The sequence below is a fragment of the Aptenodytes patagonicus genome, chromosome 2 (assembly GCF_965638725.1).
Source record: "Aptenodytes patagonicus chromosome 2, bAptPat1.pri.cur, whole genome shotgun sequence".
Taxonomy (NCBI): domain Eukaryota; kingdom Metazoa; phylum Chordata; class Aves; order Sphenisciformes; family Spheniscidae; genus Aptenodytes; species Aptenodytes patagonicus.
Genome location: NC_134950.1, coordinates 20,286,574 through 20,347,521, shown reverse-complemented (window position 1 = coordinate 20,347,521; position 60,948 = coordinate 20,286,574). Strand labels below are relative to the sequence as shown.

The 60,948-nt window shown below is 38.1% G+C and overlaps 1 protein-coding gene across 2 annotated transcripts; it reads right to left on the bottom strand.

The window, feature by feature from the left end:
* Positions 1 to 5,020: 5,020 nt before the first annotated feature.
* Positions 5,021 to 30,836, bottom strand: EIF3E (eukaryotic translation initiation factor 3 subunit E). 2 transcript variants are annotated; one of them, XM_076329233.1, is made up of 14 exons: positions 30,701 to 30,836; positions 28,896 to 29,010; positions 26,291 to 26,329; positions 25,171 to 25,288; positions 21,206 to 21,248; positions 20,638 to 20,742; positions 18,467 to 18,592; positions 16,835 to 16,959; positions 15,614 to 15,740; positions 13,446 to 13,547; positions 12,345 to 12,454; positions 6,673 to 6,775; positions 6,284 to 6,418; positions 5,021 to 5,186 (listed from the first exon to the last, which is right to left on the bottom strand). In XM_076329233.1, the coding sequence occupies exons 1-14, from the start codon at positions 30,788 to 30,790 to the stop codon at positions 5,148 to 5,150; spliced, it is 1,377 nt and encodes a 458-aa protein (XP_076185348.1). In that variant the 5' UTR covers positions 30,791 to 30,836; the 3' UTR covers positions 5,021 to 5,147. The 2 variants fall into 2 exon arrangements, with proteins under 2 accessions (XP_076185348.1, XP_076185349.1); XM_076329234.1 differs by lacking the exon at positions 26,291 to 26,329.
* Between the last annotated feature and the right edge of the window lie 30,112 nt (positions 30,837 to 60,948).

Below are 60,948 nucleotides of genomic sequence, written 5' to 3'. Positions count from 1 at the left end.
ACTTGGAGCAGAGAATAGTATGTCTGCCTTTCCAAGCTGCTGGTGGGATTTTGTTTAAACCCAGCATCAGATTTTGCTTTCCTCTTGGATATTACAGGTTACATAATTATCAGCTAATCGCAGGGAAGATTAGGAGTTCCTTGCACCATTCTTGCACTTGTACGTGCTATAAAAGGAGCCCATTACCAGAAGCAGCACTGTTCCCCTTACCACTACCCTCCTCTTTTAATTAAAATCCTTGAATGGCTTTTGCAGGCTTAATTTCTGATGGCATTTCTACAGTAGGAATTAAGATGACATTTATTGAAGCTATTAAAAATTTTATTGAAAAAGTGACAAACATGACAACACATCTTATTTAAAGAAGATAGAAATGAAACACACTAACTCCCAGAGAATCATAGCTTTACATGTTACACTTGTTTAAAGAGAAAACTACAATCTTTATTTTCTACGAAAGAAGGAAAACTTGACAATATAACATTGTAACTGCTCAACAAGTGTACTGAAAAAATAAACCAACTTCATTCCAGAGTCCTTGCAGCAGGGGAAGCACAAGATTTCCCCATCTGCCACCTTTCTTCCCTTCCTCCCTTCCAAAAAAAAAAAAAGGAAAGAGAGGGAAGTCTTAAAATGGTCTTCCTCTCCCCTTTCCAAGGGCTTCTTTTCACAGTTACTACAAATATTTTTGTAAAAGCAAAGCTAAAACAACAGGCACAAAGTGGATCTTATCTTCATTTAATTTAAAGAGAACAACTGTTCTTGGATGTTTATAAAATATTGCTACTAATGAGATTGCTAAAGCTTAGTCAATGGAAAGTTATGACTGAATTTGCAACTGTCATGCTTGAAGTCAGTTTCATCTACTGCCAACCTATTGCAAACGCATGCTCTGGCCAGCTTCATCCTTCGGCTGAGAACATGTTTTGCCTTCCCTCTTTTGCTCTCCCCTGCCTGTGTAATTCAATCGTAACTCAGTTATTTTGTGAAGACCTCCTAGATTCACCATGTGAGGAAGACTGTGTTATCAACACCTATGGCGACAAGCTCTGCTGAGCATGCATTTAGCCATATGGAAAAGCCATTTGGTGATGTTGTGGTTTAACCCGGCAGGCAGCTAAACACCACAGCCGTTTGCTCACTCTCCCCCCACACCCAGAGGGATGGGGGAGAGAATCGGGGGGGGGGGGGGGGGGTGGGGGGGGGAAGGTAAAATTCATGGGTTGAGATAAAGACAGTTTAATAGGACAGAAAAGGAAGGGAAAGTAAAACACTGAGAATAATGATAATATACAAGTGATGCACAATGCAATTGCTCACCACCCACTGACTGATGCCCAGCCAGTACCCGAGCAGCAGTCACCACCTCCTGGCCAACTCCCCCCAGTTTATGTATTGAGCATGACATCGTATGGTATGGAGTAGCACTTGGGCCAGTTTGGGTCAGCTGTCCTGCTGTGCCCCCTCCCAGCTTCTCACTGGCAGGGCATGAGATGCTGAGAAGTCCTCGACTAGTGTAAGCACTGCTTAGCAACAACTAAAACATCGGTGTGTTATCACATTATTCTCACCCTAAATCCAAAACACAGCACTGTACCAGCTACTAGGAAGACAATTAACTCTATCCCAGACAAAACCAAGACAGGTGAGCATCAGCAGGGGCAGGGCAGAGTGCTGTTACAGCATGAGGGGGCTCCTACTTTGAGATTTAGGTTCAACAAAGTTGAAAAAGCCTCAAAAGGCTTTGAGGCCTCAAGCCTCAAAACTGTTCATGTAACTGATGTTTCACTCAGTATCTCAGGGAAACTACCAAGAATTTAAGCAGTGCTATAACCTGCATATACTTTTTCCTACGCATGCACACCTGATAGACGAAAGGTCAGAAAAAACAGAATGGAAAGCTATAACAACACAGTATTGTGCTCCTGAGATGAGATGATTTTAAAACTAAGTAAATTCTTCCTGTCAAAAGGAAAGCTGGATGTGGGCCATTTCCCTGCTGTTTACAGAAAAAATTCTAATTTTATCTCATTTAAAAATTCTTTAATTATTACACAACAGCACTTTTGTGATTGTGTCAAACAGGGAACATGACTATTATGCAATCTGGATTGTTCTAAAGCAAGTGTTTTGGGGCTGTAATGGTATAGAATGAATCTACAGTTTGCAATTTAGTCAATCTCTTGAGAAAACTCGAGGAGAAATAAGAAACTTGGCATAAAGAACATGCTCAGCCTTAGGAAACTGTGCTTTCCAAAGGCAGCTTGCTAACCAGCTCTGATTCAGACTCTTCATCCCCATCGTAGGAATCAATCCTATAAAGTGAATCCTTGTGTTGTAGACCAGCTTTTTTGCATTGGTGTATATAGTCCAGCAACAACTTACCTTTAACTGCTTATTTCCACCACTTCTTAAATTCCATCTGCTAGGCCAGCACAGTTTTGACAGTCATAAGACAAAAGACAATTAAGCACAATAAAAAAATGTTTACTATAGCTAGATCAGTTATTTGAAGGCACAAACAGTTGTGCAGCACAAGGGGTTTGGACCAGAAGAGCACTGCATGACAGCAAGAACTGGCCAAGGAGCATACACAGGAGACTAAAAGAAGCTGCTTGCAGAATCAGAGTGCCTACTGAATGTGCTAGTAACGAAAAACTAATGCGTTCTAGGAAAAAGGTTTAAAGAAACAATCATTTGTTACATCCCCACCCCACATGTATCCCAGTTCTAACTATTCTTCTACAGTCCTTTATGCAACAATAGAACACTTCTTGCAAATGCCCTGTGCACCTATTACCTTCTAAGTCATGAAGGTATGATTTTCGCCCCTTCCTGCCCCCCCCCCCCCCCCCCATTTTTACAGCTGTGAGCATTACAGGATTAGACTATAGCACAATGAGAAGTTAGATTAAATCACCTGCTGGAAAACACTTCCATTACTCTGCTGTATTAAAGTATGTTTTAAAATGTTAATATGCCTATTAATAAATGTAACACATTAAATAATTTAGACTGGAAAGGACCTCTGTAGGTCATTGAGTCCAACTCCCTGCTCAAAGCAAGTCTAAGTATCAGGATGGTCAGGTACTTACTAAGTTGAGCATCTCCAAGGGTGGAGATTCCATAACCTCTCTGGGTGACTGGTTGCAGTGCTTGATCATTTTCATGGTAAAAAAATAAGTTATCTTTTTTACTACCACTTAAATCTAATTGGAATTTCCCTATGTTCCAATTTGTGTCCATTGCCCTTCATCCTGTCCCCATGCACCTTCAAGACCAGCCTTGCTGTGAATCCTCCCATTGAAGGCACTGAAGACAGCAACAAAATCTGGTCTTGCCTTCTTTTCTTAAGGCTGAACATTACTCAGCTCTCTGAGTTTCTCCTTCTATGCCACATGCTCTTGCCTCCTCACCATTTTGGTATCCCTCCACTGGACTTGCACCAGAGGATCAATATCTGCCTTGTATTAGGATGCCCGAAGTTGGTCACAGTATTTCAGCAGTGTTCTCACAAGGGGAATAATCATTTCCATAAACCTACTGGTTCCGCTCTTTGCCAATAAAGCCCAGACAGGACACTATGGTTCTGCTATGGGCATGTCTCTTTCCACAAGGGCACCTGCTGACTTGTGTTCACCTTACTGTCCACCATATCCCCAAGTCCTTTTCTGGAAAGCTGCTTTCCACTTAGTTCATGGCCCCTGCCTGCACTGCTACATGAGGTTATTCCATCCCAGATATAGGACTTGACACTTGGCTTTGCTGAACTTCAAGATGTTCCCATCAGCCAATTCCTCCAGCCTGCTGCAGTTCCCCTGAATTGTAACCCTGCCCTCCAGCATATGGACTGCTTCCCCCCACCCCCAAACTATAGTTTAGTATAGCATATACTACAGGATTAGACATGGGAGAGTAAAGATAAAATCCTGCCTTGAAAATCATTTCTAAAGAAAGACACCTGCCATCTTCATGGACAAATCAGTTCCTGTGACTGTTTCCCAAACAACATGTAATTGCAGACAGTAAGCAGGAGGGTTGGAGAGTTAAAACAACTTTCCACATGTAGATGAATTCCAGAACTTTAGGAGCCAAGAGAGAAAAAGGTACACAGTTGGAATAAGGTGAAAGCGAGGCATAAATTTTTCCTCTCAACCTTAAATGCAAAGCTGTACGCAGAGATAGTGTTTCTTCCTTTCCAATACTCACATTCACCTCACTGATCAGTCACTATACTTCACAGAACCCTAAAAAGGGATCTTGGATTTTCTGGCTTTGAGGTGCTATGATATATTCTGCAGTGCAAAAGTGCTAAGGAGACCCAGGGAAGTGTGAAACACTAGCTGAAAAACCCAGAAGCTTAAACCCCTTTAAAATTACAGTAGTTGAACAATACAGGGTTTTCCTGCTTCATGTTTGCATCATGAATCTGAAGAACTTCAGATTTCAAAATAGAAGCTTTAAACCATACGCAGCTCATTAGTCAGACCTTTTGAAAGACTTTTTCCCCCCACTGAAACAAAAAGCTCTACTCCAGAAAGTTTCCAACACTGGGCAAGATTAAAAATGAGATTTAGGGCAGGAAAGATTCTGAAGCATGAACACAGAGGTCGTCTACCCAAATTATTCTGCATGTAGACTATGTTAGGTTTCATAAGAGGTGTAGGCTACACATGCCTTCGCTCTACCAAGCTTCTTCTGTGACAAACAAAAACATGGAAGTGCAGAAAAAGATTTTGGTTTGGCCAGATGTTCAGTGGGGATCCATTTGTTTGTACCATCCGCTTTTAATTTTTTTTAAATGCGATGACATTTGCAATAGATAATAAATAATTCCCCGCTTCCAAACTCAGACAGCTCAGAGCAATAGCATCCTTCAGTACAAACAAATCTAACAGAATTTACATTTTAAATTTTGCAAACTGTGGTCCAAAATGCTTCAGAACACCATTACGCTAAAAAGCCCCCGTACAACATAATTAAGTATCTAACTATTTAAGTTAGAGAGATGCACAGACTGTTAAAATTAGCCAATTTTATTCAAATAATGTTAGATGGAACACATAATTACCTTTTCTCAAAAAAGTTACATATTTATGCACTTTTTAGTCAAATGAAAACTGATTTCCCCCCTCTGCAGAAGTATTTCAATAGAAGCCAGAGTCTTGAGTAGCCCAGTTAGGTGCCTAAAAAATAAATAAATAAGGATTAGTAGATAAGAAATTATATTATCTGTTGGTTACTGAAATTTATAAGAAATGATTAAAAAATTCATAATACTGATACATGGCTATGAAGTGGGAATATTGTTAATTAGTGAAGGATACCCTATAAGTTTAAAGCAAGTGTTGACATAGCAGAAATACATGCTGTAATTAAGTTGTACAACCTGAGTCCTCCAAACTAGTAGTTTCAAAAGGAAAAGTTCCAGAAGATTCCAAAGTAAATATAAAAATAATTTGGCAGCTATATTTTTTTTAAAGAAAATAATATCATGCAAGTTTCACGTGACTCCTCTTTAATGGAGTAAATAGCGTGCCATTGCTTGTCCAACTTCCATCAATATTTCAGCCAAGCAGTGAGAAAGCCAAATAAAACTTCTAATATTTTCTAAGTTCTTTTAATGTGTGGTTTGTTTGGGTTTTTTTTTTTTAAGTATGTATGGCTGGGTCCTTAGTGGACCTCAGTCATCCACCTTACACCATTGTTCTCCCTCACAAAGTTTCTCATATTGTAAGGTGGACAGAGGCAAAACCAGATGATCTTGCCAACTTTCTCATTTTCACTGGTTCTACCTAAGCCTCTGGCTGACCTAATTATATTCTCTAGTATTTCATGAAACAGGTTTAACAGTTAGGGTTTTGCACAACTCTTCTTCATGTTCCAGTCTCAAGCATCATTCATTCTTCTCTCAATACTATATACACACCTACCGATACTTTGAGTACAACCCACTTGAAAAAAGTAATATAACTACTTTCATAAACGTCACCCTCCAAAATCAGTCCTTTTCAGGTGGTGAAGGAGACCATTTAAACAAAGTAGAGAATCAAATTATGACAGTTATGCAACAAAAAAAGAATACGTCGTGATGAGGTAAGAAGAAAACAAGAATCACTGTCTAATGCTCACCATAAGAAAATTAACCTTTTCCAGTTTAATTCCTAGTGTCAGAACTAGAAGTAGGTACATCTGATGAATTAAGGAATAGGTTAAGAATTATACTTAAATATATGTCACAAAAAAGATAACTGGAATTCAGAAAAACGTAACTTTTACCAACCTCAGATCTACCACTCTGATTCAATTTCTTCTCAATGTTCATAGCCAACATTTGACTACGAAAAGACAGGCTTTTGGTCTTTTCAATCACTTGTTGATAAGGTGAGACTGCATTGTTGCCCATGACTACATGGCCCTGAAACACAGCAAAGATACAGCAAATTTTGCAATCACTCAGAATGCATAAGCCTTTAATTTAATGCTCTGCTTTCAGAGCTTTCACAGATCATCTTACACACAGGATCAAAACAGAATAAATGAAGTCCACTACACTTTATGGGCAAAGAAAAACAAAACAGCAGAAATTAGAACTTGCTGTTCCTGAATAAAGTAAAAGAAATTTAATGAAAAATTCAACAAATTCACTCGGATCCGTCTGTACAGTCTTACCAGCTTTGAATCCAATTTGGCATCTAATCGTGCATTTCGAATTAGATTGACAATCCATCTTTCCGCTTCTTCAGGAGTCATATTTAGTTTATCTGCCAACATACTAAGAGATAACAGACTTATTAAAAGGTGAAATGAAATCCCTCTGATGTTGGTAAACATGACTAGGGACTATGGAATACAAGTTAAACCAACACAAAATTTGGCACAGCCCAAGACTTGTATTCAATAAATACCACATCTCTGGGAAGCATACTTTCATTTGACTGAAGTGACTTTAAAGCTTACATACATGCACTCCTGCACATCTTGCACCCCCACTGTCCCCACTGGGACATTGTGAATAAGGAATTCACATCCTGAAGTATATACTTACTCATTCTGAACTACATCATCTTGCACTTAAATCCTGACCTGCACAATTTTTTGTCTATTCCTATTAAACCTTGCCTACATGAACATTCTTTGGAAAACTGTCAATTAAGTAATCTCACCACAACACAAAACAGCAACCATCATTATAAAGAGAACAATTGAATTGCTTTTATTCTTATTTAAATCCAGCCAGCAGTCAAGAAAGTTTAGACTAATTAGTCCAGGAAAGTGTTTAGCAATAAACTTCAGAGTGAAGTTTCAGGAACAAGAGCCATGAGACAGTTTGGTATAGAATACGTGACAAATACACTATGCTCAAACTTCTTGCAATTTCAAGGAGGGATGGTGGGGGAGGACAGAGAAAGGAAAATTCTTAATGAAACAAGCACTCTTGTCCTGGAATAATTCCTTCTGATAGCGTTTCCTGTGGCTTTCTAGCCAACTCCTTTAGCTTCCTGCTGGCAGTTGGCTCATACAGGACATTTGTAACACTCATTCTTCCATCAGCTTTCAGACTAAGGTAACAGTCATGAGGTAAGGGCTACAGACATGACCAAAGCACCAGCTGGCTGCGCTGAGTTGCACAAGAGGTCAATTTCTCACCATTTTACAGGATCTTGTAAACATTTTTCTCCACCTGAAAAAGTTATTTTCCTCTTGACAATTAGTGTCAAGCAAATACTTTAATCAATTATTAGCTCGTGTACCTAGCTAGACTATCTATACACTCTTTATACAGTTTTCTCTTCTATATGTTCTTGATCCCTCACACTTCTCCCAATTCCATTTTTTGTCACAGATGAACATCAAGTGAGGTGAATAGAAAAAAAACCAAAGTAACCTAGAATACTGGACTTATTTTGCTGAAGTGAGTTCACAACAAATGGGTAACAAAGTATCTGGAGTTTGGTAAAATCCAACTGCAGTAGTGACTGTTCCATTAGAACTGTTCATCTGTGGTTGAATTAGTAATTGTAAAGAGTTAAGGTGGACAAGAGAATAGAAGATATCAGGGATGTGATTTTTTGTGGAATTTTCAGTCATCTAGGCAGAATAAGACAGGTATTTCAAGAGGAAGAAGCTACAAATTTCTTTCCTACCTCCAAATCAGTGATGTTAAGCACGTGACTTGAAATTAAAGAAACTTCCAACTGAAAGAACACGGGGCGGGGAGTGTGTGCGCATTAGGGGAATTCTCATATTTCTCTTTTAGAAGCATCAATAGGATTCAGATAAAGTAACTCCTCCTCCAGATGACCACAAGAATGGCTACTACCACTACACTGGTGATTAAGCAACCTACCTTTGGGATTAAAGTATGAAACCTCCATCCTTGGAGATAGTCAAGAATCAACTAGACAAGGCCTTAAGGAACACAAGGGAACATTGCAGTGGGTCCTGCTCAAAGTTGTAATTATGTGCACAGGATTAAACCAGATGACTTCCAGATGTCCCTTCCAATCTACACCACCTATATTTTGCTTTTTCCTTAACCTAAAGTCCCTGTGTACTTAGAGGGGAAGAGGGCATAGACTTCTAGAGTCATTCCAAGCCAGAAAGCATGAAGTGCTTTTTATCACCTAGCAGATAATTCTACCTTTTCCTATTATGTCTAGGTTTTACTAGCTCAGCTTCTTCAGAGGTGGCCTTTTTTGAATTATAGATGTTATATGAACATATAGCATTATGCAGCTACATGACAGAAGTAACACACTGCTGTACAGGTATTTTTTTCTGCACATGCATTTGGAAAACTTACAAATCCGAATGAAAATGACAGGGTAAAAAAGGATATAAAACCCTATTTTATCTTAACTTCTAGCTTTGGTATTTACATGGATTTGAAGTTTTAATACAAAATAACCAAAGTTATCAAGTAACAACTTAGTGAAATAAAGATATCTGTATTTAAAAAAAAACCTAAAATGTTATCACACCTTTGACGCAAAAGATGACCTTAATCCAGCACTTGTGGTAACTGGACTCCATTTTAGGGTCTCCTTGCAGGCTACACTGGAGCAGCCAGCACCACCCAAAGTGCCTGGATGTGTAACATGGAGGAGGTATTTGCCTGGTAAAGCAACACATACAGCCAAAAAAGCATTCTCTATCCTTCCAGAGCAAGTGCACTGAAGATCTATCCTGATTACAGTTATGTAACAAACACTACTCTGCTACCACACTGTTAAAATAGGTATCTAATACTCTCAAGAGATACAAGCTACAGCTTCACCCCATACATGTTTACCAGTTCAAGTAATAGTGACACATTCAGATTTACAAATACATATTAAACACCATTAATACTAAGGAATGGAAGCAAGAAAAGTTGTATTCTAGATTACCATTGTTTATGAAAATCCCCACTATAATCCAATAAAAATTAGTGAATTATAATGAAATAATTTTGTTAATATTTAAAGAATACTGTCTACCATTTCAAGTTACAGGTGATTTCAAAGGGTAGTTTCCCAATGGTAGTTTCAAAAATAGTTCTTCAGATTATTTCTGTCCCTCTGTTTTATAAGGAGATTCACTTATTTGGGTCATGCTAGGGCAAGTGTTATTTAAGTTCTCCTTTGCTTAAAAGGCAGGTTTACTGAATTCCACACATCTTCATATATAAATAAGCCTATCTTGTACTGCGCACAGAAGAAAAATATATAGAAAAGAAGAATGAAGCATATTCAGCTCTTCAATTAAACACAGGCATATCAAACTAACCGAAACACATTCTGAATTAATTTCATCTATCACTCCCTATTAAACATGATATTTCAAACAGTAAACTAATTGCAGGATGATTCGGGATGTATAAATTTTAAGTTACAATTGATAAAGCAACTACGTCCTTTGGAAAAGTGTCAGCTGCCTAACAGATGTAAGTAGTTAAAAAAAACATTAAGTGAGCCATCTATTTTCCATTTAGCATAAGGAATAGCAGATTTCCCACTAATTGTTTTCAAATTTGTTCCAAATAGTTAAACAGTACTTATCAAGCACTGTGGTACAACCAACTAGTTTGAGTCCAGGAATAGCAGTGAAAATCACTTGTGGACAAAGAAATGCAAGAACTATGCCTCAGTCAAATGCTTAATTAAAAGCATTTCGACTGGCTAATTTCTTCAAAAACAAGTCTGAAATGCACTAAAAAACACTTATGCAGCCCACTGAATAAGCCCAAATCTAATGATTGTTACAGCCTGTGCACAAATTTAAGGCTTATGTCCGTCGTTTAAAACGTAATGACCTACTGAAAAGAATCTCATTACTGACGATTGATTCCACATGCAATTACCTGAAGTGATACATGGTAGGAATATCCATGTCAATCTGAAATATATGTCTCAACTCAAAGTTTATCACTTGCCTCAGAACACACTATAATGCTTATAAAGACACTGCTACCTATATTTATGAATCACTTACACGTAACAAGGAAAGCCAACTACAGTATTTTCTATCATACTTGAAGTTGAAATACCACATATGGCACAAAAAATATGAATTGTAAAATAAGTAATAAACACTAAGTAAATGACAACCGCCTACCATAAACCTTGATCTCTTAAGTAAGCTTGCTATTTTTGCCGTAATGAATCACTACTATGTTACCCACAGTTTATCAGTATCTTTTGACTGAGAGACTGGAAGCATACTTAAGATACATCCTCCGGATTCTTTGCTCATTGACTGGAGCCAGATCAGAGAAGCAGACTTCTTAAAGACATCCAGTCTTTAGTTTAAAAAAAGCTTAAACATCTAGTTCCATTGAAAACTTGTGCTTGAGTATGTGCAGTATTTTACAGTACTAGAAATCATTTATAGGAATTAGCAAGACACTATCAGGTTTTTTTATTCCCCAGAAACTCATCCCTGAGAGAACTATATTTACATTTTTTCTTCCAAATACTTAAAGACACCTTTATCCTTAAGTGTGCAGTATTCTGCTTAAAGTGATTTTTAGATAAAGTATTAGCCCCCTTATAAAAATCAACATTAATATGGAAGAGTTTTGTTCACAGCATCTTGTTCAGTTTACTATTATGACTATGTTTAAAACACAATACACCATAGCCGATTAAAATGCTCAAATTCACTGTTTGCCTTTTACATTGAAGTCATTGACCATTTTGAGCTGATACAAAGGATAAAAAAGTTTCCACATGCATTGAAGACAAATGTGTCACCCAGTGAACAGAGATTAAAAGTAATAAGAATCTTTGCCCTTTCTCCAACTATACCTATCCACGAAAAAAGCAATCCTTTTAATAAGCTTGCAAAACCAAGACAATTTTCTCTCAAGTCCTTTTCTTTTGAAATCAAGCAGCGTTAAATCGCTTCCTCAGAGGACCAGATGCACACATTTGCTCTGGATGCAAGCTGGTAACAAGACTCCATTGAACGTGATCGATTTAGCAGCTTTGGTTTCTGCTGTCTCAAGGATCTCTGCACTGTTCTCTACCATTGAGATTTTCATACATTCAGTTTTTCACTTCACTTTTTTCCTTTTTACATTTAAGGGACATGGAAATATGGGGAACAGGGGCAAAGGCCAAGTGGAAAGGGATCTCAAGCATGCATAACAACATCTTCCTGCTTAGTTTTTACAATAGAGGCATCAGAGCTGATCCATTTGAAAAGTCTGCTTTTACAAAATTAATTTGAGTAAACGACAAACATCCTTGCTAAGAACATCATTTTCTTACAGCCAGATCACTCACTTCATGCTACAGGGAATAAGATCAAGATCCATTGTTTTCTATTTAATTAATGAAAAAAGCAATACAATCCTAATAATTTTCAAAGAACATACCTGTAAGACAGACATGGGTATCTGTATATATCAAATACAAATAAACTTTAAGCAATTGCTGTATTCACAATTTGTATTTACTTAATATTACCATTCTGTACCAATGTGTGGAACTGAGCTCCAAATTAAGACACCTGGACTTTGGTGACACTGGGTATGAAATTTCCCATTAAATCCAGTACAGATCTAATTTGACACCATGAGAAAGTTTTAGCTTCAAAGCACTTTGTTTGGTGGGGGTAGCAGAGAGAGGTTGCTTTAAAGTTAACCACAAGAATTCAACTTCAAAATAAGATTGTTGTAATTTAAGTATATCACATTAGAGGTCTAAAACTAGAAAAACAACTACCCAGTTAGATTTTAGTTAATTATTTTTATTTTATCTGATGAATGAATATTTTACTACTAAAGTTTACACTGTTTGTCAAACTGCCATCCAGGACTGATTTTTTCAAACTGCCATATTAAGAAATTATCTTACCCAATGCTGATACATTGATGGATGCGACAAAAAGTCTCAAATATAAAGAGACGGGCATTCTCAATGAAGTCCTCAAGGCATGCCACTAAGAAGAAGTCATTCACTAGCACCTGCAAGTGTAAGGAGAAAGGGAACACTGAGAACAGACACAGGAGTAGTAATTTACTGGTAAACATCAATAAGTAAGATCAATGAACAGTTCATCTAAAAACAGTTCTTGGTATATTCCAAGGTGTGGAGAAAGAGCTACAGATTTAGCAGAAATTTTCATTGTTCTGCAGCTTAATAAACTAAAATCGCATGCTGACATGATCATTGAGGTCTGACTCAAGAAGAGAACAAGGTCTACTGCTGTCATAGTTCTACTGAAGATCCCTCCAACACATAAAATTTAACTCCCTCCTCATATTGTAGGATTCTTCTCTCATTCTACAATTTGATCAGCATTCTCCTTACCATGCAAACCTGCTTCCTTAGTAGTGCAAGTGTGCCTATAAAGTTCAGATTACAAGACCACCAGCCCTATGCAGTGAAGATAAGCCTTCTGATTTACCCAATTAAGTGACTAACACTAATAAAAGGCAAGCTAAACCAGAGGCTAAGAATTGGTACTAATGTTCAGCTATTAGAAGTACTAACTTTTACACTAGTCAACCCGAGTGTTAGGTATCTTTAACTGTTGACAGTAGATTAACTAAGAATTCTCCAAGAATATGGATTGAACTATCGTAATGTTATTTCACATTATTTTTCACCACTACAATTCCAGTATGCGGTATCCTTCAGAACAAAACACAAATCCAAGCTTTTCTTCAAGCACTTCTCAAACACTAATGGAAAAGCTGAAGCTCAGCCAACCGCATGATTCACTTCTTGTTCTAGAACTGCTTAAATACAATTTTAAAGCTATATCCTTACTGGTAAGTCTTGTTTAAGTGTTACAAAATGAGTTGTCAAAAAAGCCAACCCCCCACACACCCCCATGAATTAAAGCTCATCAGAAAACATTGGTAATGGAATCAAACAAATCAGCTGGCCATTGTCAATTTGAGAGATCTTTACTTAAAGGAAGAAAAGTCTTATAAATGTCATAAGCCTTACTGTTTCACACTCTCTCAGCTTCTTTTGTGCACCATCGAAATCGAAATTAACGTACAAGCATTCTACAAACTCTGTGATAGGGTCCCTGTATGTGTAGGACTCCTGTCAAAAAAATTAGGAACAATATTAGAAATCAAGGCCACAAGGTCACTCGAGTATTCCTTATATTCTTCAAAGAAAACTTAATGCTGGAAACAAGTCCATACATCACCTTAAAAAAAAATATTAAGTTATACTTCACAATTTGACTTATAAAAGCTGCATAAATGCGCATCCCCCCACAATAGTCTGGTTAAACAACCAGAAGTGTAGTTTCACCTTCAGCATTTAGTGCTACAATCTTTGTGTTAGAAAAGTGTCAGAGATTAGAGCTAGTTCTGTATCAAAACTCCAAATTTCTTAAAACATGGTAGAACAGATAGCCTTCCTAAATTCTGATTTCAAAGACTAGTCCAACACCAAATCCTTCATGGTTCAAATTGAATGATCATTTGATTTACACAGACAACATAGCTAACACAAATAATGCTACTTTCTACATACAAAATACTTGAACTTATTTCAGCATTACAGGAATTACTCAGCTTTCTCAACTACAAGGCAGGAACACCACTAGATCCATATACATCTGTGTAAATTAAGACATAATTAAACATCTTCTGACATGTCTCTAATGCACATTAAGACAGCTTAACTCAGTATCTGTCAATATCTGCTTTAGCACACAGTAAGATCAGCAGATTAAGGGAATTACTAAGAAATTTTTTTTTTCCTGGATCAAAGCTGTTTTTCCTTCCCCAAAGAACTGTATTTACAGCCTCATTATTTAGGTTTAAAATTCAGTTTTATAGGTAAAGGTTTTTCTACATCAAAATTGTACTTGTTAACCACGTAATTGACATCCACTATTTAAAACAGTCTGGGATTGATCACCTTTTAAATTTAATAGAGATGAACAACAAACTGCTTACCTATCAGTTCAATACTTGCAAAGGTACTGCAAGTATTAGCAATCTCTAATTGCTAGTAGAGCAATGAGCCTACCATATGACATTTGACAAGTCACTTCATTCAATGCTTTGTTTTTCCTATGTAGACAAGTCACTAATTATCCTGTCTGATCTGCTTTCAAATCTGTAAAACCTCCACCACTTCATAATTTAATATAATGAACCATACAAAGTAGAAGAGTACTGAGAAGTAAGTATCAGATATTCCAAAACCAAAGCCAGAGTTGGTATTTTCAAAAGGAACACCCTAGTCATCCTTTTTTTATTCATACCAATTGTACAAGATAAAATGAAAGCAAAAGAAGTTGTAAAATGTTACTTGACTTCTAATGTAATATGAATTTCTAATATTTGAAGTTCAATGCTAAACAGAGATTTTAGCTTAAAATAAGAGATGAGTCTTAACACTTCCGCTAGTTTATAGCTTCTTATGCTACTTCTTTTGTGAACACTAATGCTTAAAAACAGATTAAAATACACTTAAAATTTGATCTTTGCATTGATTGTGCTTTGCATCAGTAGTTACATCAATGCTTGAAATGGATATAATTGATTGCTAGCCTGCAATAACTGCACTGTCACATATATACCATAGTTTATTATTCACAATATATGTTATTATCATTTAAAGTGTTTGAAGCATGATGGCTTATATACAAGCTGCATGCTGATTTCGGATAAAAATCTTTGCCATAACATCCTTGATTGCTATCAAGCACAATTCTTTCATTGCTCTTGTCCATGTCTACATCCTCATATAACTGTGACAACAGAAGCATTTTCAAGAAAATGCACACAGTTCAGTGGTTTTAAAATGCAAACAAGATCCCTTGTAGGGAAGGTTGAAAAAGAAGAATCAGATCCAAAGCCATTTCACATATCTCGCTGAATTTCCTGCATTTAATCATAGAGAAAGAAAAGCAAAATTGAGTGCATATTCTATTTTACTCATTGCTTGTTGACATGAAAGGAGGAAAAAAATATTCTGTCCTCTCACTGATTGACATGCATTTTACTGTACAGTGAGAAAGTAGTTCAATGAGAGAAAGTGAGCACCAAAAATAAGTAGAAATCCTAAACCAGGCATATTATTGGAAGAAAGTTATTATGAAGTCTCAGTAAAAAAGGACACAAAATATTGGACATTTCAATCCTTACCTGCTGAATAACCTTGACTAGATCTTTCAGCACTTGTCTACGTTTTCGAACATCCTTATTTGTTATGACTGCAGTAGTCAGATACCTGAGGATATGTGGGCACATTGTCTGAATTGCATTGAGATACCTAGAAAGAAAAAATACAGGTAAAACACAGATAATGCAAATTTTGCATCAAAACAGTATTCATGATAAACCTTACGCACCTTCTATGCAATACAGTACCAGGGCTTATGACTGACCATTTATTCAAATATAGAAGGATGATTTATTTGTTAACCTTGTGATCATCTTTTTGGGATAGGGGGAGGGAAGCAAGGGGAAGAGAAGGTAGCAGTGCACTAGGGAGAGAAAAGGGGCTAGCACTGCAAGGGAACAGTCCATGTGCTAAGTTCAGGTCAACACTGGCCTAAGCTGTCAGCTACACTGATTTCACAAGAGGGGTTTGCACGGGCACACAGAACCACAGGAAGTCCTTTTTCATGTTGTCATCCAAGCCTGCAACTTTCCTGTTCAACTGTCCAATAAATTAGCCCATATTTACAAGTGAGAAGTATAAGTTAAAAACACAAACCAAACACATACACTATGAAACAAAAAAGAGGCAAAAAAGCCCACTACAAATTACCAGTCTACTGGGATCATCATGCAAAAAAATTAAACTGCTTTTCTCTAGTACTATTCTCCTATTCTAATACAGTACCTCCAACCACATACTAGAAAGAGAGCAAAACTTGTAACTAATTTCTCAGTGTTAAGCTGTTCTAGACTTAGATCTACATGTAAGAAGTTGGTCCTCTCACAAATGGCTATAGTGTTTCAGTTTTCATTTTTATTCTTAGATTTCCCTCAAGAACCCTTCTTAAATAGGTTTTGTAAAATCAAAATAGAACAATACCTGCCCCTACAGTCCTTAAAGATACTGTAAGAGTTGGTAATCTAGCACAACCACTTATTCTGTCCCCCCATAAGCACCAGAAAAAAGAGACAGTTCTTCCTACTTCATGACCCATTCTCCTTGAAGGGAAAGTAAAACCAAGAAAAGCAGATTATACACAAAAATTCAAAAAAAGGCTTGGAAAAAATATTCAAAGTGTTAATATCACTAGAACTTCTGAAACAGCTTCAGGCTTGGGGCTGAAAAATGTTCGACAAGCTTGCATATTCATCATCTGCCTTCATTTTGATTTAAAGACCCCAACACAGCACAACACAACTTACTGTGGTTGATAGAGAAAGAGGTCAATGATATTGTCTCTCCCTTTAGGATGATTAAAAAACACGAACAAAGACCAGTGGATGAGCCATGTTCTTTGCTGAAGAGACTGCAGCGGAGAGCTGACAGACTAAAAGAAAACATAACATTGGTTTAAGTCAACTAAAACACAGAAAGTTTGCATGAATACTAGTGCATGGAAACCTGTAATTGTTCAAAAATTTGTGATTTTCCACTGGCTCCTTTTTGCTGTTATCATTCTCATGTTGAGTTTGACCTCTAGCTTTTTAACGTGTCATCTGCTAAAAATAAATCTGCTGAAAGTTATAACCAAGATAAATTTTCCAATACTATATTCCAAACTGTTTGCCAAAACTTGTATTCTGTTATGGCAAGAGCATAGATTTTAGTTCTCCAAAGACCAACATACTAACATAAGTTATTACTTCCCTTTTTAATGCTGAATTTTGTTTCTTGTATTCCCTCTTCAGATGTGATCTGAGGAACTACTTGGCTTCTCTAGCTTTTCAGTTGTTATTCCTTTCTAAAGCCTCACAAGAACTTTTTTGCCATATGCTCTCAGACAGTGATAAAATACCATAATCACTTTCAGCCAAGAAATAAGAACGTAACTATCTTCATTTAAACCAGCTGATAATGCACGAATAAGGATTCAGCTCTAAGTATCTGTATTAGCTCCAAATCTCAGCAGCACTTCAAACAGACTGCAAAGCAATGTGTTGAGAATGAACTGACATAGCAAGTAATAATCACTGCAAAGAGCATGACAACTAACTACTATGATTCTATCCTAAAAAAATCTTGGGAGTCTAATGAATAAGTCAAATTTAATAGTCTATTACAACCATATAGGTTCATAAAGATGAGAAAGTTAGAGAAGGAAAATTTGTTAACATTAGTTATCTGTCACATAGATAAAGAACGAGTCGGGTTAGGGGGTGGGGGGAGCATGGGTGGAACAAGACACCAAACACCTTTTCAAGATTCTGGTTCAGGAGAGTAAGGCTCTCGCATTTCAGATATGGCCATTGAAGCCCCACGAGCAGAGAGGAAGACCAAGAGGTCCTTAATCACCTCAGTTGCTCTGAATTAGTACTGCAGCCCCACTCTTTCTCTTCATGTTCTTGGTGCTCATCTGAACTCAGGAGCTGATGAGGAATTGCTGAATTGGCTGAAAACTACTTCCAAAAACAAGCTATCTTGCATTTTCTGTTAAAAGTGTTATTTTCATGTGAGAAGAGTATAGTTCAGTTACATGCATTTTATCCTTTACAGAAGATGAATAGTACAACTATCCGAAACTTAAGCAGCAAACAATTTCACACAATGATACCTTGCCCTCAGAATCATCCTTGAGCCTAGTTTTTTTGCTTACTGGAAAAACCTTAAAAGTTCTCAGCTACATTTTCAAATGTGGTCAGAGCGAAGTAATTTGAAAGAGGAAGCTTCACTATTTCTTCAGAAGCACCCTTTGACTCTCCCACTATTATTAACAAAGTATCTAGTGAAAAGGTGGTAAACTACTCCTAAACAAGACTGCAAGTGAATCATAATAAAACTTGAATGCTAACACCTCTAACCACTCCCCTTACTAACATGACCAAGATTTTACTTACATTATTATCTATTGTCTCCTTTAGTCTTGTGAGATCTTCCATGGCTGCATCCCAGTTCTGCATCAGAATTTCAGATGCCAGTTTTCCCCACAGAGAACTCAAAGCATTTCTGTCTGTTGCTGGAACCTATTTTCAACAACAGCAATAAAATCATAGTCTTAGTATTTTTTTAATTATTATTTACTTTAAAAAATAAGAAAAATATTTTCTGGCAGTATTTCTGGCAGTATTTTTAATTTACAAGATATCAAATTTGCATGGTCCTATCTTTCCAAATGAGTACCTTTTCTGAAAAAGCAATTTAGGTACAGAAGAAAACACAACAGTAAAGCTTCTGAAGTAGAAACTAGAAAATCCCGTCAAAGTAAGACAAAGCTCCATGCTGCTGCAGTTTAAGTTAAAAAAAAAAAAAAAGAAAGAAAGAAATGGCTGAGCACCAGATGACACACTGGTTCCAATTTTTTTTTTTTAAACACACCATATAAAAATGCTACTAAACTACTAAAACAAGGTTATTACAAAGCAGGTTCCTGAAGAACATCATGACAGTAGGTAATCACCTTAAAAAAAGCTAGTACTCAAAGTTCTTTCTGCTAATGCTGTGCCAAAGGGCATACTTCTTACAGAATGTCCAGTAAAACTCCAACTTTGCAGTAGTGAATCTATTTCCTGGAAGGGTAGTCCTAAGGTCAAGCTGTGTAGTTTTATACAGGAATGAATTACACTAGGTCATTCACAGCGTCAAATTCTGTTCTCAGATCAGTTACAATAGTTCTTTCATAGGTTATGTTTCATCATACAGAACTTTAAACAAATCTTCTCCCATCAGAGTTAGCAACGAGTCCTATACCAAGCCATTAACAGCACAAAAACAGTCCTTCACTTTTTGAAATTAGTTATTTGACATATAAGAACATAATGCTAAGCCCAGAATTAAAGCACAGAATTAAAGACAGCTGCCCACAAACCTACATACGTAAATTTCCTCTCTCAGCACATGGAATGTACCTATAATGCTGAAAGTCAGTCTAAATGTTGATGATAAAGCTAAGAATTCAACTCATTCCTACTTTAAACCCTATTCTGATTAAAGATACATTTCCCAATTTTGCCTCTAATTATAGTCAATTACAGGAATTATTGTTATTTACTCTAGCAGTATTTCAGAAAGTTAAGGATATTTTTAGATGGGACTAGAAATCAGGCAGCAAGGAACAAACCTCAACATATGAATCACTACATATTTTCAGCAATCACTCCACGTATCCGTGAGATATAGAGTTTAGAAGTCATTATCTTCCAGGCAACCAAGGTGCCAATTTAGCAGATACTTTTAGTTGAGGAGGTTCACATGCACTGTGCTGGTTCCAAATCATGTACTTACAGTTAGCTATTCACAATAACTGCCTTTAGATACTGCAGCTGTTCTAGCTACAGTATCCGGATTTTCAAGCAGTTACCTTAAGTTTCCATTTGTTAGTAAAATGGCACATTCACTGACCACCAACAATATATTTACTGTGTTGAGATTCTTACAAGACACTAAATCTTCATTCTCAAAATTCACTCCCACCATTAACAAATGATATGAATTACAACAACATGAAAAGAGTTGCTTCAGAGACGATGGATCTGGTTCTACAATTCTCATTTAAGCTGTTTACATTTCCTAGGCAGATGACATACTCTTAAATCCACCAGAAAATTCAAGAGAAGACAGATGAGAGTTCAGATAAGAAGCTGGCAGTTCACCATTAGCACCAATTACATTCAAACCACCTGCAAGCTTTTCACTACTGTTCATTACATCTGTGCACAAAAACAAGTTCCCATTTTGCTGTTTTTTTTTTTTTAAATTTTTTCCAGGATACATTTTACAGTGAGGAAAGAAGATGTATTCTCTAATTAAATGTTACCACAAGACCTACAAATTTAAAGGACAATTCTGAGTTCAGCATGAAAATAACAGAATTGCTGGACAATAGTCAGTGATGATTATTAACAATTATTTTCAACTTTTCTTTGGTGCACAGCAATTGTCTCAAAAAAGCTCAGAAGTATTATATTTTAAGAATTAATGCAGACAACTTACTGGTCTAAGTATTTCATTGGAAAAAAAACCAAACAAACCACAAAACAAAACCCAAAATCAAGCCACACCAAAAACTTACCAGAACCCTAAAGAAGTAGAGATACTCTGCAGCTCCTGAGTAATTGCCACATTCATACTGGAATTTTGCATACCTGTAGAGTGTATCTAGGTACTCCTGCCTAAACTGAAAAGAAATAAAAAAAGCCTTTCTTCACTAGGAAAAAGAAACATGCTGTTACAAGCCAATTTTAATAGTAAAGTAACCTCTGAAGTCTTTAAGTTCTTTGAAAGACATTGTACACATGAAAGACAATAGAAAATTATACTCTTAATCCGTGCCACTGAATTAAAGATTATACCAATACTGGAAAAAAGGTCAAATTCTGTATTACAAAGTAAAGCATATCTTAGTTACAAGGATGCAGCTAACATTAAGTTCCACCTTTATTTTTGTTTGTATAAAAATTAAAAGTTCAAAGGCATTCAAATAAAGTATGTTAGCATCAGGAATTCTGCCTATTAGCTACATTGACATGAAACAAGCCAAAATGCTTGTCCCTAATTGCTCAAAGCTGTTGGCTATGAGGGAGGTTGGGTGGAGATATTTAGAACTGAATTCAAACAGATATAAGAACTAAAACACTTACACCATGCTTCTCAGCTAAGTAGTCAAACAGCATCCGACCATCCCTATAATAAAAAGATAAAAACCGCTGTTTTTACAAAACAAACTGATTGTCACTATGCAACACGCTACGCAACGTGCTACACAACACAACCTTTAGCTGTTAAAAGTAAAGTACCCAAATAGAGTATAAATTTGAAGTGATATTCCTTCACTTGTTGTGCAAAAGCAACTGCAGAAGTAGTGAGCCAACTATTCCTAAAGTCTCATGAAGTTTCAAAATCTTAAAGTTATTATAACTTTAAAGAAGGCCACCTGCAACAATAACTAGAGCCAAGAAAGGGTGGGAGGTTGTTTTAAATTTGATATCATCCTTAGCTTTCAGTATGAAAGTTAAATTCTGACTTAGAACTCTCCCCACTCATGTTCTAATTCCACAGCAGTTACTCTAGCCAAGCAGTTTGAATTAACAGGAAACAGAAAAAAAAATGGCAAAGACTAAAGTAAAATAGAATTAGAAGGGAAACTTATCCCTCTATTAGCACTGGGACACAGTGGCTAGCAAGAATACCTCTACCACAGCAAATGCCTGCAGAATGCAAAAAAATAATCACACTTAGTAAGTTCTAAACACCTAATTCACACATGATCACATTTCTGAAGCTTTTTTTATTCAATATGGATAATAAAAAGACAAGCAGTATTACCTAGATCAAAGGGAAGTTCAAGCCTCCAGTAGGCAAGCATGAAATTATCTACCACCAATAAGTCTCATATTAATGACCACAGGACTTTAGATACCTATTTTTAAACAAGTTAACTCAATTAATAATTTTTTATCCAGTCTCCACAATGGATCTTCATCAGCTTTTAGAGTGAAATTTTAGCACACCAGTTTTTCAATGCAGTAAGAATTCCATTCAAACTCTGCTGCAACCTTCTGGCAACAAGAACCACAGTTGAATTCATATGAGTAGGAATTCAACTATGTATAAGTGAAAGTATTTTCAATTTGGCACTTTGTACGGACTGCCTTTCTACAATACAGAAAGAATTAATGACATGTTTTCTATTCTCCAGCCCCCCACGCCCCTGGGCATGCTTCTATACCTGTAGCTACCCTCCATTTCATCTCCTCTGTACATTCACACTTCAATTAATCATGTGGTAAAGATGACTTGGACAATTCATGGAACTATCATATTTGATAGAACATGTACCCAAGATTTAACTGAAGAGGAAAGCATCAAGCTATAAATTACTCTTGGGACAACAATACAGTAAAAGTGTATGCAGTGGAAAATTTCCCCATTTACTCTGAAACAAGTGACTGCAAAGCTGTAAGTTTGTTTAATTAGAACTTATGGTATAAGATTCTACAGGGAAATGGCACATTGCCAAGGTAGCCAAGAATGACAATTCCCAGTAATACTTGTGGAAGCAATGACGTTATCTCATGGTTTCTTTCAGTGGAACATACTTCAAGGATGACGAATACTGACTATTCCTCTATGATTTTAGAGTCAATGTCCTCCAACGGCTGCACAGAAAAGAGGAAGTGAAGTATTTTGGCTTATTCTTGAAAGAACTTCCACTTGCAAAGTCTCATTCACACATCATCTTCCACCATTTCCCAGACTTTGATGTTCCAAACAGGACTGTTGAGGATCAAAAGCAGTGATCTAAAGCCCTGATAATATGCAGCTCTAAATTTGATAGATTCCAAGCCACCAGCAGAAATTCATAAAAGTCAAAGAATCAAAAGTCGTTTTCTACTATCTAAAGCACACTACTCTGGTCTAGACAGATTGACACCTTTCAGCCTGATTCTCCCCATTACTGTATAACCCCAACAATGTGGATTAGAAATTCTGTCAAGCCAATAACCAAAACCAGTATTTCTAAGCTGCGAAGTTTTCAAACATTTTAAAAACAAAAAATGTACCAGTTCTGAAACAAAACTTGCTGCATATGAGTAGCAGGGCTAATATTTTATAGCATTAGGCAAGTTATATTCCATTCATTTTTTGATCTTATCTCTTGCTTTCAAACATAACATTTTCGATTTGGAATAAGTACTACTGACCAACTTCTGTGACTCAAAGGTCAAGTAACACAATACATTTCCCAAGAAATGCTAGTACTTAGAATTGCAACATGGTAATTTTTTGAGACCAAATATTTTTATAAAAACTGGCTAAAGGCAAAGCAAGAATTGAACAAGATCTCTACATATGGATCAGAAGTTCAATTAGATTTGAATAGAGTTGTGATAGTATCAGGAAATCTTTTCTTTAAATTAAGATAGTCCCAGTTAATAACTTCAAGGCAGTTAACTAATGGCAATTGGGCCTTTCACTTTCAAAGCTATACTTCCAGAAGCTGTCAAGTGGCTCCTGGCTTTGCGTAACCACCCAAGTCATAAGCAAGTGTAATTCCTTTTCTTAATATAATTATCTGACAAATATTCAGGCTGAAATCAGATACAAAGGTGGCTTACTTATCCTAACAATGCTTTTTAGAGCAGAAGCTTAAGTACATTCTGGTGATATCAGAACAGAAAATAGAAGCTTTTTCCCGAAGTGCTGGAAAGCTAACAGATTTCATGATTTCTACTGACATCTTGTTTCATTTGTCCATTGAGACCCAATGTATTGCACCTCACTATTTCTGTACTGACCAAGTTGTAAGTTAGACTATAACAAATTCTGAAAACAATGCACATAGTGGAGAAAACACAGGCCAAAAGGGTTGATTAAGTTTCTCAGCAAGTTGGGCAAAGAGGGGAAAGGAAAGAAGGATGATAAACTGCACTTGAAACAAGGAGTAAATTCTAGTCAAGTTCCTCCCCCTTGAGGGACCCATTTTCTTCAAGGGGGTTGTTCCCAAACAAAGGTACACCTCATCAAGAAGATTTTGGCAGACTAGGAAAAAGTTTGTGCATTCAATGTTTCTCTAAGAAAATTCCAGAAACAATGTTACAGTCTTCCATATCAGTAGATACATAAAGCTTGCCAACAATAAATACAAGTACAGGCTTCACCTTCAAATTCAAGTCAAGCCATAGGTGCTTTATCTGATGTGGTATGCTCTATTCGAAATCTCAGAGCAGGTAAGGCTGAAGAAGGAATCTAATTTTCCAGAGTTGGTTAGACACATTTACAACAGTAATAACAATGCTTCCTATGTAAAGGCAACAAGCAGTAATTTACACTAAACAAATACCTACCCACCCCTCTGTTGAAGTTGCACAGTTACTTCCTCAATGATGACAGTTGAACTCTTTCCTACAGGGCCAATTCACGCTTAACCATAAGAAAACTCTCATAGTCCTCAGACACAATGTGCAAACTCACTCTAATTACTCCCATAAGCAAAGTGAGAAGAAATTGGATACGTCTTAAAAAGATCCTTATGAGCAGTATCTTACACTAAGAAGTTGGCCAGTTCAAGGAGTGGGGAAGGACAGGACTCCTGAAAGAAATATGTGCTATGAGGCTGAAAGGATGCTTATCCACCAGGCCCCCCAGACTAAGAAAGTCAGCACTCCATAATCCTCTGTGGAAGGTAGAGAAGGGAGAGAGGGCAGATGGTCTCCTAGAAAAGAGTATCTGAATTGTTTCAGCCCATATTTCCCCTCAAAATCCCCAAAAAAATCCCCCAAACAACCCCCCTCAAAAAACAAAAAGAAAGCCCCCCAACCTCCCCAAAACCAATCTTGGCTGTGATTTGACTGCACTAAATTGTGACTGTCACTTGTCCCAAGTTGATGCATGAACATTAACAACAGAGATGCCTTATGCACAGCAGGTAAAAGCACTGAAAAGAGTAAATTGTGTCCAGCAATTTCAATTACCTGACCACAAGCACTTAAATATTGGCTGGAAGTAAAAATGTCTTTCTTTGCAGTCACTACAGAGAGTATTCTTACCATCAACACCTAAGAGGTACCAACAAACCGTCCTGAGAAATTACGTTAGAAATTACCTAGTGGACTGCATTTGCCTTGTAGTCTCTGGATCCTCAAACATCTTGACAATAGGTTCAGTTTCAGCTTGAAGCTGCTTCAGCTGTGCAACAACAGTTGTTCTCTTCTCACGCAAAGCTAAACACACAAACAAAAAAGATTTTAATGTAATGCCTTTTTACAGAAACCAAGCTGTAACTACATGGTGCTAACAGCACATTCGAACATGTCTTCCCAATTTCTACCTCGCTTGTCCCCTCAGTCAAGTCACAAAACCAGAGGTATCTAACAATTCATTAACTTAATAAAAAACTTCTAACATTTGGTTCCTTTCCTCCTGTGTGGAGTTCTAATCAAGCCACTAAAGACCAGGTATAGCTGGAGCAGAGTCTGTATTAGACAAAGTATCTTCAGGCTTCCACTAAGGAAGAAACACCTTTTAAGTAAGTTCACTTATTCCAAATAAACTTGAAAAAAGTAAACAGTGCTATGATACCACTAAGATTGATTTTCCTCTAACTAACCAGGTTTGAAAGAACATTTTTAGAATACTTAACTGAAAATTGACAGGAAGAATTTAAAGCAGCTCAATATGCAAAATTAGGATTTGGAACACTATGGTTTAATGTTCTAATTAAGCATGCAAAAACATCAGGAAACAGAACTAACAGCTTTAGGGTTATTATTTTACACAGACCCAAACTTCCTCACTGAGTGCTACCAGTGCAATAAAATGAACACTTAAATAAAATTCAGAAAAGCCTATATGCTTAAAAAAACCTAAAGAAAAAACAGTAGCACCCTGAGACTGGCTGTGAGCCAAGAAACCTATGGGATCAGAGAAGCCAAGACCAAATCCCAGGGGAGAACAGCCTCTGGAAACCATGAAAGTGAGCCACACACCAGGACACTCAACGCCACAGTGAATGTATTAGACATTTCTTTCGTGACTTGACTACATATATATTTGTAAAAGAGGTCCAAAGTGGCTAATACCATAATGGTGACCTAAATCTAAGAATGACTTGCCTGATAGGAAGTGTTCCAATAAGGAGAAATTATCTCCAACTTCAGATGACTCTTGAGATTATAAGATAGGAAGGGGAAACAGACGAAAGAAAAACCATTCAGTTGACTTACTAACAGTACGAAAATGTTTTCCTGTGACATCTCCTGGCTCTGTAATTGTAAGTTGATCCCATGGAAGACAAGACAAAAGCAACTATAAATTGTGCAGGGACATTTCTAAGTATAATAGTGTAAGTGAACTTAGCTTTGAGTACTTAAAACAGTGAGGTCTTAAAAAAACACAACAAAACAGCATAAAATTCTAATGAAGCCAGCAATTCCACAAATAAAAAGAACCTGTCTGTACATACATTCTGATAAGTACTGATGCATGAAGATGACACATACCAGAAAGATCTCAGAGTAAGTTAAGACCTTTTCATAGAAAGCTGTACAAGCAAGCACCCTGAACAATTGACTCCGCATGAAATTATTACCTCTGCTTATGTTAATTTTATACTGCTGAATAAAAGCCACAGATCAAACAACAGTAAGTCATCATATAAAAAAAATCCTGCCAAACTGATGGCATAAATTTTGAGATGTTTGAGAAGAGTATAAGAAAAACATTACAAGTGTGGAAATTGCTGGACTATATGAAGGCAAAGCTCTCCCAGTGACCAAATTCATTCAACTTACTTGCAGTATGACCTCATGAAATTATACACTTAGCAACCTGCTTGAATAAGTGGCTGTAATCAGAATATTAAAGACATTAGACTAGTTACTTTGTGAAAGTGTACTAGGATTGCTATTTCTTGTGCTGTTTACTACTTTTGCATTTTACTATTTACTTACTACTGATAACAGCAATATTCAACAGTTTAGAAAGGCTGGAGCAAGGAAAGAAATAGGAAAACCTATTCAGCTTTGAGATTTTTACAGCCCTGAGACAGTCTGACTTTTTTTTTTAATCAGTAGAACTGACAAGTAACCTAAAGGTGAAGCTATCATTAAAACTGCTTCTTAGATTACAAAAGTGAAAACCTCTGGTTCTCATTATTTGTTATCAGTCCTACACATCATTCCATATACACCGATAAACAAGAACATCTAATGCTAGCATATCAAAAATTTGGTCAAAACATTGAATCCAACGTCCATAACTCTATCAGCTCTCTTCATGTATTTCCAAAGAGGCTAACTGCCAACTCTTTAAAGAGCCTGAAAAGAGTAAGACCCAGAGGCAGAACAGTTGGATCTTGTACCTGACTACGCAAAAGCACCCGAGTCTCTTCCTCCTAAGCTGCAGGCAAAACAGACTGTAGTCCCACTAGTTTAGAAAAAGGTGAGGAATTCCACAAAATTAAAAGAGATGAAGAAATAGGAAGAAAGTGTATATTCAAAGACTAGGGTCAGGAAGGAAAACAAGCCACCAAAACAGAAAACCAACCCAGAAAAAAAGAAACAACAACAACACAGAAAAAGAACAAGTCAACCCAAAACACTAAAAAACCATGAAGGGTAGAAATTAGAGAAAACAAGATATTCTAATTTTCCCCCCCTCTGCAAACGCTCCTCAGGAAGACAGACATTTAAGAAGTAAACAGGAAAGTTTCCAAAAATCATGGAGAAGACAGTAAGAGATTAAATTTCATATTCCTTATGATAACATTAGTTATCATTGGTTTTATTCCAGAGGAACAGCAACAGCAGTTTATATGTTGATGGAAGTGAGGAAAACATGTATTTTCAAAAACATACGTATCTCCTCAATCTAAAAAGCCACCATGGACAGTCAGATTAATGGAGTTTCTTACAATGGAAATCTAGCCTTAATATACTGGATGCTTTAAAGAAAAAGTTTAGTGATCCCAAATCATTGTGCAAGTGTTTTAATTTGACAGATGAAAAATAAGTGCAACTCTATTAGGCTATACCTAGTGCTAGAAATAACCACATCAGCATTGAAATACTTCAGACATCACTCAAAGACTAAGTTCCTGATAGACCAACAAACCCAAACTTTCCAGGATCAGGGGATTCCATTTGTTTCAGTATTGCACATCCTTTCGTTAAGGCCAAAGTGTTGCGGTTTAACCTGGCAGACAGCTAAACACCACACAGCCCTTCGCTCAATCCCCACCACCACCCCTGCCACCCATGGGATGGGGGAATCGGGGGGGAAAAAAAAAAGTAAAATGTGGGTTGAGATAAAGACAGTTTAAGAGGACAGAAAAGGAAGGGAAAATAATAACAATAAAAGAATATACAAAATAAGCAATGCACAATGCTCATCACCCGCCGACCGATACCCAGCCAGATCCCAAGCAGTAGTCACCACCCCCCGGTCAACTCCCCCCCAGTTTATATACTGAGCATGACATCATAAGGTATGGAGTATCCCTTTGGCCAGTTTGGGTCAGCTGTCCTGGCTGTGCCCCCTCCCAGCTTCTCACTGGCAGGGCATGAGAAGCTGAAAAGACCTTGATTTAGTATAAACACTGCTCAGCAACAACTAGAACATCAGTGTGTTACCAACATTATTCTCATCCTAAATCCAAAACACAGCACTGTACCAGCTACTAGGAAGACAATTAACTCTATCCCAGACAAAACCAGGACACAAAGTTAAACAGTATTCTAGTTTGAGTGCAACAAGCAAATTACCACTAGTGTTTATTATTTCAGATACAAAGGTTGTAAAACAAATTTTAGTTCTAAATGAGCAGCTTACCATGTGGAATTTCATCTGAATAAAGATTTTTGTACACATCCATAGCAAAATCCACCATGTTGGTATCACTAAGGAGATCCAGTTTTCCTTGGAGTAGCTCTTTTTCATTGTATATCTGAAATAGGAATTAACAACAGATTTTCTTGAATACTATTGAATAGTTTCCAATTCGTGTTACGTAGTTACCTTTATGATACAGTTTATTTATGGATTTTTGTCCAATTAAACAGTTTTAAACATCAAATCTCATAGCTTTGCAAGATCTCACAGCTCTGTCATTTAGTGTGCTTACTATACAGCCTCTCTACATTTCCAGTCTTGGCAAGACACCATAAATAGCAGGAAATTGCTGAACGCAGGCACTTCAAAACCTAGTTAGAAGACAAATAACATTTTAGATTACTATTCCTTTAACAGGAATAGCAATTGCTATTACAATTCATGGGAAAAAAATCCAACATGAAAAATCTCTGAAAGTTTTACATGTACATATGTATAAATATATATATATTAAAAAAAGCACAGTCAGATTTTTCTTTCAAAGTAGTTAATACTTTCCACAAAATAACATGCTGAACAGTGCAGACTAGTCAAATAATTTAAAATGGATCTCAAAAGATATACTCAAGATCAAGCTTATAATTTAATTGTAGCACAGATTAATCTAAAATACCTTGTTAGGTCTATAGCATAAGAGCAAATTTAGTTTAGCTTGTGTAATTGGATGATGTTCTTTTAAACTTGTCAAATTGTTTATTAAGAGTCCTACCCCAAAATTTAGTCATGAGTTGTAAACTGCTGTTAGGTCTTCAAGATGTAGGTGGGGGCCTAAACTAGAGTATATCTCAAAAATACATTTGCATGAAGGCTGTATTGCAATTCACCACACCACATTTAGGGACATCTCAAATACAGAACCTGCAAAAGTTTAATTTGGCTCTGAACATCATGTTGTTCAAGATTAACACTACAATAATAACTGTTTAATTAACTTGAGCTGATTTACAAATGCCAAAATACTAAAAATGCCCCCAAGATGACAGACATCAAGCAAAATCCATACACTAGGCATGAAAACTGGATCAGATGAGTGCTTCAGATAGTTTAGACTAACCTCTCAATCTAAACTACCTCCAGCATTACTGGGTTCTTTGTAGTAATATAATTAAAAATATATGTTTTACATATGTAAGATATATATAGAGATCAACAAGGGACAGCACTAAAAGGAACTTATATTTGGTTTAAGCATAAACTCGTGTTTAAAATTAAAGTTGATTAGCAATACTATCTACACTGATGCAACCCCACACACCGCCCTGCAACTCCACGGCTGAGGGGCAAGACGAGTGACAACGGCCGCAGAGGAGGCGCAGGGCCAACAAAGGCCGTCTCACGCTGTCGGAAAGTAGGCAGAAAACGAACCGCAGCTGCGAGGGAAAGCTTTTGCTTTTCCCTCCCCCGAATATGGGGAAGGGAAAGAAACTACGCCAAATCCGAGAAAGGGGAATGAGGAGGAGCGGCTCCCCCAGGCCTCCTCTCGGCCCTGCTCTCCCTCCCTCACGAGGAAGGCCCACACGCCTCTCCCTCGCCCTCTCCCCACGCGGTGCAGAAGCCCCGAGCTCCTCGCTTGGGAAGCGAGCTCCGAGTCACCTCACGGGCCGGGCCCAGGCCGCGCAGCGCCTGAGGAAAGAGACGGCGCGCCCAGGTCCAGGAGAGGCACCGGCAGCTGGTGGCACCGTCTGCCACTCTTCCGCTCCCCCAGCTGCAGGGCCGGCTCTCCCACCTCTGGGATAGCCACGTACCTCCTTGACGGAGAGGAACTCCAGCAGCGGGAAGACCAAGTGCCGGTCCAAGAAGTGCGCGATCTTGGTGGTCAGGTCGTACTCCGCCATCTTGGCGACGGAAAAGAAAAGAGAGAGGCGGGGCCCAGCGGCGCGCGGGGAGGCAGCCAGCAGCCGCGGCTCTTATGGGCTGTGCGCCTGCGCGGCGCATGCGCATGCGCGGCCCCGGCCGCCCCGGCGGGAGGCGGGAGGCGGGGGGCGAGGGGCGAGGGGGGGGAAGGTGGCGGGCGCCTGCGCAGTGGGTTGGTCGTCGCTGTGTGCCGTTGTGGGAGCGGGTGGTCTGGTCCGGGGCCGCCTGGCAGAAGGACGCGAACGGGGTCTCGGCAGGGAGCTTAGCGCTTTTGCTGCGTCGGTGTGGAGGGAATGGCTGAGCTGAATCCTGGGCTGGTTTCCGCTCCTTTGCTTGAGGCGGCTGTAGGGCCCGGCCGGGTGCGTGGTGTGGTGGGGCCGGGGCCCTGTGGGGATGAGGCAGGGCCCTGCCTGCGCCCCCAGCCCCGCCTGTGCCTCGGGCTGGGTGATAGTGCCAGCACAGCGCGGTAGTAAGTGCTCAGAGTTTGTCTCTTGTGGTGGGGTCAACTTAATAGAACTTGATTTCTGAAGTGGTGACTTGCTCCTAAAAGCATTATAGAGTAGCTTTTAAGTGAGTCCAGCCCCACCACTTTGTGCTCCGTGTGGGAGCTTGACTTGATTTAATCTGGTGAAGAGGATCTGGCGGGGGGCCTAAACTGTCTTTGGCACCAAGTGAAATAGTTACTAAGTGTTGGTCCATGTTGACCGTGGTTCTGAGCTCTTAGTGGTGAGGACGTGAGGAAAAATGTCTTTACTGAAAGAGTGGTTAAACATTGGAGCAGGCTGCCCAGGGAAGTGGTTGAGTCCCCATTCCTGGAGGTATTTAAAAGACGAGTAGATGAGGCACTTAGGGACATGGTTTAGTGGGCATGGTGGTGTTGGGTTGACGATTGGACTCGATGATCTTAGAGGTCTTTTCCAACCTCAATGATTCTATGACATGACAGATGAGATGCAATAAGGAGGCCGGGGAGCTGGTGGACAGTGGCTTACACAGTGAAGTCCAAGCAAGTGTGGAAATGTGGTGTTGAGTTTAGCAACAGAAACAGGGGAATCACTAATGATGATAACTTGGATATGTCTTGTAGCCAGAGTAAGGAAAATAGCAAGTTCACCATGATGTTATCTCACCAGCGCACTGAAAGATATAAAAGGTAATTTTTGCTTTTATAGTTTGTAAGTTTTCTGCTGATTTTTGTCAGGACATGCAGTTGATTCTAACAAGTCAAGCCTCATCTCTTCACATAAAGCATGACTCAAGCCTTTGTCCAAAGGAAGCTTTTCCTTCCCTGAGCAGAGGCATAAATCATTTACTTAGTGAATCATATAACTACAGACTATGTCTATGGCAACTACAGTAGCTGTTTGTGCTGAATAGTGAGTTAATATAGTTGTAGTATAAATTAGTTTTAGAGTTGGTTGGTTTGTTTTAAATGTAAATGGAAAAAGAGAAATAAGGAGGTAGTACATTTACTAAGCCATTCTTCAGGCTGCTAGTGATGTTCTTCCTACCTTAACAGAAAGATGTAAAGGCTACAGAATTCAGGATGTGACAGGCTGGTTTTTAGAGGTAAGTATTCAGAGCAGCTCAATGATTACAATGGTAGAAGGTATCCTGTAAGGGAAGGAAAGTATTTATGCAGGATGAATGAAGTCAGTTCTTCACGTGACCCTGAGTTATTAACACCTTTATATAAATCTGTGGTGTGTGTAGTTTTGTATATGGTAACGCTCTTCTCAGAACATCAGCTGTGGAAAAGAATCTCTTCTTATCTGCAAGACAACCTTACATTTTTCATACTAATTGTAGATCTCATTTGCTTTCAATGGTACCTATATGATACCTGCATATCGCTGATGGCATACATCATCTCTAATGGTGAAAGCTGTCCCCCTATAATACTTTCCCATAGTAACTATGTGGGTTTCACCAGGGCCTGTTCAAACTTGTCATTGTTTGTTCCTCCTTATGGCAGTTGGGTTACAGAGCTGCCAGTGGAAGGTCCTCGGCAGTACAAAAGGCTGAAGCATCCCAGGCACTGTGCAGTGCTCGATTCTATTTGATGAGTGACTGTCTGCAAGAAACTAGTAATGAGTGAAAAGGTGTAAAGAACTAGCTGGGGAGAGCCTTTTAGCAGAAAGACCATTACAAGAATACTGTGCCAAGAGGAACTGTCAGGACAACTGTTTGTTGTGAATTCCCAAAGTGGAATATACTCTGCAGTGGGGACTACAGTTCTGAGAAAAGAAAAGTGTGTCTAACTGCTTTAGCCATATCATTTAGTGAAATAGTTATATCCCTCGTGGTGAAAATTGTTCCAAAATACATTTAAGCTTTCGTGGCAAAACAGTCTTAGCCAGTCTTAACTGAATAACTGGAAATTGGAGTTTATTTTGAACTCTTGCACAAACACCTGACTGAGGAATTATACGAGGCATAGTAACCTCTAGGCCAAATTTCATTTTTGACATAGACCAGACTTGAAGCTGAAGTGCTTTAACATAGTGGAGCGCTTCCCTTCTGGAAATTTAGTCCACTGTACTTAAGATTCTTAAGTGCCATTGTACTTAAAATTGCTAGTTTGGTTCTTGAAATAAAAGCCATTTGGCTAGAATTATCTAGAAAAATATCTTAAGAAAATCAACAGGAATGTATCTTGCTAGGGCTGGCTCTTTTGATTTCATAGTTCTTAAATAGTGAGAAACTTTTGTCTAAAGGATTTCATTTACATAATTGGTTGTCATTTATCTTACTGTTAACACAACAGTGGGATCCAACATTCTTTGAAGTGTTAGAATTGAATAATCACTAGGAAATCATAGTAAAATATTTTTCTGTCTCACATTATCAAAGGGAAATTGAACCTGTTAACAGGTTAACATCCTTTGATACAGAAGATAGACTATATGATTCAAATCCTATGTAACTTGTTTATTTTTTTTCATTTTGGTATTTGTAATTCAGAAATGATATTTCTGTCCTTTTTCTTTTAGCTTTGTTCATATCTGAAAAAAGATTTTGATTCCTGCATTCCATAAATATTTTTACAGTTGTTAAAATAAAAATATTCCTAAAATCAAGAATGTGACATCTAGAAGAATTCACTGCTGTCAACTATTTCTGGATAGCAATCAAATTTACACTAACTGTATCTCATAATTCAGCTGAACCACCTAAAATAGAAGATGACTATGTTGTTGTATAAGCAGGTTTTTCCTCACTTGAAAGGATAGCCATATTAAAAAGTTGAGGGCAGCAATGCTTACCTGATTATACTTTACCAATGAGGGTGTTAGGCTCTATGCTTAACTTTCAGTGTGATGTTTTCTGTATTTTTTGAAATGTTTCTCTCATAAAAAACGCAAACAATTTATGGAACTCTATTGTATTGCAAGGTTCACCGATAACTCGAATCAAGTGAACATTTGAATAGAAGTCAGTCAGTTCTAATACGTTCTCTCTCAAGGTTTCAACCAAACTTAGGTTTTTGTAAAAGAGGTAAATGGAATACCTTTTTATTTTTTTCCCTTCACAAAGGGAATGAAGAACAGAGGAAGCAGGGAGATAATTATTTCATAAAGAAAGGGGTTTTATGTGTACATTCCACTTGTGGGGAAAAATATTCCCTTTCTCATAGCTTACAAATACAGGATACCTGTCAGAATAAAGGCTTAAGAGTTGAATCTCTTATACATGTAGACGTCTCTGCTGACTGACATCCTCTTAAAGGATACATCATGTATCATAATATACCAGCACATGATAGGGTTAAAATTATAATTCCAAGGAAACCCGTATCACTTGTGGCTTTGAGCCTGTTCTTAGTCTATTGCTTTGCTTTATTTAGAGAATGCAGTATATCAAAGGAATGGAGGGGGAAACCTTTTACATAGAAATAGTCCTTATCTTTCCACCCCTGTGGTACAATTTTGATTTTGTTTGTCAACATAACAAGAAAAGGTAGGAGAAAGTATAATTTGATTTGAAAATAACAAATGCATCTTGAGTGTTACCAGCTTGTCCAATTCTGTGCTTTCAAGAGAGATTTGAAAGGCCTGTTAGAAGGCAGAACTAGATCTGGGAATTACAGAAGACTTCAGTCAGCTTAGTTGGATTGCTTAGGAATAAATGAATTTGGCTCTGTAAGTATGGCATAGTGTACTTTGAATACACAAAACAAGGCAAAGGAAATTGTAAGTAAAGCTTTTCATCCCAGGCTATTGGAATCAGTGAGGAAGGGCATAATTTAATCTCAAATCTTTATTATTGGTGATGATGGATGAGCATGAAAGAAACCAGCTTTGCTTTCCAATCCCAAGTTGTTCACAGGAGAGAGATTTGCAGAAAAACCGTTGGAGTTCAAGTATACTTGAACTGGAGATCAGAGAAACAAATGAGGTTTTTCAAAATATGCATGTTCTCAAGTTATTTTTCAAAATAGTACTCTATGTTAAGGGGTACAATAAATCATGTGTTAAGTGTCTTGAAATTCATTAGGAAGACACTTGCTCCTTTGTTTTATTAAAAAAAAAAAAGGAAATAAAAGGGAGGGGGGGGGAAGAAAATTTTCCCAGTGGGAAATATTTTTAAATGTTATATCCCCAGGAAGTATTTGGGGAAACATAATAGGTTATTATGAAAAAGTTCCAATATAATCAGTGTACAACACCTTGTAGTGAATATTATTTTATAAGTTTATATATGGAAAGAACTCCACATGCTGATGAACAGCAAACAGCTCTTACTGTATCTTTTCTCAGTCCTTGACCGTTGGATCAGTTTAGGTTCAGTTATGAAACATTAAACATTTGTGCAATGATGGTACATGAAAATGTGAGTTGAAAGTGATACAGATACTTATATCACCAGGCTTTTTAACATAATTTTAAAACTATCTAAATTTGATACAAACCTTGTTGTAGCCATGAATTTAATGATGTTTGTTCCTGTTTTATGGTCTTTTTTTGTCTCAGATATATTTTCTGACTGTGGCTTTAAAAATTTGCTCCTCTCATCATTGTTCAGGAAACAGGGCTTGGAACTATTTTGGCCTAAGATGTTTACCTCCAAGTGTTAATATTTTAAAATGTTTTTAAAATCTTTTTAATACATAGAAAATGGAGAGGATATTTGTTTCACGAGGACTTTAGTGTAAGGGTTGCGAACTGCAAGCATTATATAGCAAGTGGGTGCATTTCTTGAAACAGAAGATTTTTTTTTTGAGCTTTTTCCAAGTAAGGGAGGCTAAAATCATTTTTTATCATGTTCATGTATGTTAGGTAGTGCCTGCAGAAGTTTACCAGCTTGCGATTAATTAATTTTTGTTGTGTTTTCTTCTTTTATTATATTATAAATGTTTTGTTACTTCTTTATTTAGTACTGTATTAGTTTCTTTATTTAGTTACTGCATTATTTAAATCCAACTTTGATGAAACTGGTCATCTTCCTTTCAGTAATTATGGCACATTATGGATACCATATTTCTCTAATAAGGGCTGCAGATGTGTAACATTCACAACCCTAAATGTGACTCCTAAATACAGAATTTTAAAATACCTGAGCAAAAGTAGTACCCAAATTAAACACTGTGCATGCCCTGCTTTCTCTCTAGGTTCATTAGGAACCAGTCAGCTCTGATCCAGAGGTCTACAGCTCTTAACATAAACATTTCACAACCTTCCTAAAAGCCCTACTAACGGGAGCGCAAATAGACAGACAGATCAATCCCACAATAAATTAATGCTCAAGTAAGCTGCCCCAAGAGTTTAAGGGGAAAAACGGGAAAAGAGATGTCTAATGCTTGATACATGTTTCATCTTTTTTAGGTTCAAAATCCATAGCTTTGTAATCGGGTGGTGGGCCTGGCCAAATCTTAAACACGTTAGAAAATGGTTCAGAATGATAACCAAGCAGAAGGGAGCTGTATCTCCTCCTCTTCTCATTATTTTCCCACCTACATTTTTTTGTCATAAACCAGCCCACCATGCACCCTGACCTAGGTTGCCAAATATCTCATTTCAGCTCCCAGAAGGATGGGGTATTACTCTCTTGCAGCAAGACAAAATTTAAAGAGAGGCTTGGGGTTGTCATCTGGGCAAGTGGACAAGGCAGGTGTGGCAAGTAAGTTGACAATGTTCCTCTATCCAAACCATAAATGTTGCTGTGAGAAAATGATCTGGACATTGGTTTCAGGTATCTTAGGAAGAGCTTACAATTAAAAACAGGGGCACTCTTTAAATAGATGGTTCCCTGGCAGCTGCATGTTTACCTGCATTTACTGAAGAAATAATTTGTCATTTCTCAGGATCGTTCGTTAATCACTCTGCTGTCAGCCTGCCCTGTTAATTGGGGTCTAGGCTGGCTCCAGTAACATGGAGGATGGGGTGTCAGAGATCCCAGCCCCATACCCATTCTCCTGTCCCATTCTGTTATGGGGCAGGACTAGGGCTGGCAAATCTAGTCCTGCCTGCTTGCAGTAGCTTTGCAGAAGTGAGTAGCTTGGGAAGGGGTGGTGGTGAATACTTGCAGGTAGTGCTAGATGCCTTTGCTGTGGGAGCCCTCTGGGGTATATAGTGTGGATTTAAGGGCAATCTGGAGACATCATATGAGCATGCTGTATAAATACAGGCAGGATATTTCACCTTTGGATGCCTTTATTGTACCTGTCTTCAGAAGTAATGTAGATACAGCTGCAGAGTGATAATGGTCACAGTCACCGTGGCAAATCCTACAAGAAAGCTGTATTCAAATTAGTCTAATACTTCCATGGCCTTCTGCATCAGACAGACAGCACTTGTTCAGAAAGGATGGGACTCTGCTACAGGCTGCAGGATACTAGCTTGTGATGTTCATGGGCAAGGCAGAGTAACCAACAGCCCATAGTGGATCTGGGTACTTGGATTTATTCAAGAACCAACAAGATTAGAGCTTTTACCCTACACTAGATTATCTCACACGCACTTGTTCCCCCCCCAGCATTATGTTCAGTAGGTCTTGGCTTCCCTTTCCGGCAGGGAGGTCGTTGCTGGTCCGGGAATGCTGGGGCCAAAGTTGAGTTGGATTGTGGTGTGCTGCTGCTCACAGTTACTGGCCTCGGGCATTGTAGACCAAGGCCCCTGAGCACTCCCTGGCAGTCATTTCCACACATACCCCCTCATCTCCAAGATCTTTCCTCCAGCTGGGATTTTCACCACCTTCTTTCCAGGCTCCTTTCTTCTTTCCAAAGCCATGTCTTTTCAGGGAATCCTTCTTTGAGGCCCCTAGCCTCTCATTTTCTCAGGTTGTCTATGTGGAGAAACACAGTGCATGATCAGCCTCCTACGTGGGGTTCTGTCTCTCTATTAACTGGAGGAGTTGGGATGTGCAATTCTTTAGTCCTGGTTTTATCAAAATTTATAGCCAGACTGTACTGGTTGCTGGTAGGAAGCAGCAGTCTTCCTGAGAGTTCAAAAGTTCAGTTTTGGACATTCACACAGGTATAGACCCAGTTATCAGCTGCCTGCTAGTGTTTAAATTGCCCTCCCCCCCCCCCCCCCCCCCCCCCAATAGTAATGCACCAAAGATGCCTGAAAATACAAAAAGAAACCATCACTGCTCTCGGGCTTTGTCCATGGGAAGTGGACTGAGTCACCATGCTAACTACAAGAAAAACATTCCAGTCTTACAGTGCTCCCTGTACTCATCTCAAATTAACTTCTCCAGGAGGGATAACATTTTAGGCGCATTTGTTGAGGAGGAAAATTGAAGCAGGGAGATGATAAAGACTTACTCAGAGCTAGCACAATAGATTGGTGGCAGAACCAAGGAAAGAGGAAAAGATCTGACCTCAGTCTGGTCTCTTGCAGTACTTAATTGTTGTAGGGGCCTCCAGTCGGTAATGAGTCTAACACAGTGGAAAGCAGAATTTCTCACGGGGGCGGGGGTTGTGGTGAAGATGTTCATTTATCTTCTTTTGTTTGAGAGCTGTCTTTGAAGGCATTGTTCTTCCACAGCTGCAGTAGCCTACATTCATTGTGAGAATTTTGGGACAATATGTAGAACGGATGATTGATACATGAGATAAAGTTGTGTAAGAATATTACTAGAAGATCATATGGAGATAATAAATTATGCAAAGGCAGCTCAAAGAAATAAGCTGAGGACAATTTTTGTGGGGTACGATGTGGGAGATGGTACAGCAGATCCAAATAGGGATAAAAATGGGTAAGAGAAACAGCAACTAAAACATTCGCTGGAACAAGTCACGAAACAGGACATGAGTTGAAGTATTACAGATAGGTAAGGCAGAAAAAGGACAGTAAGTAGCTCATGGCTAGAAAAGGAAACAAATTCTCTATGCTCATGAAGAGCTCTGTACTCCCCGTGCACCCTGTCATCTTTTTTCCATATCAGAAGGAGGTCTAAGTGCACTTTTTCCCTTGGGTAGGAAATCCAGGTGTCCAGGCAGGGTCTGGTATTTGGGAGGCTGGGACCGAGAGACACCACAGAGCTTGCAGAGCAGTCTAGACACATCCAAACAGGCAGGAAGATGCAACAGTAGAGATTGCTGCCTTACAAAATGTGGGATGAACTCAATGCATTCAAAGCAGAGCACATGTGGGCAGGAGGTACTCTCCTACACTCCTAAAGGGTGTGGGATATAGACAGCAGTGAGCAGGCGAAGTTTGTTTTGGGTTTGATTTTTTTTTGTTTTCGAGACGCCCTTTATAAATTTGTTACCAGTTCTGTGCTAAGGTTTTTGAGAGCCAGGTATTCTTGCATTTTCCAACTCTTTCCAACTCTTCTATTCTGTTAATCGACTGTACTACATGGCTTGGACAGTTTGAACTCTCAGTGAATTTAGTTTTAAGAGCATCTTGAAAGATTTTATAACAAGAAAGTTCAAGAAGTGAATAAAAAAAAGGGAAGTTGCAGCCTGCAGTGAGGAGAAATTGTTATTACTAAAGGAGTATCTGAAGTGAAGATATTAACTTAGAATCATAGAATCATTGAGGTTGGAAAAGACCTCTAAGATCATCGAGTCCAACCGTCAACCCAACACCACCATGTCCACTAAACGATGTCCCTAAGTGCCTCATCCACTCGTCTTTTAAATACCTCCAGGGATGGGGACTCCACCACTTCCCTGGGCAGCCTGTTCCAATGTTTCACCACTCTTTCAGTAAAGACATTTTTCCTCACGTCCAATCTAAACCTCCCCTGGCGCAACTTGAGGCCATTTCCTCTTGTTATTGTTATTAACGTCCATATTATTGTTATATTGTTATATATTGTTATATATTGTCCATATTATATGTTATTAACGTCCATATTATTGTTATTAACTTGTTATTAACGTCCATCTACTGAGTCCACCGCTTAACTCAGGCTTTATAGCAGATACTGTAAGTGAAGACCCAGCTGGAACAAGCTTTAGGAACAAGCAGTGGAAGGAGGAATGGTATAGGCACTCCTGTCAAATTATAAAATTCACCCTGTGGTCGTGGGCTTCTCTCTCCTTTGACAATAAAGAGAGATTAGCTACTCACTAAGATGCTGTGATTGCCTCTCCCAGTACGAACTGGCTCAGAATCCCCATTCTAAATGCAGCCTCAGCAAGGAAGGTGAAGGGAAAGCTGACTTTCCTTTCTCACTGTTGTACGCATAATACAATATTGATCTGCATAATTTATATTAGCGTTTTCAGTCAACAGAATATGATGTCTTAGATCTCAATAATTATTCCCTCCTTGCCTAACAAGACTGGTATTTCTAAATGTCCAGTATCATATCCTTGTGGACTAGTCTCCTGTGGCATGATATAATCTCAGGGAGTTTGATCCAAACCTGTTGAAGGCAGTAGGAAGGATCAATTGATTTCAGTGGATTTTAGAGCATCAGAAACAGATACAGGATTTGGATCAGAGCATTAGCATAACAGATAATATTACTGCCTGCAGCAGGACAGCATCTTCCCCACTATGCTAAATCACCTTAAGATATTTAAAGAAATATAAGAGGTCCAATTTTCCTTTCCCCTCCTAAAACACTGAAAACATTTCAGTTGCCTATGCTAATGTTTTACAATACTGCGTTTCAGAAATACAGGCATCACGAGCTACATACAGGCATCACGAGCTACATACAGGCACAGAATGTTATGAAACTGTGATACATTTTAAGTTGTTGAAGCAACTTTCGTTCATGTTGTTATGTGTTAAAGTTTCATCCCACAGGGAAGGTGTGTGTGAGTTTTTTGTTTTGTTTTTTTTTGGTTGGTTATTTTTTTCAATTTTTTTATTAGGCCCTGAAAAATGGAATTGCTGATATAATCTGAAGTAGTATTTCCTGAAGGGTCATGTTAGCAGTCTAATAAGCCCCACTGTGAGAGTCATTTGTCATTTTATCCCTACAGGCAAATTTGTAAAGGTTAGTGAAGGCTATTTGTCAAAGTTAAATGCTGCTTAAAATTTTGTTTCCAAAATACAAGCAGTTTGTTAATAGTACTAGTTGTCCTTTTCAGATTATTTTTGTAAAAATAGTTTTGAATAGGACCGAGGGGGGAAAAAAGTGTCTAAAGTGAAATTGTTTATACACTTGGTTAATTGTGAAGAACTGTTTTTCTGTATAAATAGTTTCAAGCTGAGCCTGCGTAGTTTTAGTCAGAAAATTAGGATGATCTATGTGTAAAAACTCCCTGTGCCAATAGCCAATACTCGGAAAAATGCAGATATTTTAAATAGGATTGGTTTAAGAGGGGAAACTAGTGTATTGGTGCCTAAAAGTATATGAATTGTGTATCCTGCTATTTGTTCTTCCCTAAATGCGAATGATGCCTTGCAATTCCAAAATGTCATTGTCAGTATATAATTCAAATGGTTATACTTTTAGGTGGAAATTAAGCTTCCAGTTTAGTGAATTCCCCCTGCTTAACTCTGATATGGTTTAATAAAGTTTCCATATAAAGTATTTTCCATACTAGGAAAAAGGCTGATACAAGAACCCTGCCTTTACAGTAGCAAAATGAGTTGTGGTTATTGCTTTTTAACATGTTCTTTAAAGCATGATTGTATGAAAATGCTTACAATTGAAAATCATGTTCTGCTTAACTACGGCATTAGCATTTTACAGGGAGTTGGGTAAGAATCTTTCTTCTTTTAAATTAGGGGAATTTAGGGTTTTCTTTGTATTTTTCATCAAGTTACTAGTTACTTTCTGACAATGCAAAAATGGACAGTTTAGATGGCTGAATTCACAGTAAACTTGTTGTAGGCTTATAGGATCTGATTTAAAGTAGCCCTTAGATAAGTGATAGTCCTTCCACATAGCTTGATAGCCAGTCACCCCAATTCATAAAACAAATACTGAAACAAAAAAGTGCTTGTTTTTCTGAACTTTTTAATCAGCAAACTCTTCCCCAAAGATGGATCAAATCCTCTTTTTTAATTTATGCAGCATAAATGAATTAAATTGAAACCTGATTAGCTCACAGTTGGGAGAATCTCTCTGCAATGACTTGGAACACTTGCTAGGGATTAACTCCAAATCCCAGGCCCTGTATGCTTCTGCACTGCCTTTTCTAGTGGCATCATTTGTTCACGGTAAGAGACTTTAGAGCCCTTCTTTTGGAGGTTGCTGAAAGACTTATATGCCTTTCACCTGTGCTTTAAAATGCTTATATGTTAATATTAGACTCAACAATTCCCCAGTAAGAATTTTCTGAGAATCAGTTAGTGAATCAATATTTATGAAATTGAGTGTATGAGTTACACAAAAGTATTACTATTTTACTCTAAGCAGTAGAGGAATTGCCATGATTGTAAAGTAGTAATTCCATTAGCTTGATGTCAAAGCTATGTCTGCTTCTTTTCTGCGAAAGACAAAAGCCCTTGTGAAAGTGCTTGCTCATTATCGAGAAATAATAGGATAATACTATGCAGTTAAGTATGAAAAGTTTTATTCTTACATCAACAATATGTTAATGATAAGTATAACATTAGCCTGTTGACATATAGAATTCTTTAGAATAATCATTATATGTCAAATGTTTTTAGAAGTTTTACAGAGCAGTCTCATTTTTAAGTCCAGATCATAGCCAAAAGGTGGCAGTATTCTATTCAATATTCATTTGCAAAACAGTATAAAAATGCATGTATTTATTGACACTTTGCTTCTAATATCAGATCGAACTGGTTGAGTGTATCCTGAAAATAATGTCAGTTCATTAAAAAGGCCTATTTAGAATGAAATTAGAAATGAAATTTCTTGCTTATACCTGAAAGCTTGCAAAAATAATCTATTAAATAAATTTTAAATATTAGGTATGTAGTGTTTCACATGATATCTACATTGTCACTAAAAGATAACTTTGGGGTCTGGGTGTTTTTATAGAGTACTTAAGAGCATCAGAACTTTTCCTCTGAGTGTTGGCAGAGTTAACTCATTTTACCTTCAAAAAGAGAGAAATTAATCTACACATGCTTTTAATATGAGCCCAAACTTCTGCATTAAAAGCAATTTGTTTTATACAACCTAGAGATGTTGCAATATTTTTCATAAAGTGAGTATGGGCTTTTTTGTGCTGAGACAATAAGTTGAAGAATTGTTGAAATATTGCTTTTCCTGGCTGCCAAGTTGTTTAGCTATACATCAATGGTTTGTCTCAGATTCCTTTGAGATAAAAGTTTAAGTATTAGTGGGAGAGAATGCTTGCAAATACAATTATGTTCAAGCAAATGTTTCCATGTAAATTTTGATCCATAGTTATGTCAGATGTAAATAAGAAATTACTGCAGTTACAGAATAAGTTTAAGTCCAATGCAGTAAATAAGTATTTTATGTTAATATGAAATACTTCAAAAAATCACTTCTTGTTACAGCCTTTTAGAAATATTTACGCATCAAAGACCTATTCCCCAAATATTGGCCAGTCTATTTTCCTGTGACTATATTTCATCCTTTCCAGTGTTGAAAAGTTTTGATAAACGTTATATGTGGGATAGAAGAAAACCTGATTCAAAGGGCAGGAACTGGGAAATCCAATTGAAATGGTACTACTTTTTAATATGCTTCCATATTCACCTCCAGTAGCGTATAATTCACACCTATCTATCTTTTGTAATGTCAAGCAAAACACAGTTGGTACAATTCCTAAGGGAACTGGAATTAATAGGCCTTGAGATTCATCACTGACTTCTCTCTTTTGCCACTTTATTTTCTGGAATAGCCTGCTCACTACATCTCTAAGGGCTGTTCCTTCAAAAAAGGACAAAAGACACATTTTTGTTCAAGAATCATTTTGGTGTTCTCACATTGACAAGAAAGTGATGTGAAATTTAATTCTTTATTTATAATCTAACGAGGCAGAGCATTGTCTCACTAGCACAAATTCAGGAAACATCAGGAAGGTAAGCAGGGTGAAGATATCAGACAAATACAGTTGGATGCCACAGATATAACTAAGAGACTGATCAGAAGAGCAAAACGGATGATGTTAGTTTTTCACCAATAACTCATCACTTTTTTAAAACAAAGTCCTAAAGAAGTGCGAGTGTGTAAATGCTGACTTTGCTAATAATCTGTTTCCTGCTGGGCTCCAATGTTTGTGATCCATCTGCTTCTAGAGTCTATTCCCAAGGAGTATTTTAGGAAAGCTTACTTGTACAGAAAGGCCTAGAAATTTCCTGAATTTTTTCTGGGAACAAATCCAGAGGATAGCGAACACTCTGGGACATATTCTTGTATACGGATACCGAAAAGAACCATTGCTTGGGGCAGTGTGTTCCCAAGATATTTAATATATCCCTGGAGGAGGGGGGAAAGTCTTCTCAGTGTATGCATCACATTTTAAGGAAATTTGGTCAGGAAGCACAGCACGACTACAGCAATAATATATTTACATTACATTTCAAATGCTGTGAGCACATTAAATCTAAAAGCAATGGCATACTCTTTAAATAAAACGTAATTGTCATAGCTGTCATCGTGTAGGCTAAAGATACTTTATGCATGTGCAGTTACATAAGAGAGAGCAAATGATGCTCACAGTTTTCTTCCTGTAATTAAACTAGGGGGTTTTTATGCATTCAGGTATTACTCTTAACAGTAAACTTCTTTGTGATCATATGTAAGTAGAGCTTTAGGTTGAAATTTTGTCTGCTAAAGAGAAGGATGAGCTCCCTGAACAAAACAGAACAAGGGGGGGAAGGATTTGGAAGGTTTTCACATTCGTGTGTGGGAGGAGGTTTGCATCTGCTGGATGCATGTGTGCTCTAGACCATATATTTACTGCTGTGGATGGCCTGTGCCTATGCACTTGTTTCTAGGGTCTGCTATCTCTGCTCTTTAGAGAGGCTGTGGTTTCCTCTTGAACTTCTGCCTTTGCCAACACCCTCTGTTTTGTCTTGATGCCAAATGCAGCAGTAGGCGGAATGGGGGAGGCTGTGCACATGTTCGGCCATTCCTGAAGTGCATGTGCTGCATCACGTATTGCCCATCGCGTGAGACTACACTTCTGAGGCCCTAGTGAGTTATCCCTATGTCTTGCTGATACTTCAGTAAAAATATAACTGGCTTGCAAATTTTGTCCTCTGTGTTCCTCCAAGAAAAGCTTGCGATGTGCAATAAATCACCAGTTAATTACTTACATGCTACAGTGTTGGTTTTGACCTGTCCATATTAATTGTGGAAATTAATGGGACATTTGCTCTGTCCCACTTGATATGAATTCCTTTTTTTTGGTGGTGTTTCTGTAGTAGACCTTTTAGTAGCTAGCCTCCCAGCAATGTTTCCAAGCTTCAGTTTTGATTGAGCATACTTGTTTTACTTTAAAAAAAGATAATAAACATATATTTGTTTTACTTTAAAAAAAAGATAATAAACACTTAACTGATGGGCAAAACTTGCCAAAAACTAGTCTATTACATTTGTATGCCTCTACTCAAGATTGCTTTTGGGCAATAAAGGCAGGGCAGAATGTAGGTTCTAGGAAATTTTGTGTCTCTTAGGGGTTTTGGTATTATTTAACTTGGGCATAAAAAGCAAATCAGTCTACAAGGGAAATAAAATTCATATAAAACTGTGCCCAGCTGTCTTGGAAGTCATAGGGAGACTTTTCAGGGACTGGAATGAAGTTAGGTAGGCCAGCATCTCCTTTGAAGATACTGTTAATGATGACGTTGCTAAAGAACGTGAAGACGGTGGGACTGATCCTGTGCTGTTTGTGTGCTCTGAAGTTGCTGTGAAATAATAGAAACTGCAGGTTTTTCCTAAGATTTATTCGTGGCACTCATGGTTACTGTGCATGTATCTTACATGGCACACAAACAAGAGCACAGCATTGGTTTTACAAGAAACTGCTGTTTCTATTGCAGATAATTGGGAGATAATATTCTAGATTCTGTAGCACTGGTATCTTCCACTTTTTGACATTCCTAAGCTCACACATTTTGAAGAATTAAATTTGGTGAATGTCATCATGCACTTAATATATATTTTTCTCTAGAGGCTTTGGGGGCTTTGTTTTAAGGGCTGCTTATCATTATGTGGTATGCATTATTATAGTTTTTTAACTTTCCATTTTTCTACCTAAAATTTAGAACATTTTCAGGACAATTTTCTATTTTAGGAGAAATTCCTAATTTACACATTTCAGTAACACTGTACGAGGGATAAACATCTTATTCTATTCATCCCATTCTTCCTTCAGGTATGGATAGGAAGGACTTGAAGGAGGATTTTCAACCATAGAAGGTTATTCCTTGCCAGAGCTTTGAACTGACATCCCATTGTGGAGCCCTTTGCAGTGGGTTTCACTGGCTTTAGAGGATTTGAAATAGTGGAAATTGTGAGGTAGTGAGGTAGGTGGATTGTTAAAACTTAGAGCCACCTCCTTTTGCCTCCTATGAGCGTGATCTGGTAAAACCTTAGTTTACCAGGTAAACCTTAGTTTAACTGCTCAGATGAATGAATTCTTGCATTCAACAGCCATTACTTCACATGTAATAGTTCCTGAGATCAGGTGCAAGTCAGTTTTTAACCCAGTTCACTGAGGAAGCAAGGCTTCTGCAATCATGCCACAGGTACCTCTGTTAGTCCCTTTGTAAGAATTGTTTAACCTGCAGGCCAATTCAGTCAAGTTTAAAAGTAGGATAGAGATCCCAGAAGGGAAAATCTTCTGCAGTAGTTCCAGGGACTGAACCTATTTGTTCATCTGCCAGAGGATGAGAGGCTTGATTTTCAGCTGGATTTCCTGGCAGCCGAGTAGATGAACATTTGCATGTTAGCCAGCCCATCCGGTATGTATCTAGCTGCAAGATGTAGAGCATTATGTCTCTTGTCCAACAGAAAACACATACAAGTAGATAACAAGAACTTGAAGATACGGCTGCAAAACATGAGTGTGTGTGTTGAGGGGTGGGAGGGGGCTGTTGGTGTTACCGTTCAGCCATGAGACACAAAGACAAAACCAGCTTTTTCAAGAAATATTTGACTGCAGCTAATCAAGTGTGCAACAAACCTTAAACTATTTTGTTAATGATTGCTATCTAATGTAGCTACAGTTGAAAATATAATCACACAAGTTAAAGAAATTTAACATCAAAGAACATCACTTTTGGACAATTACTGCCAGTTTTGTGGACTTCCATGCTGAGTCTCACAGTCATCCTAAATTTATCTGAAATTATTATAAATTCTACTTAATATAGTAGAACTTTAAAATGCTGGAAATCCTCAGGGAAAAATACATCCTCTAAAAAGACAAGGTGCATTCATATGGTTGATGAAGCTTAAAATATCTTACTTGATCTTTCTGGCAACCAGCCTATAATCAGTCTCTAACAAGACCTTTCTATGTATCAGACTTCAGGAACTGCTGAAATCATGAGAAATGTAAAAGCAGAAATGAACTTGTTCATACTTCTTTTCCCATAGTGGTGAAGTAAAGGTCTAATACATGACTGAGGGGAAAGGTGTGGGTAGTGCTGCTTGAAATGATGACTCTAAAGGCCTTGCTCTTTTGGGCTTAGGTCAAGATTGTAGCAAAAATGGCATTCTCTACTCCCTTAAAAGGATGCCTATGTTGCTAACGCAGCCCCTTGGAGGTATGACTAGTTACTCAGAGGAAAATGCTTGTCCTCCCATTGGCAAAACATGTGTAGGAATCACAGCTGTTACTGCAAATACTGAAAATGTCTTCAATAGCTGTATACTCTGAGCTCAAGTAAAAACTGATGGGTGCTAGCTATTGCTGTTGTAGAAGTTAAAGTTTCTTTTCATCTTACGTGTTGCTCTGCCCTGCCTGAGGATAACAGGGTGTAGATTTTGAAACATTCAACTGTGTATGTAGGTACAAAATTTAATTATATCCCTTAATGAAAATGTTCAAGCTGATTTACACAGTGTTGACATAAATAGCGGGAATATCTGTTTTTCATAGATAAGCCAATAAGATGACTGGCTGCCTGTCTTGATACCAGAAGCTCATATGAAACAGCCCAAAGCAGAACATTTTGCAGATAGTAGGGTTCCAGAGTTTACAATACACCTTAGTTTGCAAAGTGCAAAACACCAACAGGCTGTCTTACAAGGTGTCTTCGTATTTGCATGCACTTTACTAGCTATTCCATCCCTTCATAATTTAGCATACTTTTAAGGTTTGCTAACAGAACTGTAATTAAATATTGCTTGGGCTGCTCCTAAAACTGAAGGTTTGGAAGTAAGGGATGATTCAACATGCTGCCTTATAAACAACATGCCACCTCAGTTCACTGAAATGAAATTCACTTTTCCAGTTTTTAATCATAGAGAGTTTAAGTTAGCTTGGAATACAGTTCAGTGTATTTGTACTTCAGATTTCACTGCTCATAGCACAGTGTATTTTTCTATTTACATTAGTTATACTGAGATTAAGAGAGAAACATTTTTGGGCTCTGGATCAAGACATTGCTGAAACAGTAGCTGGTTCATTCATTTTAATGGAACTACTCGCTGAACAAGTGTGAACAAGACTGATTAATGTGCACTTAAATCCATGAGCTCAAGTGTGATAGTTTTCATTGACAAAAAAATGACACCAAGGAAAATCCTTCTGTTTCTGCAGGTCTTTACAACAGTGTTGCAAAAGAGGAATAACTAACTTCAGGGTGTGTTAATTTAGGATTAAAATGTTCCTGATGTATTTCAAATCATGTAGAAAAGGGAATTGTCTCATAGATTGAGAGAAGAGAGCACACAAAAAAAATTTCCTCCAAGAAATACTTTTTTACTCACTATTACTTTATATTTTTGTGCCAACTGCATATATGTGTAAGCAACTCTGACCATGCCATAAGGTGTAACTCGTGACCAAACTTTTGCAAGGATTTTTCATCTTATATGTGACTGATTGATCACCTTTTGCTTTTATGTTCCTTATATATGATTTTGCCATTGAAAGCAAACATACTAAATAGAAATGCAGTATGACAAATACAGATTTATTTCAACAATTCAAACTGTTGATTTAGAAGTCCAAAGTTCTCCTTGTAGAAAAGCAGAAATATTTGCATAGGAAGCACTTGCCAGTATTTCACAAAGCCTTTCAGAATTCAGAAATAATGCAGTAGATCTAACACCCTGTAAAACATCGCATCTTATGAGCATCTCATCTCCTAGAGGATACCAGCCCTTTAGCGCAGGGCTTAGAGCAGGCATCTGCAGAGTCTGCCCAAAGTGGAAGAGTAGAAAGAAGCATCTTGCAGATTCATTTTCTCTCTAATTTTGGAAGCTCTTTGTCTTTGCTTGTCACGTGTTTAGAGGTGCCATATTTCTTATTTTCAGGCCAGTGTATATCCTGGCATAGGTTAACCTTTTCCAAAGCAGCATTAATCCCTGCCCTCTCCTCAGTGATTGTGGGAATGTGATTTTGAACTTAGGGTGAATTGCAAAATAGCTGTTATGTGCTTGAAGTGCAACTTAGATGCAATTTACTCGTGGAAATACAGGCGAGTAATCCTGGATCAGGTTTCATCTTGCCCATCCTTTCTGAGTTTTAAGTGCTTAGCTATTATCAAGGTTGTTGGCACTATCACCATGATGGTTTTTAGCAGTGAGAGAACACAAAATGACTGAACTCCAACAAGGTCTCGGGACCTGAACTTGAGAAGTAGTGGCTGGCTCTGAAACCCAGTTTAATGTGCCACAGCATTCTGAGTTTGACACCTTAAGTCTAACTTCTCTCAAAAGAGAGAGGTTTTTAGATGTGCTTTTTGTGATGTTACCATTGAGCCAGGAGGAGAAAAATTTCGCTCCAGGCATATTTGTGTTAAAGCAACTTTCACTGTAGCTTTGGTAATTGTTTCAGTACGACAAAAGCTCAAATGACTGATCAGTTGCTCCTATTCACTAGTCCGTCAGATCTTTCTGGACATCAATAAGAATTTTGCCTTTAAACTGAAGGAACTCATTCTTAGCAGCTTATGCTTAGAATTGTTCCTAACACAGAATGGTAAAATTACTGTAAATAAATAGAGTAATTTAATTCACTGAACTGCAGAGAATGCAAGTAAAAAATATTTTAACCATTACTGGGTAACTAAAGCCAAAGGCAGCATGCAGGATAGCTGGCTGAAATGGCAGCTTTCAATTCACTTTGCAAGTAAAATTACCTCATTTTCTCCTTTGTTTTAATCTACATTTCATTTTACATTGTATTGTTCCAAGGAGGCATCATTAATCTTTCCAGCTATTCTGCGATCATTCCTGTGTCCCCTGTGGCTTGGGGCTGCAGATCTTAATTATTTCGAAAGTTCCTGGTGTCAGTACGTCTGTGCAGGACTGTGATCAGAAAGAGAAAAATCTGTGATGATGCTATGAGTTGTCCCTAAGAGAAAAGTTGGCAAAACTAAGCAGTTCTCTGGGGTCTTAGGCTGCAAGTCCCATAAAACAGTTTGCCAAACGTACATAGCAAAACTGGAAACTTTGGTGAATTTTCATTGGCTGCACTGAAAAAAAAATTCTTTTTAATAGTCCTACAGGCAACAAAGATGGGAACATTCATTGCAATGTACTGTAACTAAGTCTCCATATACCCTAAACTTTTCTTTACAGGGGTAGTTAAACATTGTTGTCAGAAGTCTGGCATGGTTCACGAGCAGGATTCCTTCTGTTGTCTACTCATCAGTTGCTAGCTCTTACGAGGTGCTGCCAGGAGTGAAGGAAATTACTTGTAGTCTGTACAAAAGCACGTTGGCCCTGGCACGTGGCCCACACAGGCAGCTGTGGGAGAAGTATGCTGGTACGGGGGGATGGAGTTGCTTGGGTAGAGCTCCTCCGTCCTCTTCTCAATGTGTTTTCACGCAGCTTTCTGTCAAGCTTTGAAATCAAACCAACTTTTGGAGTCGAGACCTCACTCAACCCAGAAGGATATGGCTCCAGTCACTTGTGGAGCCTCTTTTAAAATTTTCCAGTGAAATCTTGACCATGTTGCAATCGATGGGAAGGTTTGAAGTCAGGAGGTTACCACTGACTTGAGTAGGATTAGACTTTTGCCTTGTGGGCCTGTACTTGGCTTATAATTAAAAATTTCCAATTCTTTTTAAAGATGCTGAAAATATGCAATACCCATTGACTTCTGTAGGATCTCGATTGGATGTTCACATTTCAAAATATAAAACTTTTTCACCTGCTAACTTAGATAAGAATTTAAGAGCAATTTTAGACTTTTAAACTTGATCTTTCAGCTACTCCATTAATTTAAGGAAAGCAGTAGTACCTGTCCTACCTGTAGCTACTACTAAGGTGAGCACATAGAAACCCTACAGCATTGTGTAGCCATCTAAAAATTTCCTAAAAGTGCAAATGTTCTCTCTTGCTTACCAGTGAGCAGTCAGCTGGGATTTTCTTTTGTGTGTGCCATATTATTCTCTGCTTTCTCTCTTTGCCCTTGCTGTTAATAAAAAGCTGAATATAAAAATAAAATTTAGTGAAAATAAGAACTGATGTATGAATACGGCATTCAAGAGTTTTTTTCTTTTTTTTTTTAAAGATATGTAATATTTGTTTAATATAACCCATATGTATTATGGCTCTGTGGGTGTACATACCAGTGAATATTTCTGAGTCTTTTTGCAATAAACTACATGATCATACTTTTAGCTTTTGTGATCCCAGAATCTTAACACCACCTCCCAGCCAGTGACCCTGTAATGAATGTTGCATTTACATTATCAAATCTCATCACCATATGTCTGTGCGCACTGTGGGGCTCAGAGCAGTTGAAGACTGCTGTAGTTAGGTCTGTGAAATAAAGTGAAACACAACTCCAAATGTTAGATGAGGAATTTCGGCAAAGATTATGTTTAACAACAAAGATGCTGAGAAGAAACTGATTTGAACTGGGTTCTTCATAAGGAAATCAGTTTGCTTTATATTGACAGAGAAACTGAGTAAAGGGTATTTTTTTGTAAATGTACACACAGTGAACGCTGGCAGATAGCTGTACAGGTAAAAAGATTTTTATTAACTGCCAGGGTGCATTCTTTTCAATAAAGCTATCCATATGTGCTTTGAGGAGATAATTAAGATTGTTTTTCCTCAGAATGATTAATGACAAAGGACATAGAACCAGACAATCAGGTTGGCTTTCAGGATGAGTGTCCTGGTTTTGGCTGGGATAGAGTTAATTTTCTTCCTAGTAGCTGGTACAGTGCTGTGCTTTGGAATTAGCATGAGAATAATGTGATAACACACTGATGTTTTAGTTGTTGCTAAGCAGTGTTTATACTAAGTCAAGGACTTTTCAGCTTCCCATGCTCTGCCAGCAAGGAGGTGCACAAGAAGCTGGGAGGGGGCACAGCCAGGACAGCTGACCTGAATTGGCCAAAGGGATATTCCATACCATGTGACGTCATGCTCAGTACATAAACTGTGGGGAGTTGGCCAGGGGGCAGCAACCGCTGCTCGGGGACTGGCTGGGTGTCGGTCGGCGGGTGGTGAGCGGTTGCATCACCTTTTTTTTTTTCTTTTTTTTTTTTCCTTCCTGGGTTTTGTTCCTTTCTTTCTCTCTCTCTCTCTCTCTCTCACACACACATTGTTTTACTTTCCATTACAATTTATTATTGTTGTTATTATTTTATTTTATTATTTCAAGTATTAAACTGTTCTTATCTCAACCCATGAGTTTTCTTACTTTTACTCTTCCAATTCTCTCCCCCATCCCACTGGGGGGAGAGGGTGAGCGAGCAGCTGTGTGGTGCTCAGTTGCCGACTGGGGTTAAACCACGACAATGAGTCATTCAGATAGAAATGTTAAGTAAAACCAGTTATTTTCATTGTACTTCTTTGAAGTGGTGGTTTAATAAACAGCCCAACAGGGACAAATTTTTGGTCTAACGCCTATAGTGTCCTTCTTAAGCCTTATGGGTTTCCGTTCTGATACAGTGACATTTTTTTCATATCTTAAGAAGACTTACTGAAGGAGATTTTCATTTAGAAACTGTTTCATACCTTTATAAACTTCTGTATATATGTATGCATATATATTTGCTCACATGAAGAGAGATACGACAAGGAACCATCTCTGTATGTAGTCTACCAATTCTACTGAAAATAATTAATTATTCACTATAAAAATGCTTTGACTACAGGGTCATTTATTATCATATATTCACAGATGCTTTGTCAAGTGACGTTTGAAAGGTTTCAAGGGATGACATTTCCACCACCTTGTTTGGAAGACTTGATAATCAAATAGGAACATCAGTAGGAACTTTTTCCTTGATTCACGGCCATTTCAATGTGCCCCTTTTCTTTTAAACTATTTTTATAAGGAAAGACAAACTACTTGATTATACTGCTCTTCTGTTCCTCCATCTATCCAGCTGCTTGTCTAACAGTCCTCTACTAATTTCTGAACCTGGTAGCCAGTTTCAACCAGATTTGACTGAGGATTAGAGGTCTCAGAACTATTAAGGTCTTACACATTTCATGAAAATTGATACTAAAGGAGAGGGACTCAAGTCAGTGTCCCGCTGAGTAAAGCTCAGTCACGGCTTGCCACAGGGAATCTGCTTAACTGATTGCAAGTTCACAGTAGTGAAGTTAAACAAATGTAAGTACTGGCTAGGTAAAGCCTTAACTGTGTAGTGAACAACAGTGTTGGTTTTTAAAGTTTTTGCAAAAAAAGTTTTTCTTGTTTTCTTTGCATTTGGCCCTCCCTTGACTTTTCTTCTTGGCAACTGAATTTTCACTTCTTCAGCAAGAAGCTGCAAAGGGGTTTTTAAAACTGCACTGGAATAGATGTCTACTGAATTTCAGACGCTTTCAAAGCAGCAACCTATACGTTAAGCTTACAGTTCAGGGGTAACTACCAGATCATATTCTGTGTGTAGTTATAAGGAATCTGGAGAAGTTATGGCTTGGTTCACTTTCATTTTAGATTGATCATTAAAACTTTTATTGGGTGACTGATATGATTTGTTTCAGAGGGAGTTAACAAAATCCGTCCTGGTAATGTGGTAGAGTAATTAAGGTTTGTTATTATGGTAATATGTATTGCTTTAAATATTTTCAACGTGGTTTAATTTCATTTCTTGCCAAAGAACGCTCATATTTTCATGGCAGCTGCCGTTTTTAGCTGTAAAAGTGCACGGTAGTGTATCTTGGAGTCCATCCTTACTCAGGCAAAAGTCCTACTCATTACAGGATTAAACTTTTATTGTTAATTATAATAGTTTTAATCTCAGCTAGTCCTCAGTGGGAATACAGACATAAATATTTGAATAAATCTGTTTATTAAACCATTTGTTCTGTCGAAATTGAAACATCTAACACGTTGTCACCTAAAAGGTGCCAGTGAACCTGATGGACGCATGCTTCCCGCCTGCAGTGGGAAAGCGGTATTCCTCACCCTGTATTCACAGGCTTCCAGGCTGGTACCCTGGTGCCAGAGGCGACAATTTATAGCTACCTGGCACCAGAATCACTGCCCTGCCATGTAGCTTAGCTTGCTAGACTTTGGCACATCACCATATGGCTGATGTTCCTCTCCATAGCAGACCTCTCTATAGGAGACCTCTATAGGAGTTCCTCTCTTTAGTAGCTCAGGTTCAAGGGGCTACATAAGTGGTCCGTTGACAGTCATCTATTGCTTCACTAGGAAGCTGTGCTAACTTTTCTGGAAGTGGCTCAGCTGTCCCTCCTTCACACTGCTGCGCCTGGTGACGTAACCATCCTTTCACTTTCTTCCAATGAGATTACAGATCCAAGAAGGGGCTTAATCCATCTAGCTCTCCTCAGATAACTTCTCAGGTATTCAGGAGTTTCCTGTAAAGAAGCCAACATGATCTTAGTATATTTATGCCGTTAGATGTGTCTGCTGTAGACTGTGATGCCTGGCCCATAGACCATCTGGTGCAGGATGGTCATGTCCATGTTTTTCAGGGCTACTGCACTCGGAAACAGACTGGTCACGTCCATAGTGTTTGACCTTTCTGAGCCTCACATGGTCGCCCTACAAGTTGCTGGGTTTTACGTATTTTTCCAATCAAAGTGTAATGCGTGGGTTGTACTTCAGTCTGCTAGAGTGGTGATTTCATTATATGAATCTTAAGGTATGTGCTGCAGGCTCTGGGGTATGACAGAGGAATGTGGGGTTATTTGCAATAGTGTTGGAGGACTACGTTAAGCAGGACCCAAACACGGTGCAGGCTAGCCCGTGCTGTCTTTTGGGAACAGTGACTAGTGAACTATCCACAGAGCTGCCCTTGTGTTTTGCTCTGAAGGGAGCTAGCTGATTTTCTCCAAAGGAAAGCTGGTGAGTAAGGTAGCCAGGTGACCACTGCCTGGGAGTTTGTCAAGGAGCTAAGCACAGTGTAGACATGTCCACTAAGGTCGCCATGTGGTGTTGGTCATCTGCTGGAAGATAGGATGTCATACTGGGGTATTGCATGATACAAAGCAGAATACCCAGCTCTGGGGCAGATTTCTGGAGTGGTTGGTGCTTCCACTATAAGTCACCAGCTTTCACCAGGTCTGGAAGTTACGACCTTTGCTGGTTTCATGGCCTTGATCATGAGCCTACCCATAAGGAAAATACTGCATGGCTTAAGGCAGCACAAGAAAGTTAAAGAACATTTTCCTTAGCTTGATATAACTTTTTTATAACATCTCTTTGCTTATAATCATCACTTTGGGTCATTTTCACACTTTTTCCACTTTTGTGATTTGTAATATTGCACTGAATTGCCTTCACTACTGATTTAAAAACAAAACTCAGTTAATTTTTCTCACCATTGTTGAATGAAACTATTGTTTCAGATGGTAAAAATAAGATCCATTTGGTATTTGGATGCTTCTGGATACTGAAATGTTTTCTGTCATCACTCCCTAAGCACAGGACTCGTGACTAAGCATCATACCAGGGTCTGAGTCATAAAGGACTACAAGTAATGTCTGAATTCATATGCGCTTCCTTGGAAGCATTTGCACAATTATGTCTTGAAGCTTTCCTAGTTGTAGGTGCATTAATCTGTCCACATCATGGGAGAAGTGAGAACTGGATGCTTTTTCTAAGGTTTATTCTTTTACTTTGAGAAAAATGTAGAAGACATAGTTTATCAGCTTAAGTCATCTTCTTCTCCTTCACAGTGCGTGCCTATGTTAACATTTTAGTGCAAATTAGGAGTGTACTTCTGAAACAAAACTCCTGATTGTGCCTACTGACTGTGCTTTGCTTCTCGTTGTGGGGTAGTTTTGGAGCATATGGGCTAGATTCCTTTGGGTGAAACTAAATTGGAGTGTAGACTCCCAGAGCACACCTAATGCACTCCAGCCACAATAGGGCACTTAGTCTATGGGACCAGTCTAGAGTTAGTCCAGAAGGCTCTAAAAAAACCCCAAGATAAAAGGAAAAAAACCCTTAAAATGTGTGTACTGTGGATGTCAGGTCTTCCACACCGAGTGTTCTGCCCTACCAATTCTGTCCTCTTGGTCTTCTGTTGATGTAGAAACCACAGCACACAATGCAGATGTTACATGCTTTTGAAGAAGAGAATATCTTGGAGTTGTGAGAAACTTGTCTACGTTTCTTCTTGATCTCTTTGGAAATTGTTTTAGCTTCCTTATCTCCTTACAGAGCAAGAATGTATGGGCACTATATCATCTTGTGTTAGGTATCTGGTTAACCACTGAGGCACTGAACTTTGTCTAGGCACATACTTGTAATGTGTCTTGTACTTCACAAAGAATTAAAATCAGCAGCTTTTTTGTGGAGGATGAGGATGAGGAAAGCAGAGAGGTTTTCAGATGTGTATCAATTTGTTCTTACATTGATTTTACATTTGTTTCAGAGGAGTTACTTAGAGTTGCACTATTTTAAACAATGAGAAAATTAAGGGCTATGGCTTGCTGTCCCCATTTTATTTATGCGCCCCAAAATACCTTGGAGGTTATTCAAATAAATGCACTCCATTCCATTTACTTGACTGTGTGATGGCTTAATCATGCAAATAAATGTGTGGATGATATTTATTTGACTGTCCGTCATGTGGTCTCTTTGACTGTATGGTAAAGCATACTTTCTTTTTCCCCAAAGAAAAAAATTAAATTAAATGCAAAAAAAACCCCATGTTGTAATGCTACAGTTGAGATTTTAAACACACAAAAGTCAGGACATTCAGAGTTACGGCTCCCTAGAGCTTGTAGCTCAGCCGTGTTGTACATGTGGTGTAGATTAAAGCAGTGATTTCCTCTCCTTTCTGTACTCCTTTCTCTTCTGGGTCTTTTCCTCTTTTTCTTTGAGCTCTTTTATACTGTCTGTGCTGGAGCTCCTCCGTGAGATAGGTGATCCTGCAAAGGCCCCGGTTGACAGGCACTGGAGCAGATCCCATGCACGTGAGACTCTGGTACTGCTTGCAGCGGCAGAGGAGCACAGCAAGGAAAAGAGCCCGGGAACCGCTTCTGGGGAGCCCAGCAGCTCCCTGCCTGGCATGTGTGGGGCTGGTCCTGTCTCCGCTTCATACTCGTCTCACAATAGCTATACTGTGCTCTCCGTACTGCAGCGTTATCCGAATAGCACTTCTTTTTTTTTTTTTTTCCACATATGTGCGCTTGTCATGAATCGCTTCCTTGATGCACTCTGTTCGTGTTGGTCTGTGTTATAGAGGGGGTAGTAACGTAGCAAGGAACCTGTAGGTCCTCGTTCACGGTTATTCTGTGAATATCACAGATACTCCGTGAATGAGATAAGCAGACAATGTGATAACATTTCTCAAGAGCCAGATGTAGCCTAAGTTGACTGACAATGAAGGATGGATGCTTCTCAGCATTCACATTGATAAGAATTATCTGAAAAGAGTATGTGAGTTCCCACAACACTTTATTTCCTGGGTCTTACTCTTTTTCCTTGTTACTTTTTGTATTCTGTATTCCTACATAACCTGAATAAAGTATTATATACTCTCTATGTGGTTACTGTTTCTTTGCTGGTCTCGTAAATAACTTCCAGTGTTTTCTGACTTGGCATAGTAAAACTCCCAAAGCTCCTCAACAATACAAATTTCTGGAGGCCAATACATGTAAATTGCCCTGAAGAGAATGCTGGTTTGTTTACACTCCTCTAGGCCAAATCCTGTAATGGAAGAGCTCGTCTGTTCAACTGCTTTCTTTTTTACAAGTGTATATCCATATACCAGACCCTGGATTTTCCAAAGAAAAAATAAAAGTATTTTAGACTGTCGTTATTAGTAGCTAAAAGTTCTTGCTTTTTCAATTCTATAAACATTGGGATAATTAAAATATTACTCTAAATCCTTTTGAAATAATAGTTTTGGTTTAGTTATTGCTTGTTAAGCACTTATTGTAGTAAAAATAAACACCTTTCTATTTCAACTTATACAAGCAGGATATTATTTCCAAGCTCCTCAGGGCAGGGATTGTACTTGTCCTTGTATCTGCAAATTATTTATCGGAAGAGGGGCCCTATCCTCCATACGGCTTCAGCATTAATATTAAGTGATGATCTTCATATGGAAAATACTGAATCTGAATACACGGAATTTTGTAAATGCCAGCAACCTCTTGCACAATCATGACAGCACTTTTCTTCTTCAACTGTTCATATTTCTCCCCTTGGTTCTTCTACACCTCTTTGTTTAATTGACTAGAGGAGAACAAAGCAGAAAAGTGAGACGCTAAAGTTAATATCTGAAATGCAGTTGCTCTGAAAAATCATTTTCTGGTTTTCTATGAGATGGATAAAGGATTTATGTCCAGACACGTCGAGGGTGATGAGTACATGCATTACTGGTTTAAGGAGGAATTCTGTCTTGAGTCTAAATCTTCCCACTGCTTCATGAACTTATCTGCACTGTGTGCCAGGCATGGTCACCCCTCTTCTCTTCTCCAACGTCGTGGGACTGCTGTGCTTGTGACAAACTCAGAGCTATCGTTCAGCTGCCTTTCTCCAGCCAGCCATGTGTACGAAGGCCAGTCACGGTCAGCTCTAAAGTTGGTATGGCTCTTTCTGATGGGTTCAGGTTATTGGGTCATACTTTTGTTCAATTTTACCTCCTTTCTAAAGATGCCTCTTTTCCTCAGACACACCAGAAAAGTTCATCCAGACGTTAAGTCTATAACATGCTTCATCTCAGTGTGATACTGTGACACTATTAGTAATAGACTAGCTACTAGTTAGCAATACTAGTCAAATAATAGCTGTGAAAGTAAACTGTTGGTAATTAGTACACTGTAACTGTCTTTACACAGTGGCTTCATGTATGCGTTGTGCTAGGATGCCTTGCATGACAGCACACTTGGGGAGAACCTCATCATGTCCCTGTTGACCCCTCAGACAGTACCTTCAGAGCCTTCCCGATGAACTCTTCCTACTCCTGCAGGTCGATAGTTTTATCCCTTGCAAAATTCTTGCTTAGTTGGTACATGGAGCTGAAATCTGAGCAAGGTTGAAGAAGTCCAAGAAATAAAAGCAGATGTAAAGGAATTGGTCTGGATATGTGGTTTTACTCAGTGTTGCCAGTTCAGTTTCTATTTTACAACAAGCTTTAACAATGGATAAGTGTTGTATTTTTAGAAAAAAAAAATACTTGCTAGTACAAAAGAAAGTGTATTTCAAGATTTAGTGGGAATTATACTACCTTTTCTTCCTTGGTCTGAAGAAAGAAATAAACCAAACTGATTCAGGCCTGGTTTTGATAAAATAAGAGGAGAAATCCAGGGCAATCACAAAATGGGAGAAAGTAACAGACATTGTAAGAAAATATTGGATGGAGCAGCAGTCATTGCCAGCATTACATTATAATTGAACGTACTAGGTTATTGGTTTTGTTTTTAATAAAATGCTGTATATAGATCTGTAAAAGACAGTACCTTTTGTCCCTGCTTAAATATTTACAGATGATATTTGGAAGCCGTTATCAGAGTTAAATTAAAAGATCCTACTATTTTGTATCTTGCATGTTTGCATAAACCCTATCAGTTCACGTTTAATAAGATTTGCTATCAAGAGAATCACAAGCTGTTTATAACATCTGCAGCTTTTTCAGTTTTTTAGGGGTTACATGTCTGAGTAGATTTCTTTAACTCAAATAAGGAATTATGGAAACAATTAAATTTCTTCCATATTTTCATGTCACTGACAGGCTTCCAGTTCAGCTTTACAACATGGTGTTTCTTTGCAAACAGCTTAAACGAGACATTCCACAGGAACAGAAAATTTGCTATTTTTGTTATCACCACAAGCATATGATATCTGCCATCAACAGTTGGGAAAGTTTCCATTTAAATAAATATTAGAGAAAGAAATATTTCAAAACACTTTTAAACTAAGTCCCAGTAGGTGTATATTGCAAGAGCATACACCAGTTTAATTCAGGATTATATTGATTTTCATGTTTGTCATTCACTGTGGTAAGTCTGCCTTAGATCATTTGTTTAAATACGTTCACATATTTACAAGAAACTGCTTCAGTTATGCACAACATGCCCGCCTTTAAAAGTTACAGTTTGGATTTGTACTTGCTTATGAAAGATAAAATAAAAAGCAATACGTTTCAACCTGCAAAGTGTTGTCAAAGATGCATTTTACAAAGGGCTCCCCATTGACTCATTCTTTGTGGACTATTATTATAAATGTGAGGCTCTTCTGTCCCACAGCAAGGATCTG

Bases quoted from the DNA above. Each gene is read 5' to 3' on its own strand.
- EIF3E (XM_076329233.1), bottom strand. From the start codon at position 30,790: ATGGCGGAGTACGACCTGACCACCAAGATCGCGCACTTCTTGGACCGG. The intron at 26,330-28,895 runs GTAAGCTGCTCA...TTACAATTACAG, and splicing joins TTCAGATGAAATTCCACATG to AGCCAGGAGATGTCACAGGA. The intron at 5,187-6,283 runs GTTGGTAAAAGT...TTTATTTTTTAG, and splicing joins ATCAGAGTGGTAGATCTGAG to GCACCTAACTGGGCTACTCA.